The 66,725-nt window shown below is 35.3% G+C and overlaps 6 protein-coding genes across 7 annotated transcripts; 4 read left to right on the plus strand and 2 right to left on the minus strand.

Annotated features, from left to right (window-relative positions):
- The first annotated feature begins 8,524 nt into the window (after positions 1-8,524).
- On the plus strand, positions 8,525-9,831 carry LOC144564973 (thioredoxin H1-like). Its single transcript, XM_078314580.1, has 3 exons — positions 8,525-8,717; positions 8,909-9,031; positions 9,447-9,831. The coding sequence occupies exons 1-3, from the start codon at positions 8,631-8,633 to the stop codon at positions 9,579-9,581; spliced, it is 345 nt and encodes a 114-aa protein (XP_078170706.1). The 5' UTR covers positions 8,525-8,630; the 3' UTR covers positions 9,582-9,831.
- A 191-nt stretch (positions 9,832-10,022) lies between these two features.
- Positions 10,023-17,223, minus strand: DRD1 (SNF2 domain-containing protein / helicase domain-containing protein). Its single transcript, XM_078314579.1, has 8 exons — positions 17,006-17,223; positions 15,070-15,854; positions 14,677-14,979; positions 14,037-14,225; positions 13,369-13,724; positions 12,677-12,950; positions 11,056-12,194; positions 10,023-10,449 (listed from the first exon to the last, which is right to left on the minus strand). Exons 1-8 carry the CDS (start codon positions 17,007-17,009, stop codon positions 10,446-10,448), a joined length of 3,054 nt encoding a protein of 1,017 aa, XP_078170705.1. The 5' UTR covers positions 17,010-17,223; the 3' UTR covers positions 10,023-10,445.
- A 4,148-nt stretch (positions 17,224-21,371) lies between these two features.
- Positions 21,372-28,845, plus strand: LOC144565345 (uncharacterized). Of its 2 annotated transcripts, none has more exons than XM_078315075.1 (13): positions 21,372-21,475; positions 22,156-22,391; positions 22,701-22,812; positions 22,908-22,996; positions 23,080-23,148; positions 23,282-23,411; positions 23,534-23,692; positions 24,167-24,542; positions 25,643-25,758; positions 25,870-26,005; positions 26,085-26,452; positions 26,551-26,800; positions 26,995-28,845. In XM_078315075.1, exons 2-13 carry the CDS (start codon positions 22,226-22,228, stop codon positions 28,606-28,608), a joined length of 3,585 nt encoding a protein of 1,194 aa, XP_078171201.1. In that variant the 5' UTR covers positions 21,372-21,475; positions 22,156-22,225; the 3' UTR covers positions 28,609-28,845. The 2 variants fall into 2 exon arrangements, with proteins under 2 accessions (XP_078171201.1, XP_078171202.1); XM_078315076.1 differs by having other exon boundaries at positions 21,388-21,475; positions 22,153-22,391.
- A 3,291-nt stretch (positions 28,846-32,136) lies between these two features.
- On the minus strand, positions 32,137-36,832 carry LOC144564974 (E3 ubiquitin-protein ligase RGLG5-like). Its single transcript, XM_078314581.1, has 11 exons — positions 36,522-36,832; positions 35,910-35,994; positions 35,567-35,707; positions 35,199-35,312; positions 34,811-34,908; positions 34,486-34,565; positions 34,249-34,354; positions 33,741-33,868; positions 32,993-33,134; positions 32,596-32,652; positions 32,137-32,366 (listed from the first exon to the last, which is right to left on the minus strand). The coding sequence occupies exons 1-11, from the start codon at positions 36,693-36,695 to the stop codon at positions 32,280-32,282; spliced, it is 1,212 nt and encodes a 403-aa protein (XP_078170707.1). The 5' UTR covers positions 36,696-36,832; the 3' UTR covers positions 32,137-32,279.
- Positions 36,833-50,679: 13,847 nt separating this feature from the next.
- LOC144565830 (putative sugar phosphate/phosphate translocator At3g14410) lies at positions 50,680-54,901 on the plus strand. The gene is made up of 7 exons (XM_078315678.1): positions 50,680-50,902; positions 51,464-51,571; positions 51,796-51,830; positions 52,509-52,621; positions 52,918-53,179; positions 53,600-53,868; positions 54,432-54,901. The coding sequence occupies exons 1-7, from the start codon at positions 50,786-50,788 to the stop codon at positions 54,578-54,580; spliced, it is 1,053 nt and encodes a 350-aa protein (XP_078171804.1). The 5' UTR covers positions 50,680-50,785; the 3' UTR covers positions 54,581-54,901.
- Positions 54,902-55,716: 815 nt separating this feature from the next.
- LOC144565829 (S-adenosyl-L-methionine-dependent methyltransferases superfamily protein) lies at positions 55,717-60,708 on the plus strand. The gene is made up of 10 exons (XM_078315677.1): positions 55,717-55,910; positions 56,076-56,245; positions 56,612-56,756; positions 57,031-57,121; positions 57,533-57,724; positions 58,421-58,641; positions 58,980-59,111; positions 59,426-59,493; positions 59,914-59,975; positions 60,389-60,708. The coding sequence occupies exons 1-10, from the start codon at positions 55,740-55,742 to the stop codon at positions 60,517-60,519; spliced, it is 1,383 nt and encodes a 460-aa protein (XP_078171803.1). The 5' UTR covers positions 55,717-55,739; the 3' UTR covers positions 60,520-60,708.
- The last annotated feature ends 6,017 nt before the right edge of the window (positions 60,709-66,725 follow it).

Below are 66,725 nucleotides of genomic sequence, written 5' to 3' on the forward strand. Positions count from 1 at the left end.
TGGAGAGATCCCTCGCTTTAAATAGCCTCTGCCAAGATTTGAATTCTGTCAGGCGGCATCTATGTACGGCCCGTACCAAGGTGGTACGGCCAGGCCGTACAAGATGGGAAAGAGGCTGGATCAGCTAAGTCTGGTAAGGGCCGTACCAAGTCTGGTAAGGGCCGTACCAAGTCTGGTAAGGGCCGTACCAAATCTGGTAAGGGCCGTACCAAGCCTGGTAAGGGTAGGCCGTACCAAGTCTGGTAAGGGCCGTACCAAGCCTGGTAAGGGCCGTACCAAGGTGGTATGGCCAGGCCGTACCAAGGTGGTATGGCCAGGCCATACCAAGCCTGGTAAGGGTCTAACCAGGGAGTCCAAAAACGCCGTTTCTTCGTGTATTTTGCTCCAATCCTGCAGAAAACAAACAAACTCTCAGCAGTACCAAATTCTAAGGATATATCAATGAAATGCACATGATGTTGACAATTTAGAACGTGAATTTGGTACGAAATCAAGTCAAATATAGGCTAAATATGCGAGGTATCAAAGCCTATCCATAATTTGTTCTAATATAATAGTAAGAATCTTAGAGAGAATTTTAGAGCTACAATTAACTAAACTTATTGGCCTAAACTTCATAATATGGGTTGCATCCTTTTCCTTAGGTATAAGACATATGCAAGATTTATTGATCCTATGCAAGTTAAATTGATTCTCATAAAAGAAGTGTGTAAGTAACATCAAATCTAATTTTATTATTTCCCAGAAAAATTGATAGAACTGGAAAGTAAACCCGTTTGGTCCAGTTGTTCCATTTGTTTCAGAAGCAAAGACTACCTCTTTAACTTCTATTTCTGTAAAAGTCTTTCGAGAGTCCATTTTTCCAGTTCTGTCAATTTTTCCTCGGCATTCCAAAAACTATGGTCCAGGTGACCATATTTACATCCTGGAGTCCCTAACAATTCCTTATAATACGAAACTATGTGCTCCCTAATCTCTACAATGTTATTGCTAAGAGAACCATTAAATTCTTAACTATGGATTTGGTTTTTTTTTATCTATGAGAAGCTATAGTATGGAAATATTAAGTGTTGGCATCCCCTGCCTCTAACCATAATTGTTTAGATCGTAACTGCTAGTAGGTTTCCTCTTCTTGGAAAATTTCCTCCAATTTATTGTTAAAAAAAAATCCAATTTGTTTACTCTTCTATAGTAAACTGCCTTTCTTCTTTTATATTTTCTAAGTCATGCAATATTTGTTTTATCATTGTTTTTTCCTTTTTCTTTTGACCATAAAAGTTTTTGGTCCATCCTTTTATTTTTTGTCTAAGTTTTTTAAGTTTTTTGCTCCAGCTAAGAGCAATGTCATGTTGTGATAATGGAGTTTCATTCCACCATTTAGGCAGTAACTGTAGAAAATCTTCTTGCTCTAACCAAAGGGGGTCAAACCTAAACATAGGTAGGTTTTGAGGAGTCATATTATTAGTCCTAATCAACAGTGGGCAATGATCTGATCCTACACTATTTAAATCTAAAATTTGACTAGAAGAGTATGAGAGATCCCAAGTCACTATAGAGAAGACCCTATCTAGTAGTGCAAATCTAGTACCGTTAGACCAAGTAAATTTTCTAGTATTAAGTTTATGTTCAACAAGATGATAGTCATTAACGAAATTATTAAAGTCTCTACTTACATACATATCAAAATTATGATCATATTTTTCCTCCTTTTTCCTAATCGCATTAAAATCTCCCAAAATTAACCATCTCTCTATAGTGCTATCTCTAATTTCTCTTAGTTCATCCGAGAAATCTTTTTTTAACCGCCTCAGAACTGGACCATATACTATGGTAAGCTGCCATTGCAAACTATCACATTTATTTTCTAGAATTACATTTAAACTAAATCTATGCAAGGAGTATTGTACTACTTTTACCTTATTACTATCACAACCAAAAAGTCCCTCCTGACCGTCCTATCGAAGGTAACCAAATCCAATTATCAATTTTAGTAGAGATACTATTAAGGCATCGTTGTGTAAAGTTTTATTTTTTAGTCTCTTGTAAAGCAAGTAAATCTACTTTATTATCAGATATCAATTCTTTTAAAATTTGTCTAGTTCTAGGAGAGTTCATTCCTCTACAATTCTAATTAAGAATGTTCATTTAATCAAGCTCTTCTAATCTCAGTTGTCTAGGTCTACCTACTGAGTTTGTATCTTAGTTATCTCTATCAACATATTCTAATTGTTCTAATCTAAGAGTGACCATATGTTGAGAATTTTTTGAATCATGCAACAATTGTTGAATAACTAACTCAAATTGCTGCCTATCCATGTGTCTAATGCTAGAGATAATTATATGACTATCATCTACAGAGTTGCCTAATCTAATATGGTATACATTAAAAAGATTGATGATTTGTTCTATGGTAATTCTATAGTAAGGGAATCGAGAGATTAAAGGTATACCTGAGGAGCTGCTTCCTTCTCCTGCCTTCCTCTTTCTTGCCTTACTCATAATAGAGTCTGCATCTCCTTGTGCTTGTATCCTTAAACTTCACCTGAGGTCTTTGTTCTTGTCAGCGTTGGTGGCAATGTCGGCTACCACTGAAGTGTTCGGAACTACGTGAGACTCAGAAGAATCAAAGATGCATGGCCGTATCTGGTGAGAAACCAGGACCAACCTTAGAGCTCCTGGGTCGAGACGCAATTCCTTTATTTCCACCACTACCTGGGTTGTCTGCCACTTTCTTGCCACTAGGTGTCTTCACTTGGGTTTTCTTTTTCATCACAACAAGTTTAATTTTTGGTTTAGTTTTTGCTGGTTTGCTGGAGCATCCAGCAGTGACATTAGACACGCCTGTTTCCCCCCCCCCCCTATGAGCTCAACCTCTGAATTTTCTCTAAGACTGTTTCCTGGTCATCTCCATTAACTTTTTCTTCTCCCTGTGGTTTTTGCGGAGTGGTAAAGGATAGGTCTGTGGTGAGGGTAAGGGGAGAGAAGCTGTTATGAAGGTCAACTGATGGTAAGACAAGGCTGGTTACTGAGTCAGTGAGAGGTTCTGGTTCCGAGTCTTTTTCAGGGGAGTCAACTGTTGTAGGGATCACGGGCAAGCTGATAACAACAGGGAGAGGTTGAGGTGGAAAACTGGGGAGAGGTGGAAGTTGGGAGGGCACTGGATTCACTGCCTGCTCATGTCGAATTTTTTGAAGATGTTTTTCCTAAGCTGCTAGGTCCTCCTCTAGGTCAGCTTGTTCCTCTTTCTCTTCTACCATTATGTTATTGGTGCCCTCTGTCTGTGTAAAATCCCTCAAGACAATATTGTTACCATTAAACACAAACCCTCATTCTTTCCTAGTGCCTCCCCCCTGAACCCCAATTGGTGGAGGAGGCGGCGGCGGCATGGGCAGTGACCCGAATTCCGTCCCATTTGGATAGGGTCTCCCGGCTTTACGACCGGCCCAAGCATGCAAATTTTCTGATTTTTCAGGTTCTATCTCTATTTCAAGATCATATAAGCCCCTTTTACCCTCTGGATTTTTGTAAGGAACTTTATGTTTGACTAGAATGAGAGACCGATTACAAATTTTGAGTTTCAGTCTAACAAATCGCACATCATACCCACTGTGAGTACCAGCATCAATTTCAAGCACATAGCCCCCCCAAGGATTGAAAAATAGAATCTCTGAACAGAACGTGAGATATAAGCTCGCAAAAATAGCCCCAACCGATGAATGTTTCATCCGGGGTCCAACTTTGCACCTCTGGTTTCCTTAGCAAAACATCTTATTTTGAAGTGTTTTTTTGTTCTTATTTTTTTAGTGTTTTTTTTTTCCAAAATTGTTTAATATTTTTTTTATTGTACGAATACTATCATAAAACATAGTTCAACCCAAAACTAAAACTAAAACATAATAAAACATAATAAAAAATAATAAAACATAATAAAACATAATAAGCTAACTAAAACATAAAACATAATAAGCTAACTAAAAACTAAAACATAAAACATAATAAAATATAAAACACTGAATAATAAAACTATAAAACAAAAACCACGAGCTCTAAAACATAATAAAACTAACTAGAAACAAAACAAAACAAAACAAAACTAAGCGCTCAACGATACTGCGAAGGCGTATATCGGTCAGTTGGTTGGCCCCTGTTCTCTCTGGTGAAAACCCGAGCCTGATGCCAGTCATTCCACTGTACTTCTCCTTCCTGCGCCACGCGAGCTGGTGTGATCTCCTCCTCGGGCTCAGCCTCTCTGCTCATCGTGAGTGTTGTACCCCATGGATCATCGGCGGTGTGGGTAGCTGGCGGTGGCGGGGGGGTATGGAACAAGGATGCCGCAACCTGGGAACTGTAGTCAGGCTGAGTCCCGCTACTAGAGGCCTCCCAATCATGAGACCTCTCTGGATACGGCTGACACGGTGTCAGGGAGGCGGCTGTGTCCAACTGATACTCTGGAACAAAATCTGCAAGGCTGAAAGTCAAGCTCTCATCTTGCGTAGGGTGGATCTCCGGAGACTCCCGCATCGGCTGGATCTCTGGAGACCCAGCCTGGTGCTCAGCCGGTGTCGGCATGTAGGCAGGACCCTGCAAAGATACCAATAATTTAATAAATTTTACCTGACTTACTTTACCGAAGGAGAAAAGTGTAACTAACTTGACATAAAATATAAAATGTCATACCTAGGGAAGAACTGCACGTCCATGCTCATCTCAGAAGCCGTGCCAACCGGACATGCCCAATACCCAACGATGGTAGTCCCACTCTGGCTGGGATGTGGGCTCCGGTGGCATCTGACTAGCATGAACAGCGGGCTCATCCCTCTGTACTCTGCGCCAATCGATGTCCTATCCGGCGTCTCTGAGCATCGTGACTAGCTTGGCCTCATGGCCGTGGCCCTCAATGCAAGGGGCAACCAAGTTCAACATCGTGTGCCCAAAAGCCCTATAGCCACGCCTTCCAAGACAAACGATTGAATGCCCAGCACCTTTAATTGCCAGTAGTAGCTAAAAAAAATAAAACTAAAGTTAGACGAAAAAAATACATTAGGGAAAAAATGAATTGTTTGAGGTGCATTACTTACATCGCGAGCAACTTTTCGGCCTGTAGGGGTATAACCATCATCCTCGAAGATCTTCACGCGAAGATAATTGCCGTAATCTCCCTCAAGATACACAGATGCCATGCCGACCCGCATGTACCGAGCAACTGCATCTCACTAACCTCTGACATCTGCCACAAGTTCTCACTCATGCTCGCTGCTCTGTTGTAGTGGTCCAGGTAATACGTACTCCAATCTCTATCGTTATGATTACCGTGGGTCATCCTGTAATTATTATGTTAGATTCAATTTAAAGGAAACAACTAATATTAAGTACAAAATGCAAGAAAAACATAACTTGTACGTACCCGTGTAGTCCCATGATGATAGATCTCGGGATGTCTAGATCTATGGGGATGAGTGGAGGAAGTCCAAACTGACGGAGCACTCGATTTGGATAGTGGTGCTCCACTATCCAGAAGCAAACCAATGGACCCCTATAGAGCCACATCTCCTAATCATCTGATACAATCTGCGGCAGCCTCCCCTCATCGTATAACTCACTATACGGAGTCCAGCTCACCTGCGTGTCACACAAACTCTACAACTGACCTCGGACTAGCCTGATACCTACTGTCTTTCCGTGAGGCTGGTTAACATAGCGGTGATCTCCGTACCATTTCTTGCCAAATGCCGGGCGATATGCATCATCGGGCTCATTCGGCACGGGAACAGCCACTGGTATACGTGACCATGACCAATGCTGCAGTAGAAGTATCGGTCCATAAATCTGCTTACTTTTAGGCTGTATTTTGAAGAATATTAGCCGTCAGGAAAAAGTTAAATAATTAAAATAAGAAAATAATTACATGACAAGTTAAATAATCAAAATAACACAGCAATAACATACTGACTTTGCAAGCACGGCACAAGTTGGAGTAAAGATGTGCTAGGACAGCCCCACCCCAGTTGTACCTTCTTGACGTCCCAAGGTCTCGTAATAGCTCCAGATACATAATCGGGATGGAATCACCGCTCGAATCAGTGAACATGACAGAACCAAATAGATCCATCACGAAAGCCCGTGTGTATCTATAATGTCGAAATTACAGAGCACCTCATTTTTTAGTATGAAATATAGTACAAAATAAATATATATAATGGTTTATATGAGTACCTCTCAATGTCCTGCTCCGTGGATCCCTAATGCAGACCTCGATTGGCGAATAGAGCTCGCAGTGCCGTCTTCTTCACATGAAACCTCGACTTCCCGCCATTATCGCGTATAGCTGGCTCCGCTCCCAACAGCTCTGCGAGGGTGGCATTAATCGTGTTCTCATCAGTGGAGTCTGATATGCCACCGACGGGCACGCCCTGGATGGGCAAACCCCAAAAGACACTCACATCCTGGAGAGTCATTGTCAGCTATCCAAACTGGAAGTGGAACGTGTGCGTCTCGGGGCGCCATCGCTCCACTAGTGCTGGATGAGGGATGCATTGGTAGCCTTGCTCTCCGTCTCCAAAATATCGACCAAATGGTACAACCCCAAATTTTGTAGATACGGGTCCATCAGAGAGTAGTACTGCATGTCGTATGTCCGATTCTTACATTCTAGGGGGTCCTGACTCTGTGTTGAAAAAAAAGAAAACAACATAAAAAAATGAGCAATTAGCAAAAATTTAAACTTTCAAAAAAGAAAGGAAACAGTAATCAAGTACCTCTCGGGATGCCAGTGAGACTCGATACTCACTATGAGGTATCCATAATAATGGACTAAAATGCTCCGTGCTGTCCACGGAAATGGGATCATCAGTGTGGTCGGGTGGTGGTGGTCTCCTAGGCCGTCCCCTAGCCATCCTACGTTTGGAAAAAAATTAGACATGCTACAATTGGTTAAATTACGTTAATATGAAAAAAAAATTGTTATTTGGGCAAAATATGATCATCACTAATTATAAATATTTTGGTACCTACATTGACACTAATTACCACTAAATTCGGTACTTCAATTAATTAACCCTAATTATAACTAATTAGCACTAATTGCGATCAAATTTTGAACTAAATAATCCAAAATACAATTAAAACTAACTTTGGTACCATAATTATCACTAATTATAAATATTTTGGTACATTGATACTAATTACCACTAAATTCGGTACTTCAATTAATTAACCCTAATTATAACTAATTGCGATCAAATTTTGAACTAAATAATCCAAAATACAATTAAAACTAACTTTGGTACCATAATGATCACTAATTATAAATATTTTGGTACCTACATTGACACTAATTACCACTAAATTCGGTACTTCAATTAATTAACCCTAATTATAACTAATTAGCACTAATTGCGATCAAATTTTGGACTAAATAATCCAAAATACAATTAAAACTAACTTTGGTACCATAATTATCACTAATTATAAATATTTTGGTACCTACATTGACACTAATTACTACTAAATTGGTACCGTAATTAATTAACCCTAATTATAACTAATTAGCACTAATTACGATCAAATTTTGGACTAAATAATCCAAAATAAAATTAAAACTAACTTTGGTACCATAATTATCACTAATTATAAATATTTTGGTACCTACATTGACACTAATTACCACTTAATTGGTACCGTAATTAATTAATTATAATTATAACTAATTATAACTAATTACACTACAAATGAAATTTCAAAAAAATATAGGGACTTACTTGCAAATTGAGAGAAGAGAGAAGAAGAGAGGACAAATTCGGATGGGGAGGAGAGAGAGTGAGATTTTGAGAAAATAAATTGTGAGGAGAGAGAAGATTGCAATGTGGGGTATATAAAGGCCCGGACCGCCGAATTTATTGGCGGTTTGGACATTTTTAAAAAAATTTCAAAAACCTAGTTATTATTAATAAGTTAATTTTTCTTTGGGATATTTTTAAAAAAATCGGTTATTGTGCTTTGTTGCTTCGCCAAGAAGATATCGCCTCCACCTCCAACTTTTTCTTGACCATATTTAATTACAAGTGTTGATCTTCTATGGCACAAGATTTATTTAGAACTGTATTTTCTAAGAGAACTCGCACACAGTATAGTCACAAGGGTTTATTTAGACTTGTATCTTTCTTAAGAGAACTTGCACACAGTACAGTTGCAAGATTCGCAAATTAATTTTGAATAATTCGTTTTTTTGGTGATACCAAATCGAACGTCGAATTATTCGGTTGATCGAACTTTGACCGAATTAAACCTGAATAATTTGCAAATTTTATGAATTTTTTCTAAATTTTACTAATTATTTGCGAATTTTTTCAAATTTTTCCCATAATATTTTTTATTTGAATTTTTTTGCTCTCTCGCATGATTGAAATATCTAAGTTAGTTAGAAAGATGCTTTCACAGAAGAACTAGCAAGGATATTTGCGACGTCATCGAGGATGGTCAATCTAGGGGTATTTCTGTAACTTCATAATTCGATAACAACTATTAATAGCCGCTTTGGTTTTGGAACTGTCGAAAAGAGCTGACAAATACAAGGAGAGAGAGAAAGACAGGAGAAAGATTGAAAGAAAAGTATATCGATAAAGAGGAAGAAAATGGCGGAAGAAGGAATCGCGATAGCCTGCCACAGCATTGATGAGTGGACCCGACAACTCGAGCAGGCCAACGAATCGAAGAAGCTGGTAGCTATTTTTCAAATCTTGTCGTCGATTTTTCATTTTAGGATAATATTTCATCTATAGCGTGATTCTATTTTTGTGTATAAGAATTGATCGACAACTACCAAGTAAGACCTTGCAAAATCAGAAATTGCTGTTATACCCCTACGAATTAGGTGATATTCTTTAAGTGCTATCTATTTGTTGGTGCATAGGTGGTTATTGATTTTACTGCTTCGTGGTGTGGACCATGCCGTGCAATTGCACCAGCATTTGCTGATTTTGCAAAGAAATTCCCCGGCGTCCTCTTTCTTAAAGTTGATGTTGATGAGCTGAACGTATGTTTTCTAGCACTTGTATTTTTTTTTTATATATTTCTACATCCTAGAGATAGATATTCTAATTGAAATTCAAAGTTATTTGTGTTTACCCTTTTAAAAGTCTTGAGCTATCATATAATATGACTGGGAAATGGAAAAACCGACCTCTACCTGTATGCTGGTATCCCTGTAAAGCACAGTAGTGTTGCTTTATCTTTTTTGTCCCGATTATGATTTTATTAGCCTAAATACTCCTTTTCTCAAAATGTATAGAGCAGTTGTGCCGAGAACTTCTTTTCGTATTTCCTCAATAGTGTAGATGTTTTTCAGTTGTTGGTGGGATTATGCATAATATTTCTTATTTTGCTAAAGTAACATGTAATGGCATCCATATAAGTTTGTTGTTCTCTGTAAAATTACATTTTTGTTACAGAGCGTGGCACAAGATTGGGCAGTTGAAGCTATGCCAACCTTTGTGTTTGTGAAAGAAGGAACAATTCTTCACAGGATTGTAGGGGCTCAAAAGGAGGAGCTCCAGAAGAAGATTGAAGAATTTGCTTCCAAGTGAACTCCTTGCCAGTTTATTGCATGCTTAGTTCTTTTAAGAGAAACAGACTCTGGTCTTAGTTGTAATTTGCTTGAATATTATAAATTAGGGTCCTATGCTTTGGTGGCGTTTGTGTGAAAAAATACTTGTTTGCTGGTTTGTTTGGTTTGGCGGCATTTGCTATATGTTTTCGGCCATCAGCCCATCAGTACAACTGTTTCTGTTGATTTGTCACTGTTTGAATGCAGAGATTCGTTTTTCTGGTTTCTAATTCTCTCTTTCAGTCTTCATTCTGGATATCTAAACCTACATTGGTGCAGTTTAGTGTAATCTCATCTAGCTGTTTCAACCTGCTGAGCAGACAGTATTGTATATACGTACAGCCTGAAATTTCAAACTCACAGGAACAGCAAAGATACATACCGTGAGGCTCTATAAACCACCACCTATTACTGTTAATCAAAGAAAATACTCTTTAAATTCCATCAACATTTTACCAGCATAAGTTATGCTAAAATTAAAAGTACAGTAATCAGATCTCGGATCACTTCAACAAAGCCAAAAATTCAAAAGGAAATAACACATTAGCATAGCCTTTACAACAAAGGAAGACTTGTAAAAAAGACAAGACTTATAAATTTATGTGTAGCTGGCTCACTAATGGCGTTACTCGTTTGATTATTTATCAACAGACCAGCCAAACACATTCTTCTAGGCCTAAAAAGCTCTCTATCTTCAACCTGCACGAGCAACTAAGCATCTGGCTCTAAAGGGTAGTTTTGGAATGAGAGGGGAACAGATAAATAAACCATTAGTAGTGTCACTCAAATTAACAACATGGTTAATAGTTGGAATTAGCCTTGCTATGTGGACTAAGCATTTCAGTCACCTGCAAAAGAATTTTTAAACAAACATAATGTCAATACTTGGCATGTACTTGTGTAAGAATATGTATGATACAAGGTAGGACTCTTTTTGTTGATCCGAACTAACCAGACTAATGCTGACCCATTGGGTTAATGGGTGAGGTTCATGCCAGGTTTTGGTTACCCTGTAGGCAGGTCGGGTTGGGTCAAACCCAACCTGTTTGCACTTGATTATAATTTTGTGAAATGAAACCAGTGATGACTTGGAAGAAGGAAAAATCAATATGTGTACCAAAAGCAACCAGACTGGACAGTTGTGCAATTAATTAACAGGCTTGGTCAGGTCAGACTGGCAGGTCTGTTTTTGAAAGGATGCGACCTGGGCAATTCCAGACCATGTCACCCTATCACAAAGTTCCTTTGTAATTTGCTTTAGAGATAATACAAAAGCTAAGAGATGTTGTTTTTTGTACAAATAAGTTATGAACCATATGGGAATGCACAAGTACAATAACGCACCAGCATGGAACAAAATCCAAGGATCCCATTACATCCTTTTCTTATTGAAAGGGTTTCACAAGGACTTGCATTGGAATGAACTTAACAAAGGGGCTGATACAGAAACAGACCTTCTATACAGAGACTTAATGTCTTCACGCACGGCCGGGTTCTCCAAGAAAATATCGTCACAACTCTCAACCGCCACCTCATCCAATTCAAACTCTCCATTGTGATAATGCTCACTCCACTCAAACCACATTTTAGAGATCAGCTCCTTCTTGAATGATGTTTGGTGAACCCGCTCCTCTGGCGAACCAGCAGCCACCAGCCGGTATGTGTACACCTTTTTTGTCTGTCCCGGTCGAAATGCCCTTCCAATTGCCTGACGGGTCACTGATGGGTTGAGGTGCACATCCAATATAACAACCCTTGATGCACCAACCAGAGAAATCCCCTCACCACATGCTTTGATTGAGCCAAATAACACCTTAGCATCTGGTGAGTTGTTAAACTGTTCCATGGACCACTCCCGCTCGTCAGAGCTAGTGTCTCCTGAAATGACAAAAATTTCCTTGCCTACATGCCATCCTTTGGTGTGTACTAGTAGCCTCTCAAGAAATTGAAGTGGTACAATGTATTGACTAAATGCCAGGAGCTTTTCTTGAGCTGCTACAGCTAGGTTGAGAATACCCAGAAAAAACTTGGTCTTAACCCCATCTACCACATTGATTGAGTCCACCAGTGCATCTATTTTTGTGGTGATAAAAGATGCAACACGATCCTCATGTGCGATTTCTGATATCTCTGACAAGCGTGGGTGCATGTATACGGCAGTGCCAACTGCACTTCTCTTAAACTTCTCATAACTTGAGAGCTTTCGAACGAATTCCTTTTGTTTTGGGCTTAGTTCAAGCATAATGGTAAGATCCACCAGACCTGGTAACTCATCCAAAAAGTCCCCCTTATAGTAGTGGAGTACATCCTTCGTCAGTTCCCTTAGATCTTGTATGACTCGGACCTTGCGATTAAAGGCATTCTCATTTTGTAGTGTTTGTTCGACCAATTCGTAGAAGGCACCCTCAGCAATGCTATTGGAGATGCGGCGGGAGCCTGCTATTTCCACTCGGCTCAAGACACGCTTTACAATGACACGAGCCTTGTCAGACTGGAGGAACTTGGGTCTGATAAGGTTGAGGATGTTAAACACCTCACGCACATGGTTTTGAAAAAGCGTGCCAGAAAGTACCACCTTCCTTCTAGTTTGTACCTATAGAAAGAGAGAGGGAAAGGTAAATTAATTATTTAGTCTAGTTAGAGATATTGTTCCAAAAAATTTACCTCGTTAGTAAAGAAAATCCAGTCTTTATCATTTTCAATGTTTGTCAGTTTCTCCATATACAAGATCCAAGATCAAAACTAGGGTTAAGCAAATTTAAAAGTTACTAATATGCCGTATTCGTATTGACTTAGCTGATAGTTCCCATAGCTACTTTAATATATGTTCTTCAGTACCATACCAAAATTGCCTCGATAAATTTTAATTCAATTTGGGTTGGGAAAACAGCATCACGAGGTAGATTTGTATATCATCTGATAGAGATTATTTTAACCATGCTTATTTACTGTATAGGTGTTGGTTTTAATGAGAAATGTTGGGTGCTAATACATCAAATATGATGTTCTTTGGCAAAAGAAAAGGCAAACATATTTTGTGTAGCACGTATTTCTCATGGAAAATCTTGAGTTTACCTTAGCTAAAGATTCTAACACATTTGTATCTTCATTTCTTGGCGTGTGGCCTTCATCAAGGATTAACAGGCTGGGTACCTTTAGCAGCCTCTCCTGACAGGCAGCTGCAACTTTGCTAGCTGCAGCGCCACAAATTATAGTTGAAAACTGCTTGTAACCCAAGAAGAGAATGCTCCTTGTTTCCTGCCATTGGTTAAGCACCTCCAGCTGCTCTGACCGTTTTTCAGCCTTCACAGAGTAGAAATCAAGCAACAGTATATCCTCCACTTGCCATCTATCAATAGTATAAAAGAGAACAACCATGATACAATAAGTTCGAGAATTTCCGATTAATTGGTTGGCTCACATGGTATCAGATTAGTATGCCATTAGTTGAAGCTATTTTATACTATGCATACATTAGCAAATAAAATATCACTGGATTTAAATTGAAATCGAAAATTTGAAACCTACTTTTATGATGGATTGCACCCAAAAGTGGTCCCAAAACTTTTTAAATTATCCAAAACCTAACAGCAACTCTAAAACTTGAAAGGTAAGAAAGAAACTTGCCACCCTTTTAACTCTTAAGAATAAAAAATACTAAAACCCCAAAAACTCTAGGAAAAGTTGTAGCAAGTTATTTTTACACTGAACCCACACCAGGTACTTGGATTGGATCTATCTAATAAGACAATTGAATGTTTGGATACCTCTGTAATTCCCTCTTCCAGGTTGGCAAAATTCCTTTTGGCAAGATAACTAATGGCCTAGCTGAGGGGTACTTTGCAAGAAAACTCTGAATAAATGCTATCAGCATAAATGTCTTCCCTGAACCAGGTGCATGAGCCAGGATGCAACCACTTGGACTTTCAGAAACCAAGTTCTTCACCAAAAAGTCAAATCCCTCCATTTGGTGTGACTTCATCAGCTTACGGTGGCGTGGATGGATTGCAATTTCAGTTACCTCGAAGTCATCTTGAGGTAATTTCAGACTCTCGAAGTCTGTGTTGTCATCAGCATTGTTTCGTGACCCATGGGGCTCATAGTAATAGGATTTTCTCGTGCTCTGATATAAGAGAGATTTTTTGGTTATAAAAGAGAGATCTTTTGTTTTAAGGAATAAAAAGACTGATATAAGAGGTGAGACCCAAATACCCAAAGTCAGTCTGATCTTTACACAAGGAGCCCAAAACAAATGAAACCAAGAATAAATGAAAAGGTGGTATGTACTGTATGACTGTCTCAGACCTAGAGATTACAGCATCAAGTAGGACAGCCAACATGCACTGCACCTTGATAGTGTTGTCAGTTGCCACACTACCATTGAACGAACACTACTTGGTACGCTCTCAGTTTTCCAAATAATATTCATATGTACCTTTTTAAACTGGAAATCAAATATTGTCTCTATCTTCTTCTTAATAATCCCACAAATTTTGCAAACGAGCCCCAAGTCATCCCTTAGCATAAAAGAGTGTTCACACGTGTCTTCTTCATCGTCATCATCATCATCTACTGCCACTTCCTCCTTCTCATTCTCTTCCCCTTTCTCCTGTGATATCTCAGCCTGTGAAAAAGGGGGGAAAAAAAAGTTGAAGATCCAAGTGAACTGTTAGATTGACAACAACAAAAAAAAAAAAAAAGGCTTCATTAATAACAACAGGATGTAAAAAATATCAGATATAGCACTGCAAAACAAGAAACTTCATGCACAGCCTTAAAAGACAGGAATTATCACATTATATCCTCCAGCACTGCTCCCTTACTTCAAAAGATGACCAGATACCCTCTCCATGCAAATTTAATCTAGTTCTCAGGACAGAAGGGGAGGAAAGAAGGTAATGTTGGTATTTTCAAACAAATAAGAAGATTGCACTCGTATATTCAACGTTTTAGAGAAGTGTGTCAGATCATTTATTGTTTTGCCAGTTATGCTGATTATGCATGACTTTTTGATGTTTTTTAGGTTCAAAGAGGAAAATTATACCTATAAAATAACATAATCTGTAACAAATTACCTTGGAGTATTCCATTGCCAGAGACATATCTTTCCATAGATCTTCTAGATCATCGCTGTCAGACTCCTCCATTTTCTCCTCAGGATAGGAGCTTTCAACTGGAGAGGATGTCTCACTGGGACAGACTGCAGGTGTCCTTATCGGGGATTCAAATGGGCCTTGAAGTTGGCTTTCTGAGCAGGTAATCAGTTTTCTCTTTTTGCCATTGTTGGACTGCAGTTTCCTGGTTTTCCTCTCATAAGTCGCAATGCTGGGGTTTATTGGTGGTGTTGCCTCAACTTTTTTCTCGGCATGATTAGCAACCTAAACAAAGAATTAAAATACAATTTTCTCTGAACATACTCTCCTTGCAAGCACAATTTAAAAAAATTAAATTATATAATAACAAGAAACCTCAAGATCCTGAAGACGTGCCTCCTCAGGGTACTGTTGTAAAACAACCTTCGAGTACTGAACCTGGGGTTGCCAACCAGGTCCTTTTGGAATTAACGGAAGAGCCAAACCCGATGCAGTTGGGCTGAACGGCACGATTTGACCTCCATTCCCATCTGTCATTGCTTTATTTAACCGGTCGTTCATGTCAGACTGTTTTACCTCCACCCAAAAATCTGAATCTGCTTTTTGAGTAGCAACCAAAGCGTTTACGTTTCCTATTCCAGTTCCATTTCCAGTTTCATTTTCAATTTTATTTATTTTTGCCCCAGAATCCTCATCATCTGAATCAATCACTATAACTGCTTTGGATTCCAATTTCCTTCCTGTTTCTGTTTCCAATTTTTTGTCATTTTTCTCTGGTATTGTCCTGCCCTTTCTATCACAGTCCAGATCTACAACAGGGGTGCTTTTTAAACTGTTAAATTTGGAAAATGGATTCAACCTTGACATCTGTGAGACTGGGGAGGGGCTGGTCGGGGAGGTGATTGGCAATTTCTGATTTAACCTAGAGAAGAAATTGGCCACTTGCTTTTTTTGGGCAATTATAGCAGCCTCGACTTCCCTTGTGATGATTCCATATTTTGGAGGGTCATGCGGGTTGATCACATTTGGGTAAGAAATAGGGGTCGAGAAGTCTAGTAAGTGTCCCTGGTCGTGCACTCCAATGTGCACCCCATTTTTATATTCAGTAGGAGTTGTTTGATTGCTGTCTGTGCTGCCATCTAAAGCTTTTCTCTTTCTACCTGAAATTGCATTAATAGAAGAGAAATAGTTAGCTTAATGTCCAATACAAGGATCACCATACCATACTGGCCAATATGGTATCAGTATCAGCAAGACACTTAATTTCAAGAGACCTTAGACACATATGCAACATCAAGTGCTTTGAAAATTTATTATACAAAAGAATGCTAGTTTGCGTAAAAAAAAAATTCAAATGATTTCAACTTATTAGAACTGTATAGTCAATGTTTTCCAAAGAATTCAATACAGAATTCTTAAGTATCCTAACAATTATATATAAATTAAAATTCGAAGCCCCAATTCTTCAAATGCGTCCATTGGTGCATTGAGCCAGAGCCAATATGTTCGCCCGCTAAACCAAGTGTTCGCCCACTTCAAAATAGAGCTACCTATTGCTGTTTGCTGGTCACTTCCCGGCATTACAAAATTTGGAACTCGGGGATGTTTGGACAGTTAAGTTTGGAGCAATTGATAATAGGGACTCATGACTCTTTTGAAGAATTTCAGCTTCATTTGCTCTCTCTTCTTCCACCAAGTGAACAAACACAGTCCTACTTGATTAACAATACTTCACTCAAAGAAACTTGATTAAGTGCTTGTGGACAGCTATGCTGTACTTGTTATTCCATTCTTTGAGGGCTCTTGGGGGATAAGAAACAAAGCAATGCATAATTTTATCACTGTTGTGAAATGGCAAACATCAGAGGGTGTTTTTAAAGATCTAATTAGAAGGGGAACAGTGGGATCTTTATATGATCATCCCAAATTTTTCCCATGAAAAAAACAGGTAAGGTACTCGTAGTTATTTTACCCCTAAGAAAAGTACTAGCTAATTACTATCAAAAGCAAATATAAAATCCATTCCAAAAAACAAACACCAAACCTTTATGTTTCCAAAATCCAAGAAAAAGAAAAAGAAAAAGAAAAAGATTAACGAAGGTCATTACTTGGCAATTATAATTGGAAAAACCCCATCACATTGGGAAAGTCGCCAAGCACCCAACACAAAATACTAACAAAATCAACCGACACGCGCTAATCGACCGATTAACGCAACAGACACTAAAGAAATAGCACCAAATTCGTAGTTTATTGGATAGTTTGTAAAGAAAGAGAGATCGATCGTATTTAAGAATATGCGAGAACTGACCCATTGCAGCTCCTCGCTTCTTCGGTTACTCGTCTATCTATTGGAATATGTTTCTTTTTTTATTATGGGTTTTAAGCTTTTAGGGAGGCGACATTAACACTTGGCTAGGCTAGATATGCTTTCAGGCTTTCAGCAAAGTGCGCACAAATTAAGGAGGCGAGACCGAAGGGACAGAGCTGCTTTCGTCAGAAAGCAACGGAAAAATAGGAGAAAGGAATGAGGATCTTGTGAACCGATAAATAATTGTTCCCGAAGAGAAGGGGATTACTATTTGTGCATTTGGAAATAAATCTGAAAGGAATAACAGCACAACACCCTGTTATTCTTCATCCAGCCATTCAAATTTTTCATGTGCGGATCTCAACAAAGATATTTTATCATACACGAATCTCAACGAACCTAAACGGATGGATGATGAATAATAGGGTCCTGTTATCCCAAAGGAATAACAGCAGATTTATTCCCCTGTTTTAATTCAAGTTTTGGTCTTCACATCCTCTCCGGTACCGAAAAAGGAAAACTTTTAGAATTAGTGGATCTGGACCGTTTTTTAAATTTTGTACGAATCTCAAAGCCCAAATAACACTGCCTCTACGCTAGTCCGAATCTTAAAGCGGCTGAGAATAAATTTCAACCCGTATAGTGAAAGGAATTTTATACACATCTTGCAGGGAGACTCTTTCCCCTTCATTGATGGCGTTCAATTCTCCTCCGTAAATTTCCTAACCTGGCCTTTTGATATACAAACACAAATAGAATATTAAATGAATACGGATGCAACCACATATATCAATATAATTTGATATCTGATTAAATATTGTAAAATAATTAACATTATTACTTAATAAATTATTTTTATTAAAAAATAAAACTAACATAAAATACAGATATAATTTGGATATTCAATATTTATGGGGAACAAAATATTTTTTCTCATATTAAACTTCTCATGTGATTATAAAATATGAGAAGGGCTCAAATTAGGGGTGTAAACGGATTGGATATTATTTGATTTTGGCCGGATCCGAATCCGGAAAATTACTCAAAATATTTGATCTGTATCCGTATTCGAAAAATTATAACGGATATGGTAAGATTTTTAACTATCCGTATTCGACTGTTACATCCCTAAACCATAATAAATGTACTTTATATTCTTAAATTGATTTATTAAACTGTATATACATACCAGTGATTTATTAAATTATATATACATATGAATAAGGCTTGGATGCTATGGATAGCAGAAGGTCATCCGTGCTACGGTCTCAAAAACTTATCGTATAAACTTCAAACTTCGATTTAAGTAGCTCAATAAATTGGTTATATAATAAACTTGTAGAATACTAATTTTTATTATTTTTGAATTTTTTTTTACTATTTTTTATTATTTATGAAAGATGACAAAAAATAGTCTAAAATATTTACAATTTTCTTTTATTTGTAGGTCATCTTTCATAAATCATAAAAAATAGTAAAAAAAATTCAAAAATAGTAAAAATTAGTAACTTACAAGCTTATTATATAACCAATTTATTGAACTACTTACATTGAAGTTTGAAGTTTATACGATAGGTTTTTGAGGTCATAGTATGGTACTATCCATAGCACCTAAGCCTTACTCTATACATATATATTTTGATGAATAACATGACACTATGATATAATTAGTGACTAATATTTTGATAATAAAATATATGTTTTGTAACCAACAAATTTATTATGAAAATATTTAATCTAATTTATGAATGAAAAAATTATATTTAAATATTATTTTTTACTAGAATGTATATTAGTAATTTATTTTTAATTATTCGAATTATATTCATATCCATATTTGTATCCTTCCGATATCAATCTATATATGTATTCAAAAAATTATAACGGATAAAGATACAGGTTGATCACTATCCTAGTTCAAATGCCCTCATTAGTTATGTGCTTCAATAGGGACCCATTCAACAACAGTGGAATCATCAATCCAGATCTAGGGCCAAAGAAGAAGAGAAATTAGATATGTTTCCCTTTGATTTATCATTGTATTTCTACCTATGATAGGCTAGATCTCATTTTTCAAGGGCTATGGACCTATGATTGTAAACCTTCGACACTTTTTTGATGTTTTAATTAGTTTATTTTAGTATTTACAATTGTTATTGATTGATTTTATTTCTTCTTGCATGCTATCTTTATTTCTTCCTAAATTGTGTTATATTTAGTTCAATATGGCAATGATCACATCTAAATGTTTAAAATTATTAGATTGACCAAGTTAGAATAGTGTAGACATTCATAATTGTGCAATCTTGAAAATGAATAATACTTTATCACAAATTAATTCTAAAATCAATGTCAAGCCTCTGCAAAAAATATATTGCATCTCTATTATTTTTGTTGCTGCGTATTTCATTAATTTATTTACAAAAACAGATACCGACAATAATTTTCCAAAGTATAATGTTCAATGTACTATATTAGTGCATAACTTTTGTATGAAAATTAAGAACAATTATATTACTCCCCCCCATTCCATCCCCCCACCATCCCCCCATTCCAAATTATTTTTATCTCATTTCAATATCGTTCACATATTTCACGATATATGAGAAATTTTGCGAATCTAAAATCACGAACATTTTCTACGTAATTTTCTCTTTCAAATGAGATCCATGATGACATACTTTCGGACAAGTTATTACAGAAGTATTTATCTCTCATCGTGCAAGTATTTATACCTACACAGACATATGAAAGTATTACTATCAATTATTATAAGTATTTATACTGATATATGAAAGTATTAATATCAAGTATTATAAGTATTTATACTGATATATGAAAGTATTAATATCATGTATTATAAGTATTTATACTGACATATGAAAGTATTAATATCAAGTATTATAAGTATTATATGCAAAAAAATACTTTCAAGTATAGGTATAAATACTTGCACGATGAGGGATAAATACTTCTGCAACGACTTGCTCGAAAGTATATCATCATGGATCTCATTTGAAAGAGAAAATTACGTAAAAAACGTTCGTGATTTTAGATTCGCAAAATTTCTTATAGATCGTGAGAAATATGGACGAGATTGAAATGAGATAAAAAAAACCCACCTCTAAAAATGTGCATGGTCCCCCATGTGATTTGAGATTCTCCCACCCTCCATGAAAAAAATGTGCATGGTCCCCTAAATACTTTCGTGCTTAGGGATAAATACTTTCGTTCTTCGAGATAAATACTTCTGTACGTAAGTATTAATACCTTATGAAAAAAAATGACAGCTGGAGTTTTTTGGCATTTTGTGCGGGGTTAATTGCGGGGTTGGTTTTGCGGGGTTAATTGTCACTGTCCGAAAATTAATATCCATTTCGAAATAGTCATCCCATAATTCAAGAGCATGGGAAAACATGAGATAAAGTAAGAATAAAGAGAAGCATGCACATATATGTATATATATAGTCATCAGTTTTGTTTTGGCGGCACATGCATGATATTAGCATGCAGTTTGATCGAATGTCTCCTGCTGTGAAGAAGCTAGCTGACCCTTTTTTTGGTCATAGAAATAAGAAATGTAGCCAAACCACTGTAATGACATCGGAGCATATATATATAATCAAAACTGGCCGGTAAGACCAGTACTGGATGTCACGGCTACGTACTGACCTGTCAGTTGTGCTAACAAATTAATTAAGCAACAAAGTTAATTATGATGGGGATATATCTAAATTTCTCTTATAAATATTATAAATATTGCATTCATGATAGGTTTCAAGCCTAAAATCATATTGTTGTACTGAAAATATATATTTTATCTTGATCAAACATGACAGAAAGACGTCATATTTTCTCGCTAAACTAATTTGGTTAAGTAAGAAATGCTTCTTTTAAGCATCAATGATATGCACCTAAGTTTGTTTATATTCTCAAAATGATATTTTCGCATTAAAAATAATTGAATTTTCCAAAAGAATTTATCTTGAGCATATAATCAGGCCTGAATTAATGTAAAATTGCATGCTTTTTATTGAGAAATGCATTGTTATAGCCCCTACTTTTGTTTAGGTTAAGAAACTTATCCAATTGATTATAAAAAATGTTCCATAAATATATTTAAGGGATTAAACTTTAAAAAAGATGAAGAAAATTTGTTTCAAGCTGGAAGATGAGGAAAAAAAAAAAATCCACAATTAACATTTAAGATTTTGAATATGATATGGCGCAAATAAATAGTTACGGGCTGAGATTTGGTAAGCCCATTAATCTTTTACTTTTATTCGTCGGCCCGCTTTGGGGGATCTCCGAGGGGAAATATGACATTATGAAAGGATATGAAAGCAAAAAATCAATTTTCTACCTCATTTTAATTTTCCTCTTTCTTTCTAGTCCCAATCTTTTACTCGCCTTCGCCTCTCTCTGTGACTTAAGTTTCGTGCCCCCTTTGCTTTGCATCTCACTAACAAGGTAAAGCCCCGATACATTTACAAAGATCCCCTCCTCTCTCTAAGCTTAATCTGCTTTAATTTTGTTATGTGCTACTTCTCCTCCCAGAGATTTGAACCTCTCAGATTCGTGGTTGACCCGCTGGAATCCGAACTGAACTGTCTTCTCTTTGGCATTTTCAGGGGTTGTTTAGGTCCTTTTTTTATTTTGTTTTTTATAAAATAAATAATCTGATTATATTTTATAGCAATCCAAAATAGGTAAGATAGCTTTAAACCCTCCCAATTATGTGAAATTAACAATTGGTTACAGTTCAGCCACTTTTAAAACCCCAGAAAACAACTTTAGGTGTTTCTGGAGATTTAAAGAACTAATACCAGTGCTCAATAATTTGACAAGTACGACTTTTACTTGGAGCTTCTTTCCTAAAAAAAGGTAAAGCAACCTTGTTGAATTGGAAAAAAGGTTAGATATAACAGTTACTAAAATTATATCTGATATCACAAGCAGGGTTAATGGGTCGGGCTGGACAATATAATAACCTGCACCATCTGAGCTAATGAGTGCCAATTTCTTTACAATTAAAACTTTTCCCAACAATCCTGTGATATACTGTGATTATCTAGAAGTTTTGTTTGGTAATATTTTTTGGCAACAGTACAGTCATATCTACAATTTGTTGTTTCTTTCCATATCAGCAGGTGAAGTTAAGAAAGGTTGTATAAAGAAATTAAAGATAGGAAATAGAAGCAGCAGAAAGATTTAGAGTTCATGGCAGAAACACCATCTGACGAATATGGAACAGAAGTGGGTCCCTCAGAAGAGCACAGTGAGACTGGAGACTCAGGTTTGAATGTGGAATGGAGGTCTTATGAACAGGTGGAGAGTGGGACGCCTTCCACTTCTCCTTTTTGGGATACTGATAGTGAGGATGACGGTTAGTATTTCCCAAGTTTTTCATTTCGGAAGGCACTTGCATTAATTTCTTGTTACTTGACAAAAGTGAATACATAGGTGAACATAGGTCTGGTACATGCTGATCTCTTTGTGACTGACACAGTACCTTCACTGAACTTAAAATATATCCTTAAAGGTTCTTCTCGTTTCAATTGGATATAAGCACAAGTGATGTAGAAACCTAGAATCAGTATCCAAAAGTGAAATTTTCATACTGTTTGTCCTGTGGAGTTGTATTCTGATGGAGCTTCTTAAAACAGTTGTTTTATTTTTGAATTTCTTTTATCAGGACCGAAGCCTTCTGAACTCTTTGGAAAACATACCTGGAAAATAGAAAATTTCTCAAAAGTTAACAAGAGAGAATTGCGTAGCGACCCCTTTGATGCAGGTGGCTACAAGTGGTAAGCTCACAGTTGGTCCAACTTTTGTATCAAGTGCATTTAAATTCTTGTTTTTCTTTTCTTTTCAAGTTTGGAATCCTCAAATTATTGTGCAGGTATATTTTGATATATCCACAGGGGTGCGATGTATGCAATCATATTTCCTTGTTTCTTTGTGTGGCTAATCATGACAAGCTCCTTCCTGGTATGCAACAAATGCTTTGTTTTCTCTGGGTTGCTAATTGTAAAATATTTTAAATAGCTAAGTTTTTTTATGTGATATTCTAGGATGGAGTCACTTTGCGCAGTTCACCATAGCTGTAGTCAATAAAGATCCAAAGAAATCAAAATATTCAGGTTGGTTAACTAGAGATACATACATTTTCTTATGAATTCCCCCCCTCCCAACAAAAAAAAAAACACCATGAAGAACCTCTATGATGAATTAGTACATAATTGCATAGATTTTAAATGGTATTATTATTTGCAGATACATTGCATCGGTTTTGGAAGAAAGAGCATGACTGGGGCTGGAAAAAGTTTATGGAACTATCAAAAGTGCAAGATGGTTTTCTTGTAGAAGGGGTTCTTGTCATAAAAGCTCAAGTACAAGTTATTAGGTACATTTTTAATTTGTAGTTATATTATAATTATATTCAAGCTTTTAGTCTCTCCTATCCGAAATATCAAGTTTATGTTAATGATCCTTTTTGTTTGCCTACTTTCATTTTTGATACCAAAGGGAGAAACCTGACCGCCCATTTCATTGCTTGGATCGAATGTACCGGCGAGAACTGGTACGCATTTACATGACAAATATTGAGAATATTTGCCGGCGTTTTGTTGAGGAAAGAAGAGCACGTCTTGTCAAGCTTATTGATGATAAATCCAAATGGTCAAGGTTAGATATTTCATACTCCTGTTTTCTATGTAGTTTCACATGCAACCCTACAACAACAACAACAACAACAAAGCCTTTAGTCCCAAACAAGTTGAGGTAGGCTAGACATGAAACCCAACTGGAGTTCGTGGGGGTTTCATCTCCATAAAAGGCTGTATTTTACATTGGGTTGCCACGCCTATCACAAACCCCTCCCTTTTCACATGCAACCCCCTCCAAAAAATTAGACTGCCAAAAAGTTTGTTTTATTTTTTTCTGATGCATCACATTACAAAAAAAACGTTAATGCTGACTACTAAATCCTAATTGTACAGAAACAATAAAACGAGGTTGGTACCATTGTACCACCAGCTCACTCTTGTTTGGGACCAAAATTAATTGGTTTTGGCATGAGATCTCTCATATATCTTATTTAACAAATTCAAGGAATACCATTCTGTGTAGAATTTTTAATTTGTTCAGCATTTCTTGCAGCTTCCATGCCTTCTGGCGGGGTACCAGTGCAAGCGCACGGCATTGCATGTCTAGAGAGAGAAGTGACGTCATACTAAAAATAATAGTAAAACATTTTTTCATAGAGAAAGAGGTCACCTCTACCCTTATTATGGATGCCCTTTACAGCGGACTCAGAGCTCTTGAGTTACAGAGCATGAAAAAAAATAAGTGGAGTGAAGTAAGGCTAGCTGACCTGGAGGAGATGCCCCCTCCCATGGTGTGGGTTGAACAGGACATGTTTGTCTTGGCTGATGATGTCATGTCGCTGCTTGAGCGTGCTGTGTTGGAACCAGTGCCATATCAGACCACTTCTCCCAGCAAGGATGACAAGATCTCGCAAAACCGTACAACCAAAGTAGGTTCCTTCGATTCGTTTTATTTTATTTCCTTTTTTCCTTTACAGAGTTACTTCATTATCTTTGATTTCAGATGGGATATTGGGTCAAACATGACCCAAGAAAGTTTTTATACATTCTTGTTCTATACAACGTCAGTAAGCCTGTAACTAACCTAGCCCACATCATTAGCGTTACACATTAAGGGAAACCTAAAGCCCCAAATGTATTAAGCCCAAATCTCTTTCCCAAATCACAAGTAATTATTGTAACCACTACCTTTTCCCTTAAATGTCACAAGTTACCCATCTCATCGGTAATCCCGAAGCATCTTTAGGTCTCTATCTCCTCAGATAGATTAGATAATCGTCCTCGATATTAGATAAGGATCCTTTCCCTCACTCCCACTCTCCTCATAGATCTTCCATGACTGGCCAATTGGCCACTACCTCTGATGGGGATCTTTCCCGCTTAGTCCGACGCAGCACCGCTGAAATGGTCTCCTTCGACCTGTCCTGTTCTCAGCTAAGCCAACAGGTCACATCTGATAAGCTTCTCTTTGACCCGCTTAATTCTCAATCAACCCAATCAACTGACGATGAGGGGCTTATTCTTGACATGGTACACACTATCTTTACTGCCTTGCTATACCCAGTCAACTGAATTGCTGCTCCCTTCCATTCTCAACAGAGAAGTGTCCAACACCACTTTCCTTTCTCTCACCCTCTTTCTAATTAGTGTTTGTATGAAAATTCTTTCTAATTATGGTCTTTGGTTTGATTTTATTGTAGTCAAATTAGGAAGTTTAGTGTTCTTATTTGATGCCTTTTTGGAGATCAATCACTTTACTAAACTGGTATGTTACATTAATTAGGCTGATGGTTTATTCAAGAAGAGTATTTTAAGGATATAAAAATTAGTGCACATGTTGGATCTGTTGATTTGGTCTTTGGTTTGATGGGGCCTGACTTAGGTTAGCATTTGCAAGTAAAAACAACAAATCAAACATACCTGATCCCGGCAGCCCAATTCAGTCAAAATTATTATTTTTTATTATTTTTTGTGCTTCATGAAGGTCTAAACCAGACTTGGTATATCAGTTAATTTACTTGGCATGTAGGATGGAACTCCTCCACTGGAGGAAATAACCAAGGATACAATTGAGCGTGATGAGAAACGGCTAACAGAGTTTGGTCGAAAAATACTTGAGCTATTTGTTTTGTCCCACATAGTCAGGTATACTTTATATATTCTTAAATTTATTTATACCAGTGCTTCTGCCTTACAAATTAAAATAAGTCCAACCTTTTGGAATGCTTTTCTTTTTAATATGGATTGTGTAAGCAGTGGAATAGAGGTGTCATACCAAGAAGCTATAGCTCTAAAGAGGCAAGAGGAACTCATTAGAGAAGAAGAGGCTTGGATAAACGAAACTGAAACAAAGGGAAAGCGTGAGAAGGAGAAAAAGACAAAGAAAAAACAGGTGCCATATCTTTTTTTAAAAAATAAAGAAAATAGAATCCTACATCATTTTCTTATGTTTTGATCTTGTATTAATATAGGCAAAGCAGAAGAAGAACAAAAAATCTAAGGAGAGAGAAAAGGATGAAAAGCCTGACCTAACCAATCTGGAGGAAATGGCTGATGACAACTCAGCTGAGGATGGGATTGTGAATGAAGTAGCTTCAGAGGGTGTTTCTGAAACTGGAGAACCTGATGTGAATGAAGGGGAATGCGCAAATGGAGATGATGCTTCAATTGAAGAGGTAATGGCTGACCTAGAGGCAGTTAGTTTTGTTGAACGTGAGACAGTGAAAGATGAAGAGATGGGGAAGAACTCGAGTTCTGCAGATGATGATTGGGTTCCAGTGATTGCATCAAACAAAGGCAGCTCCACATCAAGCAATAAGATCCATACTTCTCCTAATAGGTTCTTATTTCTTTTTTGCTTCTGAAAAACATTACATAATGTCAATTTCAACACCCGCTAGGATTTCTAAGTATAATAACCAAAAAATAAAAATACAGAGGGAAAAACCAGCGAAGTAAGAGTGCAAATGAAAAAATGGGCTGGACTTCTGCAGCGAGTTACCCAAATGAAAAAACAGGTTCCTCTCCTCTTTCAAATGAGCAAGTGGGTTCTGCTCCTGGGGTGATCAGCAAGTCCAGTGAACCTTTCACCTCAACCAACGGCAAGGGCCAAAACCCGCAGCCGGACTCAAGTGCTACTCTCTCCCTCAAAGACCGTATTCAGAAGCCTGAGCAGCGTCTGCTTGAGGTGCAATATATATATATATATATTTTTTTTTTTTTTTTCTTTTTCTTGAGTATATCTGTTTGTGCACATTTAGTAAGTTTAAGTGATCAATTATAGGAGCTTCAGCTGAAAACACCAAGTAATTTTTCAGTATTGTTTTTTATGCAATTTGACCTAAAAGATATCCTTTCTTCAATTCAACACTCTCATTTCAGAAGGAGCATTCCATGCTTGAGCAAAAGAAGCTAGAATACAAGGACCAATCCCAATCCCAAGTCCATTTCAGACCTCAAACCCAAACCAAACCAGCCATATCCGTATCTGCGCCGACCTTATCTGCATCAAATCCTTCTGACAAGCCCCAGGTCACTGTAAAACCCTACATCCCCTTAAAAAGCAGCACACCTGCTGCGACCACCAACACTGTGACCTTTGGTGCGGTCAGCCCTTCTTTGCCTGGTATAACATTATCTTCTCCTATGGTTCCCAATTCTGCAGCCTCTACTGCAGCAACCATCCGTCCTACACCAGCTAGTGCACCTGGAACATTTGTGATCTCCAACTCTTTTTCCCTTCCTGTTGCCTCCACTCATGCTGCTTCAGCTACAGCTCCAGTACCGTCTATGACAAACAAACATACACTGACCATCCGGCCACCTCTCTCCCCGAAACCAGAAACCATTCTGAGAATTGCACCTGAACCCGCAAACCCTGCTCAGACCAAGAACTTTGCAACTGCTCAAGCAAGTCCTGTCTCGAGGCCTTCAAGTGCACCAGGTTTGCCTCCCCCTGCAATGAGACCTGCAACACCAATGGGCACACCAGCTCAAGTCTCACCATATCTCTCGCGATCAGTCAGCTCATCTGGTCGGGTTGGCACCTTACCTGACATGGACTCCTCTCCTTCAGCTTCAGGTACTTTCCCCCAGTCTTATCGCAATGCTATTACAGGGAGTAACAGTACCAACTTAATGGGTTCAAACCCAAATTTGAATCTGGTTGGCTTTACCCCCCAATCCAGTCAGTCCTTTGCACAAGGTGCTATAAGCACCAATTCCAGCACATCTCAATCAAATTCATCCTATGGACGTCAGTCGGCCTCCTTCGGGCAAATCAGAGTCGACTCCAGCACTAGTGGTACATCCCAGTCAAATTCATCCTTTTTCTCATCATCTCAGTCTTTTAAACCTCCTTCCTGGAAGCATGGTGTAGACAGAATGAGTAATGATGAATCACTTGAACAAGCAGGCTCAAGTGGGTCACACCAATCTGTGGGCCCAAGCTGGTCATACCCACAAGGGGACACTAGCTGGCCTTACCCACCACTGGGTCCAAATGGGTCCGAGGACCCCAGAGATCCACCCAACTGGCGTACAAAGATAGCAGACGAATTCCCGCACATGGATATAATCAATGATTTGCTAGAGGAACCAAGCCGACTGCCGAATTTTACCTTTCCGTCCTGGTGGATGCCCATTCCGGGTAGCAGGCCACAGCTCAATGCGGGCTTGGCTAGTGGGTCATCCCTATTTGAACCTCCTGAGCGGTACAACCCAGGCTTTACAAGGCCGGCCTATGGATCTAATGCGAGAGAGGGGCACACTTTTCAATTTAGTAATGCCGCACCATTTAATAATAGTGCACCGTATTATGTAAATGGTCAGAATGATGGTTTTGTGCAAAAGTTGGGGTATGATTATTCAACTGATCTGAGTATTAATATGGGGGTTGATTTGAATGGCTTATCCCATGGAAGTGGGGACTATTCATATATGCCGGGTGGGGGCGGGGTGAGTCGTTTTAAGTATCCTCGTGACAGTGGCCATTAGGGGATGGATGGAGGGATCGATGTTGAAAGGGTGAGAGAGAGAGAGAGAGGTTCCTGCCAAGGTTATCAAAAAGTTGAATTTCTGGAGTAATTTGTTATTGGCGTTTATATTTGGAAGATGGAGGTTTTAGAAGCATGAGGTGCGACTTTATATTTAGTTAAAGAAAAATAATGTCATGTAAATTATAATTATGTGTGTCTTTTAGTTTATATTGTGCTTTGCTTTGCTGGTTCTTAATATTAGTCTCCTATTTTCATCAACTGATAGCGAAATTTTATAAAAATAGCAAATTTTGATTACGTTTTCCGTTAAAATTGAGAGCATACATAACAAATTCGAAATTGGCTATTTTGATATTTTGAACTAGGGCTGCCTTAAAATTAATATTGTGGAAAGGTAGCATGATTAACAATATTTGTAGGGGTGCAAATGGATCGGATATTATCCGACTGTATCAGAATTTGTATCCGAAAATTAGATACGGATATCCGATATCTGAATATTCATTCGGATATGTATATGGATATGGTTTTAAATTTTAATTATTTGTATCCGAATAGTAGATATATACTATATAGTTTAAGAGGAGGGTTCAAATGCCTCTATTTTTGGTGTCTCTATCATGCCCCCATTTTTAAAAACTTTAATAACTCAAAATTTAAAACTTAAAAATCAAAATAAAACCGTTGGATATGATTTACATCATTTTATCTATGCACTTGTAAAAAATTATGACATTTCAACTTTGTTATGATTGTCATCAAAAGCTTGGAAAAACGTACTAATGTAGATAATTTCTAGACGTTGATTTTTGAACTAATTGATTTACATAAAAAGAAAACTGAAATGTGATAATTTTTTTTAGTACAGAGATAAAATTGTATAGATTACATATAATGGTTTTATTTTGAAGTTTATGATTTAAATTTTGAGTTATTAACATTTTTAAAATGGAGTCACGGTGGAAGCACAAAAAATGGAGGCATTTGAACCCATCTCATAGTTTAATGTATATTATGAAAAAAATTATGTTATTCACTATTATAAAAAACAGATATCCGTATCAGTATATGTTTAATATTTGATTTGTATCTGTATTCGTATCTAAAAAATAAAAGTGGATACAAATATAGTTTTATCACTAACCGATCGGTATCCGATCCGTTTGCACCCCTAAATATTTGTCAACAATTACTATTTTCGATTGCAAAATCATTTCTTAACAATCAAATCAAGATTGAAAAAAGGGTGATGATCGTTCGTCCTGTGGAAACACATCATCCACGTGTCAGAAGTCGGAATACTTGCAACTCTACGATGGAATTTGAAAGTTTGTGGTAGCCATAATCATTGAAGGCAAAATTTTATGTATATTCTTCGAGAACTTTGAAATTACGTACTTATCATCCTTTTAAATTTAAAAAATTAATAAAATTACCCAATTTATATATTTTATTTTATTAAAAATGATTACAATGTTATTAAGTATCTATTTTACACTTCATTAAAAATAGTAAAAAATATGTAGGATGTGTGAAAGACCTAATTAGCCAGTTTGTGATGGAAAATGATTTACAATGAGAATTAGATATATGTTTGTATGTGCATCACAAATATGAAAATAGATTATTTATCCTCACAATCTGGCTAATTAGAAGGCTGAACATTTTTTATACATACTGTTTTTTTTAATAAATGATAAATTAAGAACTTCATAAATTTAAAATGAGTTTTATAATAAAGACAATAAATTGAGTAAATTTGTGAGTTTTTGAAATTTAAAAGAGTAAATATAATATTATAATTTTTAGAAGAGGAATACGCCATTTCGAGATTTTTGAGGGCTATATGTGAAATTCTCCTTTATTAAAAACATCAACAAATACATGCAAAATGTGATACTTTCTACCAATTTTGGATTAGAAACACCATGATCATATCCAAACACAATGGATAACAAAGATGTTTTACTCTAAAAATGCAACACGACCGAGCGAGAGATAGAGCAGGACAACATAGTGAAAGGATAAACGCAATCCAACCTCGTTCACCGCAAACATCTCGCAAACAAAGTAAAAACTGCTAAGTAGCCATCTGGCGTTATAACGACAATCAACACTGCAAACTGTCGTTTTAACGGCTAACTGCAACCTCAATCTCCTCCATAAGTCATAACGGAAGACGACGATAGTACAAGCTGTTACAACGACATAATGCCATAACAACCAAACGACCGTTGCAACACCCATCAAGAATCTGGTGCTCATCGGATCATATGAAAATCCAATGACAGACGATCGATCAAGAAGGTTTTTTTAATGCTGAAACGGTCAGCTCACTGTCATAACGGTTGTGGACGAAAAAACCTACCATTGCCATGACAACTCATCCAGAGCTGGTGCAAATTCAAAATCCTTTGGCGCCTTTGAGCCGTTATAACAGCCAAAGACCACATGACTAGTCGTTGTAACGCAACCAAGTGTAATCGTCCCAACCACAGCCGTTATAACAGCCAACTTCAATGAAATGTGGCGTTGATTAGTGCCAACTATGCACAACCCAGTACCCTTGGTCCTATAAATAGGACTCCATTTCCACATAAAAAAGAGAGACCAGAGATCAGGGGTAAGGTTATACTAAAATCAAGAGAGAACTTTGAAGAACTCGAGAACAACGACAAGAAAGGAACTATATCTTTCTTTAGCTCGAGCTGTGTTGGGGCCTCTGGTCGACCATAATATCTTTCCGATAGGATTGGCAGCGGGCGAACCAGATTTTCTTTTCACTTTGAAAACTTCTACGCATTAGTCATAGAGCTAATGCAAAAAACCCTAATGCTAAGGTTGAGGTATTGAGGTAGAAATGCTCTTTCTCCTTTAATGGCCATGACCCCAAAATGATAAAAATTAAGCAGAAATATTGTCGAAATTTTCTCTCGAACAAGTTGTCTAAAAAACCCTAAACAAGTTGGAATTCTTTTTACTATATGTATAGATAATTACAAAATTATTGTTTTTGGATGGTCCAAAAAAAATAATTTTGTAGCTGTCTTGCAAATTAGTAAAAATAGGGTGTTTCTGAAGAGACTTATTTTAAACGATGTACGTATGATATTTTAATTGATTCATGTTTTTTTTTTTTTTTTGAAGGTTAGTTGGCAAAGTGCCAATCTAACAAATATATTATAAGAAAAGTTTATTTACATTGATTCATGTTTTTTACAGTTGATGATATTTAGAAGAGTAAAAGAGATGGAAACAAAATATGTAGTGACCATTGAAAAAGTTTCTGATCCATTTTTCATCCGTGTAAGAAATGTTGCTGATATATATATCATAAATGAGTCCGGCTACATTATTTATATAAGCATATTATGACATATGTTTATACGGGTCTTTAACCACAAATAACCTCCTTATTGATATAATTTACAAAAAGACAAGCTTTTCTTTGCCTCCTTATTGATATAATTTACAAAAGGACCCTCAGTCCTTAATCCATAGATAACCTCCTTATTGATATAATTTACAAAAGCCTCTTTTCTTTGCCTTTTTTTGGGAAAAGTTTGTCTTTTTTAGATCACTCAAGCCATGTTTCCAAAAAAAAAAAAAATTGCATATATAGTACCTAACAAGTGAGACCTCAAGGACTCTGTAATTCATAAAGGCATTTTATCCAGAGTATAACCTCAGGCGGGACCGCACTACTGCTCTACAGATGGGGCATCTTTGTAAATTCTCTCCACATTCCCTACAAGTCTGTTTCAATTTTTAAGTTTATTAGCTCAAATCTACCTCAAACAACCATATTGCATATTATTCCATTTACAGTATGCAAATGCAAAACACTAAGTATAGAGGGTCATTTCATAAAATCCAATTTGGTACCATTCAGAAAAAAAAAAAGACTGGGTTCCCTGTACCAAGCTTTCATAAAATCGAAACTGAAAATAATAAATGAATGGAACAATGAAATAATGTAGTTTACCATATGCCCACATCCAAATGCCAGGTCCTTGGTGTTTGTTAGACAAATTGGACAAACCTGAAGGTAGAAAATATCAAATTACACAATGATCTTTGACAAGGTTTGCTATGCACAATTAATATTTTATTTTTCATATAGGAAGTCATGAGTATTTTCAATAAGATGGTCAATTTAATAAAAAGTTTTCAAATTTGTTTTTACTGTATTGTGTAGTGATTTGTGATGCTGGCACGGATACAATGCTTATCTTCTCTATTACTGGTATAATTATAAATAAACTAATTTAGACATTAAAAAAAGCTCATGGTATCAAACCGGTTATCTCACTCCCAATATATATACATTATTTAAGCTGAAAGCACCCCGAAAAATATATATATATAAAGAGAATGTGTACTTGGTTTGGGTCATCTCCAGTGGTAGTAGATTGCAAAGAACTAGGTTGTCTCATTGATGTTTGTCTTGTTGATGTTTGTCTCTGTGTTGAAGGAATAGGAGGTGGTAGTGGGTTCAGTCTCTTTGGTTTTCCTGTCACACGCCTGTTCAATGCAAAATTCAAATATACTGCTAATTTTTTTCTTGTTAAAATGACAAAATATTCTAATCATTGATTTTGATTCTGTTTTTCTTATATGTTTGGATGGAGAGGGGCGCTACTGAGGTTATTACGCTAACTCAACTGTTCAGAATAGTAGATAATCCAACTTTTAGTTAAGACAGTGGAACAAGTAATATAACAAATTAGATCCTTTTTCTGTTCCCTACCAAGGTGGAATCTCCCTTAACCCACTTTCCTTTTTCTTTTTTAGATTTTGGTTTTCGTATGGGCATCTTTCAATTTTCACAAGAAAAGTATCTTTCCTGAATTAAATTTCTCAAGAAAAGCATCTTTCATGGATGCCGTTGCAGAGATGAAATAATTTTTTTTTATGAATCTGGTACTGCAAATATGTAAGTTGGAATGTTTGGCAGGGTTTGAATGAAAGTTTTTCTTTGGTTTTGTTGCACTATAGGACACCTATATACATAAACTATATCAAATGCCTATATGTTGGGTACAGACCACAGAGGTAAATGAGCACCCTCCTAAGCAAGGTTTTTCATACAAAAATAATAACTAATAATTAGGCAAAAAAAATTTTAACCCGAGAAGGCCAAGTTCTATGGTTGCTTTGTATTGAATTGGCACCTCCATTAAAGCAGCTAGCGCAAAAGCGGCCTCCTTCTGTGACAAGCTTACATTTTTCTCCATGATTGAAGTAAAGTTAACAAACTGCATTATAGTTATAACAAAAAAAATCAGAAAATCAGAATTACAATGCATTGAATTGTTCCATTTGAAGAGGGCCCTATTGCTTAAATTGCTACGGTTGTGTTTGATCAACATAAAGTGGCACAATCAACATAGGTCGCTTATGTTTTCATTGAAAATATAAGTTTTATGAGCAGTTTACGGAACACAAATACAAAGAGGAAAAAAATAGAATGAGGATTTCCAGTGTATTATAGATTTGATTATGCAAGAAGTAATTATTTGAAGTTCATCTTCAAATGTATTCAGACGATAATAGCCTTTTTTAAAATTCAGTATTCATAAGAATTCAAATTCAGAATATAATATTAAATATAATAAAATGTTGTAAATTGGAGTACCTGAAAATTATCAAAAACACGTGCCGGGATTTTGTCATCGAAAGCTTTCATGTCATCCCATGGGCCATCTCCTACTCCGACTAACACTATCGATAATGGATGATTACTGCAACAAAAAATAAATATGACTAATGTAAAAATGGAGTGCATGATTAAGATTGTGAAATAATTGCAAACTTATTGAAATTTTCTTTGAGGTGTTGATTTTTAATTTATAAGACATTACAGAAGCCACACCTTGCCATGACTATGGAATCAATGGTTTTCTTCTCTTGTGGGCTTAATTCTCCTGTGCTTGTTTCAACACTTCTTGTGACCTTGAAGTAACAATAATTGTTATTGAATTTAACAGTACCAAGTACCAACCCTAACTGGTACGCCATGTATGTCCCTATCGAGATCTTTATGGGAATCAAATTTCTATGTCTTTATGAAAAAAAGAATATTGAAAAAGAAGTAATTAAGCCAAAACAGGATGGTATATACCAGAACTGATATTTAGTTCCTTAGGTTTGGAAAACAAAAAATTAATTGAAATTAAATTGAGGTAATTATATTCCACCTGGCCATCGGCGATGATAACAAGTACATGGTATTGGCCACCAGTTTTCTCAACTATATCGACCGCTGCCTCGACAACAGGCGCAAAAGAAGTGGGACCTTTTTATCAAGTATACTTTTGTCAATTTCTTTTATATAATTACAATGTAAAATTTCATAACAAGAAAACTGGGTGCTTTTAATTTTGCTAACAGGTGATCAAAGACCAAAACCAAAAGACTGCCCAATTATAACCATAGAAATGGTTGAACAACAATACAAATCAATTGTTGGGATGCAATTACATAGTTATTTAAGTATTCATAGTGATGCAATAATATTATTTCTTTAGGTTCTCTTTAGGAGTCCTATGGTTAGTAAGATCAGTACTAAGTCCAGATATGTAATACCTGATAACCTCAAATGTGGTACAATCTTTCTATAACATTCCAAAACCTCCTCAAAACCATGACATGGTGAATCATCCTCATGGAAATTGAAAACTCCATAATCATGAGTAGTAGCTGTTTCAAAACCATAACAAAAAAAAAATTGAATTACACAAACTGAAATACAAAAGCAGAACAAATTGCTTCAGATTTCATGGAACTGGTCTGATAAACTAAACCTATAGATCCATGAGAAAGCAATTAAAAGGATAAGGTATCGACTAACCTTGGTAAATATGCGAAGTTGTTTTTAATTGGCAGGCGAACTGGTATAGGTACACACTTGCCAGTATATATCAAAAATTTAAATAAAACAAAAATGAATTTACCATCTCCAAAGCCAAAACAAGGGATCAAGTTATCTTCATCAAAAGGTGCCAAAGCCTTGCCAACTATTGTAATAGCTTGCTCATATGGATTGGGTGAGTTCCCAATTTTGTGCAGACTTTGTCTATTGAAAGATTTCATCCCTAATATTAATGTAGACTTGTTATTATTAGAATGAAAACAAAGTGCAATGTCACATTAATTGTCCAGCACAGCCGTACCGAAATTGGTACATTGGGAGCTTAAGGCAAAGATAAATCAAGATTAACAGGTTTCTTTTGCTCAATATCATATTTCCAAATTAAGCAACAATAAAAACATCATGTAATTTGTGGAATAATGTACCAGTCCATTCATTGCTTTTGGTGAAGTCAATCCCAACTATCAGATTTGATGATTCAAGGCCTAATTTCGATAACTCAGCTGTTACCTATGAAAAGCAACGTCTGATCGATTATTTCATCAAGGAGAATAACTAGTAACTTCTTCAAGATTGACAAGCAAAAAGAAGTAAAAAGTGTCATTTGTGAAATACTCCTAGTTTCCTTTGCTTTCTCTTGTCAATTTGTAAGTGTCATACAAGAATCAGAACAACGTAAAGACAAGTAAAAATCTTAGAAAGCACAGTGTAATTTACAACTCATGTTTCAAATTATTTTAATGAGAAAAAAATTGAACTTCCAAAACACTCTGTGTTTGGATATTAGTCAAACAAATATCAGAATATTGCACATCAGAACCTTTGCTGAAAGTTACCAGGAAAAATATTCATAATGACAGAAAGATGAAATTATATAACTGGTGTTCACGATTCATTCAAGTAAACTAAAATATATGTAAATTTAATAAATAAAAGAAAAACTTTCAAAAGAAATTAAAGAATGAAGAACATATATTCTGTTTTTAACCAAATAATCTCTTTGCAGTAACAACAAAAACATAGAACTAGAACTTTACTTGATCTATAGAGGTATAATTATCAGGTATGAGAGCATATTTTTTTGACAATGCTCTCTTTCTAGATTCCTCGCTCAAAGGCGCAGTTGATTGCCGACGTCGCATCTCTGGTCTCATGCTCGTGCTGCTCTGTCTCCAATGACTCCCAAAAAATGTGCTAATTGCATTTCCCATTTTGAATTCCAAAGAAAAGAATCAAGATTAAATTTGGTGCTTTATTGAAAGGTTGTTTCTCTCTCAAGTTTTGAAGAATTGATGCATGGAGTCTCCATAAAGAAATGGAACCAACCAGTTGATAGATTCTTTTCTGACATAAAGAACTGAAGTTTTCAACTAGTCCCATTGGTGGAGTGCATGGCCTTGCTAAAGCTTCAGTTAATTCCAGTGTTTTAAATAGCGCGCTATAGCGGCGCTATAGCGCCGCTATAGCGTTTTCCGACCAAAAAAGCTATGGCGCTATGCCCAAATAGCGCCGCTATTTGAGCATAGTGCGATTTTTTTAACCCGTACGCTATTTCGCGATAAACGCTATTTAAACCATTGGTTAATTCAATTGATCTCATTGAACTTTTATACAAGTCCCTAAAATTATATGATATTTAAACTTTATGAACAAAGATTTTATATATTCTCTTAATTGTTATACATCACTAACCAAGTATAGCTAATCACATATATAATACTTCTTCTTTTTTTGACAAAGAAAAAAGGGTCTAGCCCTTGTTTCATTAATCATTTTGAAGTTACAAAAGATCTGTAACTAAATAAGAAAAACAATTCTGCTCAAAACATTTGAGCATAAAGCAAATGAAAAGAAACTAAAAAAATAAAATAAAATAGAAAATAAATTTAAAAAAACCAAAATTTAAGTACGCACAATAACTAAAATAAACTAATTCATTCTTGTTGAGCTCCCGTTAATGAGCTATATCTCCATTGTGCTTCCACTTGTTAGACTAGTTGCAATATATAATACTTATTTTGAATAATTTTAGCTTGCATCAAAATATTAAGTTAAATTCTGCATGTCTTAGCATATATACAATGGCAAAAATCTGAGCTTGAAAGATATAATTTTTTTTTTTTTTCAGAACGGATACATTTTTGTCAGTTTACTCATTAGAAGATAGAAATAAAAATTGTTTGCATTCAATATATAGATTGTATTAAAATATTTTCAATTAAATTGTTCGAAATCCGTATGTGCAACCAGAGTCGGATTTAGTAAGAGAATGATTTTTCAAATTTTTTTTACTTATACATAATTTTCTATATAGATTAGAGTAAAATTATATGGGTACCATAAAATTGACCCCTTTACTCATTATGAAAATTTTATATAATTGACTACATTTATATTTAATCATCATAATTTGAAAGTCTGGCTCCACAGATGTGCAACTTAATGCTTACTTTTGAGTTCAGCATTTCTATTAAAATAACCGAAATTCTATTCAATATTTGCTACTTCTGTTATTACTATTAATTAATATCTTGTTTTTCCATTTTGTAAGCAAAGTACGTATATGTGTGTGTGTTTTGAGAAAGATATTTGCAGGGACGGAACTAGGATTTGAATATAAGAGAGGCTAATTTTTTTTTATAAAAAATAAAATTTATATAACACAATAAAGTATGAACTAGGATGTCTTAGGCATAATTTTATTTGTATACAAATTAGACAACGAGATAAACCATTTGAATTCCGAATTAACAGTATGTTTGTCTAACTTGGTAAGAATTACAACCGAAATTTTTAAAAATACCATATCCTAAAAAATAATAAACCAAAAGACCACGATTATATAAAATTTCGAAAAATAGCATAGCCGCATCTAGGCGGAGCGGCCACTATTATGCGGGCCGCATTTAGACAAAGCAGGTCTAGAAAGCGGGCCGCTCCTAGGGGAAGCGGCCACCCTGGCCGCAACTAGGGGAAGCGGTCACCCTGGCCGCAACTAGGGGAAGCGGCCCAAGCTGCCATTTTCTATAAAAACCATTTTTGGAGAGAGAGATTCATTTCACACCGAGTTTTCACTGAGCCTCTTCTTCTCAGCTGAACTGTAAGTTTTTTTCTCTCTTTTTCAATTTTTTATTTTTTCATTTTTTCAGTATTTGTAATTAATTTAGTTAATTTGTAATTTTAGGTTTTCTTATATACTCAGACCAAAATGGCTATTATGGTATATGTTTACACTGGTGGTGAGGTTCTAACAGGCCCTAATGGGATTTATTACAGTATCGGACCTGTTTCTGTGATACCGGTAATGCCGGGTACTGATTTGTTGGTTCTGAAATTGATTATTTGTCAGAACCTGGGATTGAATCAGGATCAATATGACATTGATATTCAGGTCAAAATTAGCATGCCCACTAGTTCAGGACAAACTTGGTTCCAACTATTTCCTGTTCAGAATGATGGAGTCTCGCAGGTACTGTACAACCAGACCATGAGTTTTCCTAGGGGATACAAGGTAATTGAACTCTTTGTGGAGATTAACCGAGTCCAGCGTCCCAACCCCCTTGCGAGGTTAATCTGGAGTGCTAGTCGGGGTAACTCAACCTCCTCAAGTCCAGCGTCCCAACCCTCTTTCCAGATTGACATGCCTGAGAGAAGTCATGCCCCAGTTCAGAGGGACCGACCGTCTAGTAGTCGGTCCTCTCATCAGTCCCAACCCCCTTTGTAGATTGACATGCCTGAGAGTAATCAAGCCCCAATTCAGAGGGACCGATCGTCTAGTGGTCAACCCTCCCATCGGTCCCGACCCCAACCTGACCAAATTGTTATTAGTAGTCGGACCGCTCATTGGGGTCAGCCTTGTGATCCGGATGAAACCGAGGAGACGGTAGCAGCAATAATTGAGGACATATTTTACAAATGTCAGCAATAGTTTGCTCAAAGGAGGGCAAAAATACAATTTGAAGCAAGCCAGGGTCAATAGTTCTCATGTCGTGTGTACGAGGTATTTTATTTTCATTAAATTATTTTATTTTTGTAATTTTCATTAAATTATTCTATTTTCATTAAATTATTTTAAAACATTAATATCATCAATTTTTCGTAGTTGATTAACAAACGGTGCGAGAGGTCAAATTATATGAAGACGCTCGGTGGATTTGGCAACTGGAACGAGTTTGAGGTAACATCCACACAAGAGAAAGTTAATGCGTATATGTCTGATGCTTCTGGCCAGTTTACTAAGGCGAATTACAAAGACACAGGGGTAAACATGTTGGGGTTTCTTACGTGGCTAACCCAAAACCCCTTTTAGGCTTAAGGTGCGGAATGACCGTAGAACAAAAATTTCTACAGCCAACTTAAGCTCAGGATTAAACGGGGTATGTCAGGAAACTTTCCAAGGCGGTCCACCTTCAGTATTCCTTTGGCATCAAAACCCAATTTAATCCTTTTACAGATCTACTCCATGATTGATTTCTAAAACTTTAATCTACTTACCAATTAAATAGATTAATATAACATATTTATACCTTGTTTCCAAATCACAGTTGGAATGCAGACCGAGCGAGTAGAGCCTCACCAAGGAAGGAATCGACTCGGAGTATCACACGTGTGATACCTCTATCGGTTATCCACCAGGACTAACCGGAGAGCGGTTTATTTCTTCTGCCAGAAATACCGTAAACCGCGGAACTCTGCAAAAACACTATTCACGGGAAAAAGACGAAAACCCATAAACACGAATTTTCGGTTGCTCAGTTTCATCAATATGCAAAACTGACATACCGCTAAATTCGGTAAAACACTATTCATCGATCCCGTAAATATACTCCACAACAACCCGCAAGATTATACGTCAAGTACGTATAACTTTCTTTTCTCAACCGAAACACTATTTGGGAGAGAAACTGAGAAAGAGAGAAAATACCGATCCGTTTCGACACGAAACCGGTACGAATCAATTAGTTAATTTCTCTCTACCCCTCCACCCCTATTTATAGTGTTTAGGGTCGGTTGCAAAAGACCAAAATGCCCTCCAAGTTCGGCCTATTTACAAGGTATGCCATTGACACCTCATCCTTTTATATGTGAAATGACCAAAATACCCCTTCCACACCCTTCCACACTCTTCTCCATGTTTCTACACATGCAAGGTGGCATAGGTGTGAAATGACCATTTTGCCCTTGTGGATAGGATTGATGACATGTCATCTGGATAAGATCAATGACATGTCATGCGGATAAGGACGAATCTGAAAAGACCCGAATGCCCTCGGCCCGAACACAAATAATATTCGTATAATTATTCTGAACAAGTATATATATATTTTTCTTGCGGTTTGTTGTTTCGGTAATTTATACAACGTGTCCTGCACATTTATAAATTAACCGGTTAACTTTTATACAACGTGTCACACACGTTTATAAATTAACCAATGTTTTTGCTTGTTATTTTTACATAACATTTATAATTTAATTATAACACGTATAATTAATTATAACCATCTTACTATTGATCATAACCAATTTATAATCAATAACAATAAGATTCTCCGATTAACTCCTATATGGTGTGACCCAATAGGATCTGTGTTATGTTGGTAAATAGAGTTAAAACTGTTTTAACTTCTATAATCATGAGTGGCATCTGGCAACACATCATGACCATCCAATTACACAGATGATGCTGTACTGTACAATATCACGATCCAGTAAACAATTTACTTGTGTCTGTTCTTCTGTCTCATAGCTATCAGATCAGTTTCAAGGTAGATGTGTGTCATCCTTGCTAACTGAATCTTTTCTTGATCTTGAGCAGATTATCAAATATAATTACTCTTGTAATTATACCGCTAGCAGATAATCTAACTCTATCAAGGGGCCCAGTGATGCTATAGCTCGTATAGAGATACGAGGGACAAATAGTATTCTTGGTAAACTATCACTTCCTCAGCTAAGCTATACATATGGAAAAGCTACCGTTATGACTGCTTTTTACGGACAGCGGTGGATAACAATCACACATACATATTTCTCAGTGGGAACGATAAATACCTAATACTGTAGAACGTGACACTGAATGAAAACATAAATGACACGAACACAATTCTATTTAATGTTTCATTCGGGGTCTGTCAAATACCATGTTCCTAGAACATGTATCTATGTGATTAAAATGACATCTCGTGTCAGGTGGTTTGTAAAACTTAACCATCTTTTAATCCACATACTAACCTTATCGCGGTAATTAGTGTTCCTGCTAATTACCTTGGTCAGTGACCTTTTAAGAGTATATATCATCTATATTATGGAGTTTCACAATTTCAGTCATGAACTCGAAATGATCCATAAATTCAATAATACTCAAGGCAACAAAATGATATATAAATAAACATTCAATTCATGAACAAAGCTTTATGATAATTTATTGTATTATTGACTTCTAGATTATTACAAACTAACAAAACACAGATGAGAACACAGTTACATGCACATGCCAGAAGCTGCAGTTAAACATAATACCGTGTTCTCATGTTCTGACAGTATGCCATCTCTAAGGCATCGACCCTGACAGGTTTGTACATTACTACTACCACATCCAAACACTGGTCAACACATGGATGGGTGAATGACATGTGTATGACAATCAGTCTGATTGGCCGAAAAACAAAGGCCCAATCCTTGTTCCAAATGACAAAAATATTACTTTGGTTCGAAGGCGAGTCAATAGAATTCCGATGTGGCTTGATTTACTGCATAATAGAAGGAGAGGACATCAGGCTGGCCGAGATACACAGGAACAACAAAACAAAGCTGCTCGAGATGCACGAGGTAGTTAACTCATATTTTTAAATTAAATTCCAACTTAAAAAAATTTATTGAGACTTAATAATAACAATATCTTTTTGTTTGTCAATTTTTAAGTTGAGAGGCAAGCAATGTATTTTTATCTAGTAGTCAATTTTATGTTGTGATTGCTTACTTGTTTGTTGTAGTATTTTGAAGAATATTATTTAGGAGTATTTTTATTGTATTGAATATTTATTTCATGTTTGCTAGGCGTATCTTAAGTTAATATTTCTAAATCAAAACAAAATCAAACTACTTCTTCGTACATATGTAATTCACGAACGACTTTTCCAACATAATATTTCTTCTGACAAACGTAAAATATTTTCAAATTAAATGACCCATAACTACAACTATTTTCAAAACAAAAAAATCTAAAAACAAAATCTACTAATTTTGGAAAAAAAAAAAAAAGGCTGGCCGCATCCCCTAGGAGCGGCCTAAACACTTCTCCTAGGAGCGGCCTGCAGAATAGTGGCCGCTACGCCTAGATGCGGCCATGCTATTTTTCAAAATTTCTCAGAATCGTGATCTTTTGATTTATTATTTTTTGGAGTATGGTATTTTTAAAAATTTCGGGAATTACAAATTATAATTTCTTGGGACAGTTTCTTTTTTAGAGAGAGCAATAACGTTTCTTTTATTTAATGCTGATTATTTGGAAAGGAAACCCAAGTGGCTATATGGAAATGGAAAAGCAAGATCCGGAGTCTTTAATTTCTAAACTTTGCATCTAGTCCCTTTTAAAAAGAAAATTATATTATATTAGAGGGGATAATCCATATAAAAATAAAATTTATGTTAAAATTCAATATACTTGATAAGCAAATTTTGAAATTATAAAGGTAACTTAGCACTCCTAAAATGCACTAAGATCCGCCCCTGAATATTTGTTTAATGCATCAGTGCACAAATACATGTTTCTTTATTTCTCAATCTATATGGTTTTAGTTTCTTTCACGGTTACTTTTTTTAACCGTTAACATGATATAGTGGATCTTTTTCTTAATCCATAAACTAAAGCAAAGAACAATCTAAGAGTCACACTTTTTTTTTTAAAAGATAACAATTTATATTTTTAATTGTGAGGAGCAAGTCTAGACTGGAATAAAGCAAACCAGAGGAAAGTGCAAAAGAAAATGGGTAAGAGATGCTCTGAATTCAGTGTACCTCTTTATGATTTTTGAAGGTTAAATGCTCGATCTCCGATTATCTGTGTCAAGTTATGAATGGTCAGAGATGCACTTGTAACTAACACGTCGTGACTGTAATCTCGTGTTGTGCCGTGATCAAGTTAATTTTTCACGTGCCGTGTCGTGCCGTACCTAAAATGTCAAGAGGTGGTCATGCACGGCACGTGAATAGTCACGCCATGTCCAAACGTGTCGTGATCAAACGTGACTCGCGTGATCACATGCCGTAACTAGATATTTCACGTGACGTACTGTACCATGTCAAATTTTCAAAAGATAATCACAACACGTAACTGTTACGCGTACAGGGGCGAAACATAGTGGTGGGGAAAGGGTGCTAAGCACCCCCTATAGTTTGAAAATTTGTAGTTTGGTCCATTAAATTTTGTAATTTTTATATGCATTAATATCTTTTAGCCCCCTTTATAAAATGATATTACACTATATTTGATTTTTCAGCCCCCCCAATCTCTATTTTCTAGTTCCGCCCATGTACACATACCATGTCGTAACCGTACTGCTCCGTGACGGAACCGGCTCCACCGTGTTATTTTTTCCACTCTACCTCTTACATGTATATTAATAGTTTAAATAAAGCCCTCTATAAATTAACATGCATTGCCAGATGTTCATGCCTAGAAAATCTCAACTCGCTACATAGAACCAATCTCATATTCTTGTATAAAAAGTAGGAAGAATATATATGGGAAGCTTCTTATCTCCTTCCTTGAATGGAAGTCTGATAGCTGCATCTATTTTTTTTCTTTATTAAAGTTTCAGAAAAGATCCAATCTCTTTATTCCCTTGCCTTCTCGAATTTTTGTTTAGTAATATTCTATTTCGAGCAAAGCTAGAGTGTGATGTGCTCACCAAAAGAGTTTGGTGAGCACAATTCTAAAAGTATATCGGATCAACGTCAAACGTCGAATTCAAACCGTTGAAATCCATGTACTTTATGAGTGATGCATATACATACAAAATTTTAAAAGTTTCAAGTTTATTTGCTACAAGGTCAAGCGATCAAAGAAATAATAAAAATTGAATATACAAAACAACTTATAAATTAACTTAATAAAATGTTCATTTCTTTGACCACTTGACCGTGTAGCAAATAAACTCGAAACTTTCAAAATTTTGCATGCACATGCATCACTCATGAAGCATATGGATTTCAACGATTTGGATTTGGCGTTTGAAGTCGATCCGATGAACTTTTGGAGTTGTGCTCATCAAACTCTCTTGGTGAGCATATCACACCCTAGCTTTATTCTTCTATTTCATATATATTTTTTTGTTTTAAATCATGGTTCTAATAACTAGCTATAGCTACGCAATAACTGCGCTATAGTTTTTGTGGACCTCAAAAACTATAACGCTATTAACCGCTTTTATTTTATAATGATTATAAATAGCTAGATATAGTTGCAATATAGCTTTTTTGGATCTTAAAAGCTATAGCGCTATAATCGCTATTTAGAACCTTGTTTTAAATATATAAAGACTTTCATTAATCTTTTGTTTTTAATTTCTGTTTAGATATTTTGCAGACTTTTATTTCATATTTAAATTCTTACATACTTAGAAACTCTTTTTAAAAAAAAATAAAATACACAGGATATGCAGCTAAAGTTATATTTTAAGGCCCGCTTTGTAAAATTTGCTTATTCAATATCAGTCCATTTATTTCTATTACTTGGGCTCTGTTGTGGTTTGCTTTGTGGCCCAATAGAAATTTGAGGATGGCTGTGCCAGAGACTAACTGATATCTGATGAGCGTTAAATTTTTACATGATTATCATAATTGACCTTAAAACTAGTTCAATTTTTCGAATTTTCATATATTTTACGAGCACATAATAGGTCCGATGCTCATTGAACTTACTTTAGGTTCTATAGATTTCAGGACCGTCCGATCCACTTTAAAATATGTATACTACGCTTTAACATCCGTGTGAAATTGCAACAATTCCGTGCACACGAATCTTAAAGCGAATAGGACTGTTATGGAATACATTGAACCATAATTGAGTAGGTTCAATGGTCATCGGACCTACACCTACTCCTTTCTCGTATTTTACATACTTTTCTTTTATTTTTTTGCCTAATTTCTTGAAGACGTGAAAAATCTCGCTCAAATAGACTTTTGAGAGGTTATGAGATCTCACTGATGAAGTACAATGCATGAACTAGCAGCGGATATAAGATCTCTCGTTTAATTAGGACCGTAAAACTGAATTCGCATATGTTAATATATCTCATATTTTGCATGACTTTTTGGAAAATCTCAACCGTTCAAGTACGTTATGCACGAATTTCAAAGCTCAAATTATATTGGTCCATGCGCTATCCTTGAATAGGCACCAAACACGTCGGTCATGCAAAATATGAAATATCTCAGAGGATATGCACTCATAAAACTAGAGAGAAAGATAAAGTCACAGCCAACGCTGTCTAGTACAGCCGATTAAGGCATTGGCTCTCTCACGGGAGAGCAGGGGCTCGATTCTGCAGTGGGCCAGGATTGAGGTATGGGAGTGTGTGTGTGTGTCTAAGGGCTATTCTCAAAAAGAGAGAGAGAGAGAGAGAGAGAGAGATAAAGTCACAGGAGAATGCGGGCGGCCTCGTCGTATATGTACAGAACTTGAATTCTAGCGCACAAGACATGATACAATCGGGCTGTGTTCCATCTTGAAAACGCGCAAACACACAGTTTTTGTTCTTAGTATTTTTTTTTTCTTTCATTTTTGCAAATTAGGAAGTAGTTATTCTTTCTCAAACTTGAATAGATAGATCTCACATAATTCTTAATCATCCACCCCACATTCTCAGATCTCCGCATCTTCTGCATTAACTCGAAAGAGAATTTTTTGAGTTTAATGTATCTCGGCTATCTGATTAGAATTTGAACCAATCCAGCTTATACATATGCACGGGGCCCTTTAATATTAGTACAAATCTCAATCGGATTTGAACCAATCCAGCTTATACATATGCACCCTTTAATATTAGTACAAATCTCAATCGGATGGTCCATATCTGTTAATGCACGTTTCGTCAATGCAAAGGATACGAATTCACATCGTCACCCCCACTCATGCACTTCAGCACTTCTCTTATATTTTTTAATCATCATATCTCACAAGTAGTGTTGTAAATAAGATATGCGCTCGTCAGACGAACATAGTACCACTAAACGATTAATTGGAAATAATTAGTAGATTAGTCGGAAAAATTCTGGCTTGATCGCCGCTAATGATTAATTGGCCAATTAATCAACTTAAACAGACATTCTTTGCAACACTGCTCACAAGTACTGAAGTACGTCACGATACGGCACGAGGCATCCTAAATTTTAAAAAGAATCAAGGCTCCGGAGAAATTTCTATAAAACAACCGGCCTCAATAAAAGGAAACAAAAAATAAAGTTATGAGATAGCTGTCAATAAAATTCCATAATCAATTAATTCTTTTAAAGGATTTGTATGTTAATTTAATAAATATATTTATCTAATAATTTATAAGATCCTTACCAATTATGTTGATTTACTTATTAAATTCGTATAAATTCAAATGTTACATATCCAAGTCTAAATTTGCTATACATCCTCATTACACACAAACAGATCCGGTTCGGGTTGAGTCTATATTCCCTCATGCATCAGTACAATATTTCTAGTCGGATCTAAAGTGATGTGATGCCTTTTTAGATATAAGAAAACCCGTTTTGAAATTTGTATCAGATTAAAACTGATACTCATATCTTATTTTATTCAGTCGCTGTACCACCTCCCACCTCTGTCGTCCCAAGTGACGCCATTGCTCCGCCTCTGCATCACGAGGAGTTCGTATTCTCTCAGGTATTGCAGAGGATTACTCTCACTTTATGATTTGAGATTAAATTTCAACTGGTTTGGAATTCGAGTCACCATAGAGGGCAATATTATTTGGTTTTGAGATTTGTGCCAAGTTAAAAAGAATAGTCCAAATCTAGTAATTGTAAAAGATTCCCTTATCAGGTATTGAAGAGGATGTGAATTCGTATCACGAGATTCAACGTCGGACGACCCTAAAGATGCCTTTCATCAAAACAGAGATAAAAAAAAAAAAGGTCAGCCTCTCTCTTTCTGCTCTCTAATAGTGTGTGCATCAAATTCATGACGAGGGTTTAAGTGACACTAGATTAAGAAAAAAGTTTCATTTTGTGAGTTTTGAATTCTTTTGTCACTAGATTAAAGATAAGTTCTTGATACAGATACAATAACATAATGAAAACGTCAGACTCAAACATAACGAAGAACTTATTTGGACATGAAATTTGAGAGAGAATTAAAAAATCTTTCAACTTTTGAAATTTGAAGACAAGGCCTCTTTATCTGTATATATAAAATGATCCTTCAGCTTATATTTTCAAATCCGTTTTTCTAAATATTATAATATTTAAAGTAACAAAATGATATTGTGATCTCATAAAACAAACAAAACAAAACAAAATGCATCATGCTCCATGTGAAAACTCACATGCCCAATTTGTGTCACATGTAGTATGTACAATACTCACGTCAATATAATTCAAATATATTATAACAAATATATATATATAGAGAGACTAAGTTCAAATCGATTTTTCCTGGGCCTAGGAACAAACGACTCGGTTCTCTAATTTTTGAAGTTCAAACGGCCGATTCAAACCGTTAGATGTTTAATTTATATTAAAATGTGCTTGGAGACCAAATTTTACATTTTTTGGAATTTGTTTACTATTTATTAAGATAGTTTGAAAGTCGCTGTTTTTTTATGGTGCAGAATTTTAATAAAAACAGCGATTTTCAAACCATCCTAATAAATAGTAAAAAAATTTCAAAACAATGTAAAATTTGGTCTCCAAGCACATTTTAATATAGATTAAACATCTAACGGTTTGGATCGGCCGTTTGAACTTCGGAAATTAGAGAACCGAGTCGTTTGTTCCTGGGCCTAGGAAAAATCGATTTGAGCTTAGCCACTCTCTATATATTAAGCCACTCCAAATGATAAATCTAAACCGTTAGATGTGTTCTTCATATTAAAATGTGCTTGGAGACCAAATTTTACATTTTTTGGAATTTTTTTACTATTTATTAAGCCACTTTGAAAATCGCTGATCCAACGGTGGCTGTTTGGAACAGTAAAATCAGAAGCCACCGTTGGATCAGCGATTTTCAAAGTGGCTTAATAAATAGTAAAAAAATTACAAAAAATGTAAAATTTTGTCTCCAAGCACATTTTAATATGGAGAACACATCTAATGGTTTAGATTTATCATTTGGACTTTAAAAATTGGAAAATGACTTGGTTGCACGGGAGGCGTGGTGCAAACGTTTTGATATTAGCCTATCTCTATATATATACACTATTAGTTTAGTGATCCTCCGGTTGAAATTTCGAAATCGATCAACCAAGAACGAAATACCAAAAATATCATACCCTATTCTATTAATTATTACCCCATATATAAATACCAAATGGCAATTGGCATAAACGGTTTGCTGACGTGGCAGGCGGTGGCTACTGACAAACACCCGAACATCTCCGTTTTCGTAACAATGGCGATATTCCCGAAATTTTTATTAATAAGAAAATAAATAAATATCAATAATGGATAAGGAATTCGAAAAAAATGTGATTGTTTGTAATGTTTAGAGAACATTATATAACAAAATATTCAGATTAGCGAAATAACATTAACTACTAATTAACGAACTCTGAACATTGTGTAGTATTCTAGTTTGATGCCCAATTAAAAATAAATAAATGCTGACTGTTCTAGTCTATCACATTCAAATATTTTGAAAAAAAAAATTCTGAACGTTAATTTGTACAACATTCTAATTTTATGATTTTATATTTCATAATTAGAGGTGTTTTGATCTTTTTTTTTGACATGAAATCACTGCCTTGCTATACTCAAATAAAGAGAGATGCAGGGACCATTGCGACTTTGCAAGTGAACTTTGCACATTGATCTCAGAGCATCTGCATCGCTGCAATAAAAAAGAAATTTACTCAAAAAGAAATTAATTCAAAATTAATTTCCGACACTCTGCATTCCAGCAATTAGTTTTAATTTCTTTTACTGTTTCCGTCAGTTTTGAATCATAAGAGCATTTATTTCTGACACCAATGATAAGAATAAAGCAAATAGGAGTGGAGTATTTCGCCAAATTGTCGTTTAGAAAACGTTTCTTTATCAAAAAATTTGCTTAATAAGAAATGGACATACAACGCTAAAATCAAAATAGCAATTGCCACGTCAATTTAGAAATCAGAAAAAAAATAACCGATGTAGATGCTCTTACAATACCAAATTAAATGCCAAGTGACACCAAACCCCAGTGGACTTCGCATCATAAAATCACACAGCCAATAAACATTTGAGCTTCATTAATGGTGCCGACCTGCCAGTAGAATATAAGCATTTGACCTTCATTACAAGTAAATCCGATCCAATATGAAATAAATATTACAATATAAAATACAATAAGATTACATGAAAAAATTGATATGAACAAATATTGCAATATGTCTAGACGTTGTACAAACCAGTGTTGTAAAAAACATCTGTTTAGGCCGATTAATTAGTTGTTTAGTCGTTGGCGGTGACTAAACTATCATAAATTTTTTCTGACAAATCGGCCGATTATTTCCGATTATGACTGATTATTTTCGATTAATCGCTTAGCAATAACCTGTCTATCTGACGATCGCATACTGTTATTTATAACCCTGGTACAAACCAATACCCAAAGTTTTATTAATTAGTGGTTAATTTTGATTTATAACGTGCTCTGAACATCACAGACACGTTTTAGTGCGTATCGAATTTTTTTAGATATATTTTTATTTATTTTCTCATTAACAAAAATTTCTGGCGATATTCCTCATTGCAAAAGCGAGCTGAAAGTCAAAAGTCAAACTCAAGCAAAGGACGAGAATACGAGATCCACCGAATTTCCCCCAACTTTCTACAAATGTTCACTACTACAGCTACTACTACTACCCACTCCCCCACAATAAACCAGAGCTTGGCACGCGTTCTCTTAGTAAGTAGTCGTAGATTATGTCTCGTGGGGTTATAATTATTAAGAAGCTCGTCAGAGATCTTTGGAGCAAGCTACTCCGATTTCTCCTTCGGTACTTAAAAACCTAGAAAAGTAGAAGAAACATGAAGGACCTCTCTCTCAGACCCAGTCACAGTTCCTGTAAAATTGATCAAAGAAGCAGCAATGGAGGGACGAGCCAAGTCGGAAGAGAAGATACAGCAATGGAGAGAAGGGGCAATAACGTACTTTTACCTCCTCTTCTACGTTGCCATCTCCAGTGGCCAGATCTTTTTCAATAAGGTACCTTCTCTTTTTCTCTATCGTCAGTTTTTCTTTTTTTTTTCCTGCTCATTTCTCATATATTGCTAACTAGTCCCTTGAGGTCATGCCCATTTATTGACTGATACTGCAAATGAAAAAACTGAGAAAAGAGCAACAAAATTTAGGACTAAGGTACAATTATCTTTGCTTGTCATGTATGATTGTGTGGCCTGTAGTTGTACAAATTGCACCTTCTGTTTTAATTCTTTTATTTGAGAAAAAAAAAATACAATTGGGGATTTTTGGCAATTGGCCTTTTATTATGAGATGCTAATGTCCGGGTAGAGAAGTTACATTTGTCAAAAGAAGTTCAGGGACTCGTTGGTAATTTACATTTGTTATTTCTGCTCTGAGTGACTCGTTGGTAATTTACATTTTTTATTTCTGTTCTTAGTGCTTGATGAAAGAATAAAGTTTGTACTTTGTAGGTTTGTAGGATATTTTTCTGATGCTGTTTTGTCCCTGCACATGCAAAATCTAGCCTTTTCCTTCTATTTATTTTTTCTGGCCTCCATTTTACATATTATTCTTCTTTTGTAGTGGGTACTGTCGTCAAAGGATATCAACTTCCCATATCCAGTGGCTCTTACATTATTGCATATGGTTTTCTCATCTATTGTTTGCTTCATAATTACAAAAGTATTTAAGGTATATTTCTCTTATTATTTTCTATTTTTAGTTAATTTTGCAATATTTATGCTGTCTTTTGTTAATAAGGAACCTTATAAAAACTCCTGCAATATCAAAAATCATGTTTAGTACCCATCAACTGTATTATATCAGTAAAATCTGATTTATATTTGCCATTGACTGGTACATCACTGGTACAAAACTTTTCGGATAAGAAACCTTTTGTTTTTGATAAATCTCAGGTCATGAAGGTCGAAGAGGGAATGACATCAGAAATGTGAGTAGTTTTATTTGAATATATGTCATTAGTTGTACTTTTTCATGAACTATGAATTAAAAAGTCAAAAGCCCACCTATAAAAGGTGAGGTTTGTGATCTCTTGAAGTTTAATGAGCATTCCCCTTTAGTAGCCTTCCTTTCTGCTTTTATTCTGGACTCAAATCTCAGATCCTGCCTTTTCTGTTTGGACTGTCTAATCTTAAATGATAAAACAAATGCACAGCTGCAATTTGATGTGTCATTGGGTTGACCAGACACATTTGTTTTAGATTGGACATTGGAAACGGAAAATCAGATTGTGCGATCTGGGTCCAGAATAATAGTAGATATGGACTCCTGGTAGTAACTCCCTTGGGAACTTCACCGAGTGGCATCATAAGTTTATGTATCTGACATTTTCTGATGTCATCCGGACGAGTTTTCTGTAGTGGGTCAAATTTCCAAATGCCCACAGGGGCTTCACAATTTGCTAATGTCATCTGGATGAGTTCGGGTAGGGGTTGGGGTTTTCTTTGGTAAATAAGTGACCATGATATCCTGAAAAGAAGGCCCATCTCTTGTGGCTTTTGATACTTATATATCAGCTGATGTGATCACTTTGTTACAGTATAATGAACTAATACCCTTGATTTAGTTAATGTTTTATTCCCTAACTTCTGATCTGATTTACTTTCAGATATTTAACATCAGTCGTACCAATAGGTGCCATGTTTGCAATGACACTATGGCTAGGGAACAGTGCATACCTCTACATATCTGTTGCATTTGCGCAAATGTTGAAAGCTATAAGTATGTTTTCAGTTTCCTTGTTTCTGTGAAATTTTATAACATGTTTCTCCTTTATTTGTCTTTTGTATTGTTTTGAGTGATAATTGGTGACTATACAATTTGGACTATTTGGATGCTAAAATGTATATTTCATCCGAAAGGTAGTTTGGTTCAAGAAATATACTTAGAGAAAAAAGAAAAAACTAGTCTAAGCAAAATGTTATAATCTTTTTGCAGGGAACTATAATTACCATTTTCTACTCCTACTGCAATTTATATTATCATTTATTTTATATTTTGTGTTGGTATATTTTCAGTGCCAGTGGCAGTATTTTTACTAGGTGCAGCAGCTGGGTTAGAGGAGTTGAGTGGTAGGATGTTTGTAATAATGTCAATTATAAGTATTGGGGTGGTTGTGGCCTCCATTGGAGAAGTTACCATCGTCTGGGTCGGTGTGGTATATCAGATGGGGGGCGTTATTGCTGAGGCCTTGAGGCTTATTTTCATTGAGATTTTTCTGAAGAAAAAGGGTGTCAGATTGAATCTCATTTCTATGATGTACTATGTTAGCCCTTGCAGGTGCCCCCCTCCCCCCTTCTTTCTCTCTCTCCCTCTCTCTCTCTCTGATTGCATTAGTGTCCTTTTGTTCATAATTACCGCCAAATAAGCTTAGTAAATTGATGACAAATTGTGCCATTGATGCAGACATTAATCCATGATACCTCTATTGTACAAATGGGTTCAGTTTGGTCCTTGCATGTTAGTCTTTTCAGTAATGAATTCTGGAAACTGACAAAAGAAAAATTAGATGATTGAACAGTAAAAGTCTGAAAATTGGTAGAAGTGCACCCTTTCATAGTAATCAGTACAAACTGGACCATTTAGTTTTTTTTTTCTTTTTCTTTACCATTCCAACCCCTGCCCCAAAGTTGTTGCTCATTTAAGATATTTCTTATATGTTCTTTTTCTGATTTGATTTTCCTTTTTCTTCTGATGTAGTGCGGTGTGTCTATTTGTACCATGGATATTTCTAGAAAAACCCAAAATGGATTCAAGTGGCTCTTGGAACTTCCCGCCTCTAATACTCTTCTTGAACTGCATGTGCACCTTTGTTCTAAATCTCTCTGTCTTTCTTGTCATTTCTCGTACCAGTGCCCTGACTGCACGTGTAACTGGTGTTGTCAGGGACTGGGCAGTTGTTCTCCTATCAGCTGCCATTTTTGCCGACACAAAGTTGACCTTTGTAAATATCATTGGATATGGAATAGGTATGCTCTTACTAATATTTTACTGATGCTTTAGATTGGGTATACCAAAAGTACTTTAGTAGCTATTATTTTTCTCTTTGTCTAGAAGCCATAGGCACACACACTAACCCAAACAAAAAACCTACCAGCGCCTGCTGGAATTTGACCACTTATATCTCCACTATGGGGAGACCCTTTTGATACCTTTAGGCCATAGCCTTGGTGGTATAATAGACTATACTTGATCGAAACCAAGGACTGCAGTACCACCTGGTACTGACCAATATAGGCTGATACATACCAGCATAAAACTGGATTGGCATGCTAAAAAATATAAAATATGCTAATAAAAAAAAAAGCAAAAGGTTGAAAGGTGGAGCATAAATAGTACCCTATGTGCTAAATATGCCACACCAACCAGTGCATGAGGGTACCGGCATCAGACTTGGACAGTACAGTTCCCGCACCAGATATGTCAATTCCTTGATCATGGCCACACTATGTACACTGCTTCAAGCCATCAACCTTATTATTACAAAAAGTAAAGTAATTTTTTGCATAACTTGGTTCTCTCTACTTCTCAGCGATTGTGGGAGTCGTTGCATACAACAACTACAAACTGAAACCTGCATTGCATTCAGTGAACTCACAAGCTGGAGCCAACAATAGCAACAGTCAAGAAAAGGATTCAAGAGTTCAGATACCCTTAACATCTAGAAAGGAAGCTTCATAGTACAAAGTCTATATTTGCTAGAATTCTTTTGTCACACTATTTTTAAGTTCAAGGCAAATAGGCAACACAACGTTTTGGTCACATTTTACCTCCGAAATACTAGGGTTTCTCCCATAAGCAATGGGAAGATTTGTCATACTTTGTGTATTTTATGCTTAAAGAGGGAAAAAGAAGAAGAAAAAAAAAAAAATGAATTTTGATAGTAATTAGCCTTCAATCTGTAGTGTCTGAATTTGTCCATTGTTATAAGAAGGATATGTACAAGTACAATAATGCCAGATAGGAATTGTAATCTTTCAAAGCATTGCCATAAATATATCACACGTCTCTGTACTAAATTGCTACCTTATAATTCTTTTCACATCGTTCTTTGTTTAATATATTAAAAAAAATTGATTGAATTTTAAATTTGTAACCTTCTACATAAAACATAGTGTATTAATTACTAGATTAAAACTGTTTCTCAGAAAATAAGACCAAATGTTGGAATTGTAAGGTTAACTTTAATAATGTAGTGCTTTCTGTTATTTATTTTTGACACATGTAATTTACAATGTAATAATATTTTATACTTCTAGATGTTCAAGTCTAAAACAAGTTAATAAGTTAATAATATCTTCTGAATGATAAATTGTGGTCTCAAATCTCTGATGGAGATCCTTAGTAGCATTGTAGCATAAAACAACATCTTCCGAATGAGAGATTTGGTTTCAAAATCTATATAAAAGTCCTTGTGAACATTAGAATTTGAATAATATGTTTCACTTTCACATAATTCTATAACCAACCCCCTCATTGAGTCCTATATGGATCACCTCAGGTACCTACCACATGTGAACTGTAAAATTGGCCGACTTATGTGGGAGTCCGCATCTTCTGCATTAAATCAAAAAAAAAAAATCTTTTGAGTTTATTGCATCTCGGCCATCTGATCAGGATCGGAGCCAATCCGGATCACACCTATAATGCACGGGCTCTTTAATATTAGTGCGGATTTCAATCGGACGGTCCAGATCTATTAATGCACATTCCGTTAATGCAGAGGATACGAATTCCATTTTATGTGGTACCTGAGACGATACGGACTCCCATTGAGTCCAGTACAGTACAGTACAAGGTAAAGTAGGTAACCCAACAGGCCACCAAATCTGCGACAGCGATGTTGGTTGCATCGTTTCAGCCCCGCTCCGTATTTTGTACGGCTTACTCCCAATACACCCAAAATTTCCTCACAGGAGCTAGCGACAAGTGGGAGAAGAAGGGCAGCCGCAGCAGCCGCCGCCGCCGCCGCCGCTCTCCGCCCTCACCGACCTGCTTTCCTCACAGGACGGTATTTAATCCACGCTAATTTCCCTCTCTAAATCTTACTTGCTCTTTAGCCTTTGTAATTTGTATTCGTAGAGGCACATATCTCTTAATGCAGTAACCTCAATCAATTTTATCCCTTTCACAATTATTTATTTATTGTGATGCGAATGTTGTTTCATATTATCAGAGTACATTAAAAATGGAAATGCAAAATTGTTCCACCGATGAAGCCTCTTCTATATCGCAACCTAACACGGCTGATTTCCCGCTGCCGGTTGCATTTCTCGAGTTTCTCGAAGAAAATGATCTGGACCCTTCCATTTACTCCTTGGCTAACTCTATACCTCGGTATATTAGGTAACTACACAAAATTTTACTTTCTTTTTCTATTCTCTACACAAATTTCACTTGTTAATTACACAATTGCACTTATCATGCTATTTACCTGTTCTAGGCCTGACTAGCATGGTATCAGGTTGCTCTGTGTACCAATCAAAATGGCAATTTTCTGTAACTTCTATTAGCCAGATATTAATAATCAAGTTTAAGCTATCTTTGGTTAATACATGCAGACAATAGACCAAACTTTACCCATGCTCGATCTTCATTAAAACCTTGATATTATATATTATTTTCTCCTCGTCTTCTTAATCCGACGCTTCTTATATTATTGATAGTGCTGGTGCCAATCTTAACTTTGTATTATTCTTTCTGAAACTCAAGAGTAAAGCCAGAATTTGAATCTGAAATTGGCGCGATTGAATCTGAGTTAAATTGCAAGCTTGAGAAGGTCATTTGGCTTCCTAGTTTCTACTCGATCCCTCCTCAAATTCAGATTGCTGGTGCTCAATCATACCAGCTAGGTAAGGTGAGATGGCCATTTTTATCATAAAGCAAGAATTGTTGTATGTGTACTGGTCCTAGGCGGCTTTCACCTGTATCATAAAAGAAATAAAGTTAAGTAACAGAAATGAGTATGGGATTTGAGCTGTGCTGGATAACTGACATTATCATATTCGACTTCATTAGTATACCTGACCTCTGAGAAATATCACAATGTACTGTGGTTTAGAATGCTGTTTTTCTTTAATTTATGTACTTGATGTTTAATTTATGTTCATTTAATGTAAAATAATATGCAGATATATGGCATGGATGCAGCCTCTGGTGCGGCTGTGTTAGCCTTAAATGTCTCGCCAGGAGACCATGTTCTTGATCTTTGTGCTGCTCCTGGTATTTATATCTTCATATTAGATAACTTATTGATACTGTACCAGCCTTTTAGCAGGACTATGTCCTTTTTCCATTTTTGTATGCATTTGTGTTGTGTGTGTGATTTTTTTTTTGGGGGGGGGGGGGAGTACCGGGGAGGAATTCACTATATATTGTTACAGCCCCAACTTATATATGTACTGACCATACCAAGCTGGTATACTTATTTATTCTAATTCTAAGATTATACATTTTCTTATTGATTTGGATTGTTGGTGGTGGTGGATTGGGAATAATAGGGATTTTTAAACCTGAGGTTGATGTAAAAAAAAGACTGCAAACATTCAAATACACACAAGTGTTAAAATTAAACCAGCAACTCAGCATATTGTTTCTGATCTGTACCTAAGTGGTTAGTTTCTTCATCATCAGGTGCAAAGCTATGCATGCTATGTGAAATGCTCGGCGGGAATGGGTCGCTGACAGGTGTCGATGTCGCAAGGCACCGATTAGCTGCGTGTCGCACCATGTTGAGGAAATATTCCCTTGGAGATGTATGTCGCCTCTTTGTTTGTGATGGGACCTCATTTTCTGTTTTACCTTTCAGATCTAATTATGAATCAGGTATTGTCGTTTCCACTATTTGGTTTGCACCAATAATATTGATTGAGAATTCACTTTTGACTGCTATAAGTACTATCTAACTGGCTTCTGAGAATTTGGGCCACATTGTGATTTAAGAGTGCTAAAATATTAATCAGCTATTGCCTTTCAGGTCGAAGTATGAATCAGGTATTGCCCTTCCCACTGGTTAGTTTGCACCAATAGCACCATGTACTCACTGAGGATTTCACCTTGGACTGCTAAAGTAGATTTTAAGCAGCAGCTGAGGATTTTGGCCTTGTGATTTAAGTGTAATGAATTTAATAGAACTGTGGGTTTCGGATCGACCTATATGGACTGAAACTAAAACTATGATACAATGTACTGGTAGGATAGCATGTGATACCAACTGAAATCAATGGTTTTTTATTATTACTATTTTTTCCTGTGGGTTTCGGATCGACCTATATGGACTGAAACTAAAACTATGATACAATGTGGTAGGATAGCATGTGATACCAACTGAAATCGATGGTTTTTTTATTATTACTATTTTTTCTTACCCCAATTACAAGAAAAAAACCCAATAAAACCAGAAGTATCAAATTTTGTGATTATACTGTACATGAATATGGTAATCAATGCAACTGGTATGGCACCAACAAATTTATACACCACAACTGATTTGTTCTGTTATTTTACTGAAATCTGGCACAGATCCTGATGTGACTGGAGTTAAATTTGGGGATTGGACTGACAAAAAATCAAGGAAAGAAAAGAGGAGAGACAGGAGAGCAAGAGAGAGGAATGACTCCAAGCCTAATCCAGAGCCCGAATTGCTATTCTATGGTAGAAACTCCGGAGTAGCTGGGCTAAGTAAGAGCGAGCTATTCCGTCCCATCAAGGATGATGAACCGTGTACCTCAGGCTATGATAAAGTATGTGAGAGAGCATTATAAATACTGGGTCTGCGGTTGTTACTAGGGCTTGTAAGGACTGGTATGCCTCTTGGCAGTACCATCAATTTGATTACAATGTGAAGAACTTTGTCTAGTTTGAGTTCTGTTTATTCTTCACTCATCCAGTTGAGGTTAAATTGAGGATAAATAGGGTTATATGGAGGCTTAGTATTTGTGAAAATTGTGTTGAGTGTTTAACTGAAGCTTAATCATGCTAAATATTTCTTCTGAGCCTCACTTGAATATCTGAATGCAGCTTTGGTATTTTGCCTTCTATCAAAATTTAAATTTGGTCCCGGTTGAAAATTGTATTTCAGGTCCTGGTGGATGCTGAATGTACTCATGATGGATCAATTAAACACATAACAAAATTTGAATCGTGGGGCTGGAAGACATTGGAAAGACGTGTGCTTGATGCTGAAAGAACTGATGATTTGTTTAATCTTCAGGTTATCCTTCTCTTTTTCAAAATCAACTTCAGATGTGAGAAATTTTGTCTTCTTTTATTTTTATGAGTTGGATTCTAAGTGAGAAATTTCCATAAATATCGCCTTAACACATCAAAACATTCCATCCTTGCAAAATTGTCTTATTGAACTAACTTCTAATATTCATATGGGGCTTTGCAAAAGGAAAATTCTCCATTAAATCAGGTATCATTGCCAGTGTATTAAGTTGCAATAATGTGAATAAATTGGTAATCTAAACAAACATATGTTTTAATTTTTATTTAAATTCTTTTCATTCCTGTTTGGTTTTTCAGTTGCGGCTACTCACGAATGGTTTCAAATTATTGAAAACTGCTGGCACTCTCGTGTATAGCACATGCAGGTTAGGTGTTTCATCTCACTTGAAGATTTGCTGTTGTTGCTGTTTATAGTACAGTATTGGACAGATGGCACAAATAAAATGCCCGTGACAATATAGACCCTGCAAGAGCTGCCTGTCCCAGCCCAAAAAAAAAAAACATTGTTTGATTCTTTGGTCAGATATTTATGTTAATTATTTGTTCTACGAAACCTCAATTGAGTCCAAAACAGCCCAAAAAGAAGAAAATGAATTACAATGATGAAAAGTAAGTTTGTTTGATATCAAGATATCAACCGGTATCAATCATTTACAAGTCATGTGATTGGAAACACTACAGCAACTGAAGATTTAAAAAAATTGTAGCAGTGCATAGTAAAAGTAAATTTTTTTTATCTCTTTTCTTTCATTTTAATTGTTTATTGAATTGGATGCCTTGAGCAGTTTAACAGTTGCCCAAAATGAAGATGTCATAGAGCGCTTTCTTTCTCTCAATCCTTTAGCTGGTAATTCATTATTCTTTTGTATGATAATGAAGAAAATTTTACATATAGGACCTGTTATTTTAGAAAATGTATCTTGCATGAAAAATGACAAGACATCCCAAGGCAAATATGTCAATTGCCCGAATTTTTTCTTACTGCTCAAATCCATAAATAGTCAAAGAAACTATGTACATGACCAAAATGTCCAATTGAAAGAAAATGTCCTAGAGTTGTTATACCCAAAGGTCGAGAGTTCGATTCCCTCTCACGAACCTTGGTAGCTACTACCAAGTTTTCAAAAAAAAGAAAGAAATACACTTGGTGTTGTAAAAGTAAATGAACTGTTGGTTGTTATTGGCAAATCTTTGTTTTTAAATTTCATAGCACAGCCTATTTTTTTTTCTAAGTTGATGTTTTCATTCTGTAATTCATAGAGTTACAAGAGGTGAATACCTCCGATAAATGGCCCTGCAAGCCGGGACGAATCCCCAAGACCCTTCGTTTCGACCCTGCCACTTCACAAACTAGTGGGCTTTTTATTGCCAAAATTTCTAAATTACTTTAGAATTTTTTTGTATTTTTATTGCCAAATTCCTTGAGAAATTTTGTGTTTTAAATAGTTCTTCTAGCTTATTATTATTATTTTTTCTATTTGTGAACTTGAACATTTTGTCCTACTCCCAGTTTGTCTGCTTGAATTTTTTTTCTTGCTTTTTTCAAAATGAAATGTAGTAGCAGCAGTTTTCTTTCACTTGTCTAACCTCGCATTAATTGATCCATATTTGTAGTTACCTGAAATATGTGATCAATTAAACTATAAGAAAGAGGAAAGTTTCTCTTACAGAACCCCCAAAAAAAAAAAATGTTGAAATATGAATGTATTAAAATTAACTTAAAAACTTGCACATTTGACTGTTTGACTTGATATCAAAGAAATTCAAAAAGTTATAAATTTTACATGTAAACGCATAACTAATGAAGTAGATCGGTTTGAATGGTTTGAACTGCTTGATAGCAATGCTTATTAGTTGTTTATTAATGAAACCATATATAATCATGCACATATGATTGAATCCAATCCGGTAAGGTGAGAAAGAATTATGACGTAGAGCCATGAGATGAGAGTTCTCTATCCTACTTGAAAATAGTTGTAAATGCACCAAATTTGGCATTGAATCCCATCCAACTTATAGTCCCCCAAATTAATGGCATGGTTATCATTATTGCACTTGATCAATCATGCATTTTATTACCAATCAATTCTGCTTTTCAGCAACTAAACTAGGTATAAGTCTTATCCAAGTGCCATCTGCCGTATAAAATAGTAAATGCCATAATTGAGCTTTACTTCTAAATAGTACAAGGTCTTTTTCATTATAATTAATGTTCTATATTCGGATTATTATCGTAACAATATAATTACGGTGTTACGACTTGGGACAAAGAGAAGCACCACCCCTAATTATTCTTCTACCGACAACTTTGCAATGGATATATTTTCTTTTTAATTTATTAGCAGCAATTGTTTTAAATTTATGCAGCGTGTTTTAAGTTTATGTATTCCATTTTTTATTTTACGTATGTTGTATAAAGTCGAAACAGCATTGTCTATATTTTTATCTCTTTTTTTTTTTTTCTTTTCTTAGCGTGTCTAGAAATTTGTAATCTAAGGATCATTTTTTACTTGTTTAATTATTTCAATAGCAATTCCCAATAAATTTAAGATAATTACTAAACTTTTATAAGAAAGTCAATTATATATTAATAAGCAACTATATACTAAATGTGTTAAAAATTTTGGCAACTTGATTCAAGTATACTTATGAATTTATTACAAGTATCAGATTAAAAAAATGAACCTTCCAAATTGCCTTGATTGTTCTTGAGCTCTAAGGTAAAAATTGCAACATGTTACAATTCTAATAACTAACTGCATGCATTCAATGTGTTTTACCTGTGTCAACTAATTAAGTACACTTGCATTTAATATGTGTTATATGCATGTATCAACTAGAGACAGGTCAGCTTGGCTTCGGACGGAATGAGATCCAGCGTTATTCTTCCATGTTCTTCTCTCTATCTCTTTCCTTTTACTCTCTCTTCCACGTGATGTTCTTTCTCTCTCTTCTCTTCTTTAGAGAGAGGAATATAGAAAAAATGAATAGCAGCAGATTGGGATCCGCTTCGGACATAGGGGTCAGAAACGGATGGGTCCGGATCCCCTAAAGTAACTCAATCTTTGGGTTTTGAATCGGGACTGTTTAATTCGAATCCGTCGCTGAGATTGCTTTGCGATTCGAATTCATCTCTCGGGATGTGTACGCTCCACTTCAGATAGATTATCTCGATTCGAATCCGATGGTCCCGATTTAAAACACAATCTTTGAGTTACTTCACTAGATCTGAACTCAAAACGGATTGGGTAGTGGTAAAATTATATCTGTATCCATTTTTTTTTTATACGAATACGGATCGGATATTAAACGGATATATACAGATTGGATATCAGATATCCGTAGAGATATACACAAATATTTTCATAATATATATTAAACTATATGGTATATACCTACTATTCATATAGATATGATTAAAATTCAAAACTATATATGTACTATTAGCCGTACGGATATTCAGATATAAAGGGGATGTTATTTTGATAGTTGAAATTATTGTATTGAGAGGTGAAATAAATTTTTAGTTTTTTTTTACTGTTAATTTGTTCTTATATATATATATGACTCGTTTATAGATGCTAACTTGTATAATATATTTAAAAGGATATTAAATGAGAAATCTAAATTTGTCCCTTTTATTAAATCGTTGTATTTTCTATTCTATTTTGTAGCATCCTTCTTCTCCACTGTATAAAAAATATATATATTAAAGTCAGTGTAGAAGATTTAGCTAGTTTTAAAGAAAGAGGAAAAAATTCAAATAAACTAAAAAAAATCAAAATTTTGAGCCTCATTTTTCTCTACCCTAAAGTTTTCAAAATTTAGAGAGCTTTAAAATATATTCTATGCTAAATTTTATTTGTGTATCTTATTCAATTCAGCTATGGTTCTTCCTTTTTCTTAACCCTATAGTTTAAAAAATGGATTTAGGTTATTTGTTCCCTAATTTAGTTTTGAACAACCAAACTCACTTAATATATAAATTTTGTGCCTTATATTATATGAACATATTAACGATTTATTATCTTTTTTGAGTTTGCCTATTAATTTTCACAGAATTTTTACTGCTATTTTGTTTTTCAATTATTTATTGTGAAATTTAACAGGCTTTGTAATTAAAATAATTTGTTGATTTATTATCTCATATGTGTTTTACTAGAAAGTTAAAAAAAAAATGAACTGTTATCAAGTCATATTATTCTGCAGTTTAGATCCTGCTGAAAGGAGTTGTAATTTAAAGAATAAATTATTACATTTATTTAAAAAAAATGACTTACAACAAATAATATTTTGTTTCTATAACATGTTTTTGCTGATGCTACATCTTCATTCATGCAAATTTGTAACACATGGTTTTTACAAGTTCTTAAATTAAATCACAGTCAGTAATTTTTAAGCTCTAAATTCTTTTAAAACAAATATCACGCCTATTGGCATTTATATATATAAAATCACCCATTGAATGTGTGTTCAAAAATCACCTATCAAAATTTCTGAATCCATCATACCAGTTTACTGTCAGGGAACCCTCCCTTTGTATATGTAATTAAAACACAATGTTCAGTGCCCAACTCTGTGCAATTTTTAAATATCTCAAGTTTATAATGTTAGTTAAATGTTAACAATTTTTAAATTAATTATTAAATGATACTAACTAATTGCTAAAGGAGAAATATATATGTGTTAATTTATTAAAGACGTGTATGCATGGTTATATACAGGGCGGAATCAGATTTTCAAGTAATGAGAGTCAATCATATAAAATTTTCTTGTTATATATGAGGTTCAATTTTACGTATTGATATATTTTATTCTAAATTATATAAAAAAAATAATATATAAGTATATAAACTTTAAAAATAAATAAGAATTAATTGATCCCATTCTTAATTTCAACATAACACCGACACTGATTTAATGAACACGCATGACAGATGACACATACAATTATTATTGCTTCTGATGATGAGTCATGTCTATTAATTAATGTCTATCATATCACTCAAGATTCATTGTTATCTAATTTAATTTTACAAGTATAAACTTTTAATCACTATATTGCTAACAAATATTTTTACTGAAGTGTGCTCTAAACCAAAAAAATAAATATAAATGTTCTTACCGCATTAGGAGACTATTCAGGATATATAATTGGATAGTAAATAGTTAGATACTGAAATGGACTCCAAACAGTGGCGAAGCCAGAATATTTATTAGGTGTAGGCAAATATATATAGTTGCAAAAAAAAATTAAACATAATAAATTTCAACATATATACTTGTAGTTCCCGTACCTCGTATCCGATATGTATCTTATTGCCGTATTGATACTTGTATCGTGTTAAAAAGTATTGTATCAATGTATTCCGTATCATATCTGATACGGTATCTGTACTTGTATCCATACAACATAGCTCATAAGCAAAGCATTGTTGAGAGTATTATAGATGGACTACAAGTAACAAAGATTCAAACTTGATATCTATATTATATAGATGTGCTCTTATTAGTTTCCCTTCTATTTAAAAACAAATCTGCGTTGATTAATAATTTATAATATTTATTGATATATTAAGCCGATGGTATTAGAATTTTAAAATGGGTACAAGTATATGAAATTTTAGAGGGTAAAAAAAGTCAGGGACCATTTGTAGAGAAAAGATCTCGCCTCTAGGTGAAGCATTTAGAAATGGACAAATAGTGCAAATAATAGTTTTCCTATATATCATGTGCACCAAATACTAAAATAGTTCAATAGAAGGGATCACTTGATTTCTCTTTTCAGTACTAAAAAGGTAAGAACAGTTTTGAGGAGATTGATTGTAAACCGTGTCCACGCAGAAAAACAAAGTTAATAAAAAGTTCCAAACCCACCTTTTCAGACATAGTGACAAATGAATTATTCGAGTTCGGTTCGGCGAGATCAAAAATCCGTGATTCGGATATAATTTGGGTATAATTCGGGAATGATTCGGAATTATCCGGATCAGAAATCTCAATCCTGCAAGGGAGCAAAAAAAAAAAAAACCAAAAAAATAATTGTTCTTGAAAAAATTCGTGAATAATTCGTAAAATTTGGGAAAAGTTCATAAAATTCGGGAATTATTCGGGTTTAATTCGGTCAAAGTTCGGTCAACCGAATAATTCGGTGTTCGGTTCGGTATCACCCCAAAAAAGAATTAAACGGGTATAATTCGGGTATAATTCGAATATCTTGTCACTATGTTTTCAGATGTACATCTCCAATAGTGCGGCTTTATGTGTAGATAGAATATGAACGGTTAATTTGAAGGATGTGTTTTGAAAGTTGTCTTTTAATAATAATTTATGTGTTATTCATGATTTTATTACGAATATTATTATTCTTATTCCTTGAGATTTATATATTATATCTTTGGAAGTATTCAAGAAGATGCTCTTGGTCTTGAATCATAGAACTCCTAAGATGAGAAACATTTAATCACTAAATAAGTTTACAATCGTGGTAATTAAGGAGGAACATTAATTACCGAGGAAGATTGTCATGTAGATTAAAGTACATTGAAGTTCTATAAATGTTGATAAAGGATTATCATTTAATTACATGAATATATAAAATGTGTATTTTATATATTGAACATGACCTAAATGAATGGAACATTATATGGATTGTGTTTTGTGTCATTAATGTTTCCATTGTGTCTTTAGAATCTTAGATATGAGATGTGTAGGTTTTTCACATGAGAAACATATAATGTGATTGCTATTTAAATACTATCTTATGATAGGAATAAAATAGCAGTTCGTTGTGTACAACTTGTGCGGGAGAAATCTATATGTTAATATTATCATTGTCCCTCAATTTGAGTTATGATATTACTGGGCCCCTTGGTAAAGTGGAATTATATCGCATGCAATATAACTGATGTAGTTATAATTATAATTCACTTAAGAGACCAAGAAAACGAATATAATGCAAAAATGACATGATCCTATTTTGCATATTATTCATAATATCATGTGACAAGGATAAACACAAAATTAGTGGATTGAGTAAATGATTACTATGTCGTTTGGATAACTATAATGTAATGATAGAACCTCTTATAGTCAATAATATAAAGTTTTATATTATTGCCAAGATGACATAGATCCTCTATACGGTCACACCAACTGAAGAGAAACAACAAGTATTTTACATTTCATAATGATGTATAAGATAAAATACATGTGATGAAATGCTAAAATAAAATGTCATAATATGACATGCTTAGACCATAAATAAATTTATGAAGTTATGCAAATATTATTTGGTATAATGTTTGAATACATTATAAGAATAATATAAATATTGTATAATAGAATAATATGAATAATATTATTTGTTCATAAATTAATTTATTAAACCAACCATAAAATGAGATTAAAGAGAGCATGAGATGGCTAAACAAGGCTAGTGGCATTTGTGTAATTGATTCAAACCTTACACAAAGGGTTGCCATAACCCTTGCCTATTTAAGGGGGCTCATTTGGGAGAAAAATATGCTAATTTTCTGCCTATAACACTTGCCAAAATCAGCAATTTTGAGCAGCCACGTTTTTCCTTCTCCTTGAT

This window comes from Carex rostrata, chromosome 14 (assembly GCF_964058835.1).
Source record: "Carex rostrata chromosome 14, lpCarRost1.2, whole genome shotgun sequence".
NCBI classification, from domain to species: Eukaryota; Viridiplantae; Streptophyta; class Magnoliopsida; order Poales; family Cyperaceae; genus Carex; species Carex rostrata.

Excerpts from the sequence above, each read along its gene's own strand:
- LOC144564973 (XM_078314580.1), top strand. The coding sequence starts at position 8,631 with ATGGCGGAAGAAGGAATCGCGATAGCCTGCCACAGCATTGATGAGTGG. Across the intron at positions 8,718-8,908 it reads CCAACGAATCGAAGAAGCTG|GTGGTTATTGATTTTACTGC; the intron begins GTAGCTATTTTT and ends GTTGGTGCATAG. Across the intron at positions 9,032-9,446 it reads TTGATGTTGATGAGCTGAAC|AGCGTGGCACAAGATTGGGC; the intron begins GTATGTTTTCTA and ends TTTTTGTTACAG.
- DRD1 (XM_078314579.1), bottom strand. Across the intron at positions 14,980-15,069 it reads CACGTCTTCAGGATCTTGAG|GTTGCTAATCATGCCGAGAA; the intron begins GTTTCTTGTTAT and ends TTCTTTGTTTAG. Across the intron at positions 13,725-14,036 it reads TTGATTTCCAGTTTAAAAAG|AGCACGAGAAAATCCTATTA; the intron begins GTACATATGAAT and ends CTCTTATATCAG.
- LOC144565345 (XM_078315075.1), top strand. The coding sequence starts at position 22,226 with ATGGCAGAAACACCATCTGACGAATATGGAACAGAAGTGGGTCCCTCA. Across the intron at positions 22,997-23,079 it reads TCATGACAAGCTCCTTCCTG|GATGGAGTCACTTTGCGCAG; the intron begins GTATGCAACAAA and ends GTGATATTCTAG. Across the intron at positions 24,543-25,642 it reads CGCAAAACCGTACAACCAAA|GATGGAACTCCTCCACTGGA; the intron begins GTAGGTTCCTTC and ends CTTGGCATGTAG.
- LOC144564974 (XM_078314581.1), bottom strand. The coding sequence starts at position 36,695 with ATGGGAAATGCAATTAGCACATTTTTTGGGAGTCATTGGAGACAGAGC. Across the intron at positions 35,313-35,566 it reads TTGTTTTGGCTTTGGAGATG|CTACTACTCATGATTATGGA; the intron begins GTAAATTCATTT and ends GTTTTGAAACAG. Across the intron at positions 34,566-34,810 it reads TTATCATCGCCGATGGCCAG|GTCACAAGAAGTGTTGAAAC; the intron begins GTGGAATATAAT and ends TGTTACTTCAAG.
- LOC144565830 (XM_078315678.1), top strand. The coding sequence starts at position 50,786 with ATGGAGGGACGAGCCAAGTCGGAAGAGAAGATACAGCAATGGAGAGAA. Across the intron at positions 50,903-51,463 it reads GCCAGATCTTTTTCAATAAG|TGGGTACTGTCGTCAAAGGA; the intron begins GTACCTTCTCTT and ends CTTCTTTTGTAG. Across the intron at positions 52,622-52,917 it reads GCAAATGTTGAAAGCTATAA|TGCCAGTGGCAGTATTTTTA; the intron begins GTATGTTTTCAG and ends GTATATTTTCAG.
- LOC144565829 (XM_078315677.1), top strand. The coding sequence starts at position 55,740 with ATGTTGGTTGCATCGTTTCAGCCCCGCTCCGTATTTTGTACGGCTTAC. Across the intron at positions 56,757-57,030 it reads AATCATACCAGCTAGGTAAG|ATATATGGCATGGATGCAGC; the intron begins GTGAGATGGCCA and ends AATAATATGCAG. Across the intron at positions 59,976-60,388 it reads TTCTCTCAATCCTTTAGCTG|AGTTACAAGAGGTGAATACC; the intron begins GTAATTCATTAT and ends TGTAATTCATAG.